Source organism: Mus caroli, chromosome 4 (assembly GCF_900094665.2).
Source record: "Mus caroli chromosome 4, CAROLI_EIJ_v1.1, whole genome shotgun sequence".
Lineage (NCBI taxonomy): Eukaryota > Metazoa > Chordata > Mammalia > Rodentia > Muridae > Mus > Mus caroli.
In genome coordinates, this window is record NC_034573.1 from 146,018,715 (window position 1) to 146,079,785 (window position 61,071).

Consider the following 61,071-nt stretch of genomic DNA (forward strand, 5'->3'; position numbering starts at 1 on the left):
GGCCATCTTCAAAGCCTATTCTATGGTTTTATCCCCACATATAAAGGTTCTTCTCTAGGACCTGACTAACTTCATATATTCCAAGTCAGCTGCTCCATAAGGCAGGGGAAAGGGCAGGTGTTCAGCAAGCGCTACTCTTCTTACCAACCCACATGGTTTCCATGCTGTCTTCTCAGCATAGGGCCAGACTCCCAGCTTCTCTAGTCATGTCCAGTCTCGCTCTGCTTGAGACCTGCAAGGAACAGGTCAGTTCTTGAGCATTTCCCTGGCGGGCCTATCTGAGCATTTGTAACCTGGTATGTAGAAGAGGCCATGAGCAGAGAGGTTCCACAGCTACAAGCCACAGAGCAGATTTACTTAACTTCTTTCTCGTCTCATTGTCTTTCTTATACACTGGTCTAGAATAGAGAACCAGTGACAGTTTTTCTCTGTTGAAAATAAAGTAGATCCCTGATGAAGGATCTTAGACATACCTTGTTCCAATTAATACCTGTCTCAAGTTCTCCAAAGCAGCCTTGTCCCTGAGGACCTTACAGGTGTTGTTAGGGACCTGTAACACTATAGTTAGTGACTATGCAGCAAATATACACCCCGGCCACTGTAATAAAACTGTATCCCTTGATAGTTCTTTGAACCAGACATTAGAAATCAGGATGTGGGAGTGAGAGAGATGCATTTCAAGACCTGATGGATAGGGAATCCCTCGTGTCTCTTCCAGCTCCTAGTATCTCATACCTCCTGTGGCTTGTGGCCACATCAGACATGGCTCTCTTTCCCTCTGAAGAGAATACTAGTCATTGGGTTCAAAGCCTACCTGATTAATCTATGATGATCTCATCTTCTATCCTAATAGAATCTGCACAGACCTTTTTTCAAATAAAGGTTATGTTCATGGGCTTCAAAGCTCAGGGTGCAGTCTTGTCTTTCAAGGGTGCTATCTAACTCCCTGTAGTGCATAATGCAAGTATGATCTGTGCTTTTTTCTAGAGGAATAGCTGGGCTCTAATACAGGCCCAGGGGTGTGGCGTCTTGGGGGTGGGAGGGATCTGATAGGAAATAGCTGAGCTCCTGGGAGCCTCCATTAGAAGAAACTGCCTTTGTACAAGTGGAGCCTGATGAGCATCACTTTCTTGTTAGAATAAACAGCATACATGGGCTTTGTGCCCTGTGGTTATTCAATATGCTCCTGAGAACCAATAGTGCAGGCAAAGTCCTAAACTTACCTATCTCTGACTCAGCTTGTCTTTGACCCCATTTCAGTGAGGAAGCCAAGATACATCAGGCGTGAGCAGCACCCAGACAAGAATAGGGATCCTTCTGCCTTCTCTACAGTGGAGGCCCACATCAGCAACGTCTGATCTAGAGGTCAACTGAGACTTCACAGTACAGCAGTGGAGACCCAAGGCTCCCCTCCAGTGAGCTCACTACACAAAGGGCCTGGGGCTTAAGATATCCCAGAATTGACTCCCAATGGCAGACCTGTACGAATGCTAGGGGGATGCTAACCTCCATGCCATGAGATCTTCACTGTGTGGTTTAACAGGAGCAACCATCTGTGAGACTGAGGACTCAAGAGCAAGTCATGTGGGGTCTGTGCCCCTTAAGAGTAACAGCATCTATAACAGCTATAACACAGGCCTGATCCAAACAATCAAAACTTCTGGAGCCCACCCACTGGAGCCCATAGTAGACAGGACTCTCCATTACCACCGAGCTAAGAAGATGAAACCAAGGTTCCAACAGTGGAGAAAACACAGCCTGGATACTGGTATCAGAGATAGGTTGCTCTATTGTCTGCCTGCTAATTTAGCTGCTGACCTCTCAAGGCACATACATATTTCTCAGAGTTGCAGAATTGAGTGTCCTAGGTTTTCTGATTCCAGAAGCCAGCAGAACCTTGTCTTCCAGGGACAGACTTCCATCCAGCTACCTTTCAGGCTGGGTACTCAAAGTAAAATGTTTACCCATGGGGTCTCTATCTCTGAACACTTCAGGTCACTTGTCCCATTGGGCTTGTGAGGTCATGCTGGTTAGCAGTCCTGTCTTTGCTCTTCCAAGACTCTAGAAGCCTGTGAGCTGCTAGTGTGACTGGTGGTGTTGGCCATGTGTTCCTATAGAAGAAGGTACCCTGATTACCAGTGCCATCTGTGTATGATCCAAAGGTGTCTAGCATCTTCTTTGACATCAAGCACACATCCGATGTTATTCACAGTGTTATGAGTTTGCTTTCCCAGACTTGAACCAGTGACTCAGGTAGCAGCAGCAATTCAAAGTTGGACCAATTAAATTAGACTAGATCTTCTCTCTCCTCTAGCTTTATTGTTCCAAGGGTCTTGTATTCAGTGTGGTGTGTGTGGGCTAACTACCCCATTGCCATGTTCAGGGGACAAGTAGTCAGGGAGGGGAAGAGGAACCCCTCAGCCAGATTCAGAACCTACTGTTGTCTGGTGGAACTGGCAGTACAGCACAACCCATCTCCTCATGTTTCCCTGGCCAGAACCTGTTCCACATGTAGCCCCTCCCATTTCAGGATACCATCTTGCATGAAGAGGTGCCCCAGCTCCTTAGGACTTGAGGTAGAAAGTGCCGATCAAACATGGCATGGTTCTTCGGATCAGACTACATGCATCACTAGGCTTTGAGGGGGCCACTGACAGTTTATGGATCTAATTCACCCTTGGGGAAAGCAGAACCCTCTACCTGGCCACCTGAGTTCATTTTAGTGGTCCCACTCAAAGCCCATGTGTAGACGTATAGATGTGTGTCTGCTGACTAGAGGTAGAACTGGATAAAGAATGCCAAATGAGAGCATAGGGATTCTAGAAGTCCTGCCAGGTAGTTTGAATAAGAATGCCTACCCAGCCGGGCCTTGGTGGTGCACACCTTTAATCCCAGCACTCAGGAGGCAGAGGCAGGCGGATTTCTGAGTTCGAGGCCAGCCTGGTCTACAGAGTGAGTTCCAGGACAGCCGGGGCTATACAGAGAAACCCTGTCTCAAAAAAATAAAAAAAATAAAAGAATGCCTACCCAGTGACCCCTAGGCTTACATACTTGAATTGCTTAGTCATCAGGGATTACTTGAGAGGGATCAGGAGGTGTGGCTTTATTGGAGGAAGTGTGTCTCTGGGGATGGGCATTGGGTCTCAAAAGCTCAAGCCAGGCCCAGTGGCTTTCATTTCCTGCTGCCTGTGGATTTGGATGTAGAGCTCATAGCTCCTCCTCCAGACCATGTCTGCCTATATGCTACCATGCTTCCTGCCATTCTGATAATGGATTAAACCTCTGAAACAGTAGACAAGCCCCAATTAAATACTTTGTTTTATAAGAGTTGCTGAGGTCATGATGTCTCTTCACAGCAGTAGGATACTTACTAAGACACTGCCCTAGCTTTATAACTTCTATAGATCTCCCTATGCACTGGTTAAAAGGCTGTGGCCAGAGACATCTGTTGAAACCTCAAATGAGTTTAATGGCCCTTGGCCATATTTCAGAAAAGTGCTGGGGAGGCTAAGATGTAGGTTTCCAGGCCCAGATCATTTGTTCTGAGACCAATGACCTTGCCCTGGGGACAGGATAGAATCTGACCCAGCATCCTTTTGTTCAGCAGCTAGACACTCTAGGGCCTAGAGTAGCATTGGATGCCCTAAGGTTTGGGGTTCCCCAGGATGGTTTCTAATGAAAAGTGGAAAGGGACATTGACAGCATGATGAAGTGATGGCCAGCCTGGCTCCCTGGGGTCACAGATGATTCCTTGCCCAGCTCATCCTGAGTAGCATGTTCCCAGACACTCCAAAGGGGAAACCTCAGATTATTCCAGCCACCTCCATGGGTCATCCCCCCCCCCCCAGACCTGTCAGCCAATCAGAATTCACACACGCGCCAGGCACGAGCTTAGGTCGTTCACAGATAGGCTGACAGGTCTGGATCAGGAGGAACTGTCCAGCCTGGCAGGCAGCCCACGAATGCAGCCTCACTGCGCATGCTCAGACAAGGCAGTCAACAAGTGGGTTTCACGGGACCTGCGGCTGCACCCGCTTCCCACACCACCCCTTCACTTTTTGGTTCCAAAGCCAGCCCAAAAAAGTAACAACATTAGGAGGTAGGCCAGACCAGGGACCATGAGAGTGACAGGACAGGGGCTTGGGACTGCTTGGTCATGAGTACAGGAAGAACTGACACAGAACAAACCCATCAGGTGGTCAGTCCTAAACAAGAGACTTTCATATAGGTTTGGAGACCTTGCCCTCACTGTTGGGTGCAGAAAGATACCTTTAGTTAGGCCACCTTATATCCAGACAGTATGAGACTGGGTTTGTATCCAGCCCCAAAAGATGGGGCAAAATACTGGGTGTAATGGCCCATACCCAATATTTTAATCCTGGCACTAGGAGGCAGAGACAGGCAGATCTCTGAGTTTGAGACCAGCCTGGTCTACAGGACAACCAGAGCTGTTACATGGAAAAACCGTCTCAAAAGGGGTGGGTGGCAAGATACCAAACCCGTGAGTACCTCCTATCCCAAAGTCTACCTGTTCCATCCCAGCACTCAATGTGGTAAACTAGTTTCTATTCAGCTGATGCCTTAGGAGAAATTCTGGCCATAGGGCAACCAATACCAAATGAGAATATGCATTCAACCTTTCATGTCCATTGTTTGGAGGATAGCAGAATGGTCAGAGGTGACCAGCACCAGATAGGCAGAGATAGATGAGTGGTAGGTCTTAGACTAAAACCTAAGAAAAGTCCTAGTCCTAAATAACTTTGTGTACTTGTATTCCAACAGTGCACCATCACGGACTTGTAGCCAGATCCATAGCCTTGGTAGTGAGAACTATAGTCGGGGTAAGTGTGAGGTTATTACTGAGAGAGTATAACAGCTTTGATACAAGGATGGAGGTTCACAGTCAGAGTCCCTAGGGCTCTAGGGCCCATGGTGAGGCAATGGGAAATACAATTGACCTTGTGGACACATGCTAACACAAATGAATACACGTGCTCAGTGGTAGTACTATGTTGATGTGCACATCACACATTCACTTGCTTGGCAATTTCACTTTCCTGCTATTTAGGATAAGGGTCAAGATGGACCCCGCTTACTGCCCTAGACAATGCAGTCTATGCTCCCCCAATTTCTAGTTCCTCTGCCAGCTGGGAGTTGACTCCCCTTGAGGTCAGGCCTGGAAGAAGGCCAGGTCTGATAGATTCCTAAGGCTTCACAGCACATTTGCCTCAGGATATTGACTCTTCACTGGGTAGCCTTGGTGATCTCAGAGCTTGGGTATTCCCAGGAACCCTCCGAAGATTGTTCCTAGAACATCTGGGACTCCAACTTCCTAGAGGCAGCATGTGACACAGAGTCATACTCTACACAGATCACTTGGGCTGGGCCTTCAGCAGCATTCTCTCCTCAGCACCCTCATGCCTGCTACAATCCTAGATACCCCACCACCACCACCAAAAGACTCAATCTCCCTCCTTAGATCTTTAGGTACCTACCCATCTTCCCTCTGGGCCCCCATTCTTCCTCAATCCATTACTTCCCTGAGCCCCATTTTTGGTTCTTAGTACTCATGGAATTAGGTTCCTCACACTTATGGAATTAGGCAGGGGACCCTCTACCAGAGCTTAGGTCTCCTCTTCTGATAGGACATTGTCTACAGGTTCCTATAATCACCCATATCTTAGCTCTCCTGAAAGCTGGCCTTGAGGATAAAGATATCTAGGAGCAAATTTGTGGCAATTTCCAGAGATCTGGGCCATTGGGTGGTCGGGTACCTATAGGTAGTTGGGTACTTAAGGCAATCCTCCCACAAAGATATGGTCCTAGCAACATGCCCTCCCCACAGGCCTATGTGTGAGCTCCCATCTCAGGGTCCTACAGTTCTCTGTGCCAGAAAACAACTAAACCTTAGAGGTAGGAAAGAACCTGGACTAACCAAAGTGAGTGGGGAAAAAAAAGTCCACTGGGGCTATTGAGTCTGGTCAACAAGGATATCTCAGCTCGATGAGCCTGGAGTAGATCAGGGGCTGCCTGTGCTACTGTCCACACTCCCCAGTCCATCCCATTCCAGTGTGACACTCTCTGCCCCAACCTTAGCTGCTACCAGCCCTTAAGACTTAACATTTTCTTCTGTGTCACCTCATTAAAGCTTCTTGAGACCCATCTTTTCAAGCATAGGTGAAGACTAGGGGCTTCCTTTCTGAGGTATAGTACAGATGGTACCCAAGCAGGTACCCACAATCTATTGTGACTAGCCAGGTCCCTAATATTCTTAACTGACCCTAACATCTAGGCTGTGGCCCAAGCCTGCCTAGCCCTGACCTTGCACCCCTACTTCCTGGACTTCAGAACAAGAAGTTCACCAAAAGGCAGTAGGGTGCTGAAGCAGCAGCAGATGGGAGTCTTGCATGAAGCAATTGTGAGAATATGGGTGAGATGGAAGAAGAAAGAACAAGATATTGGTGGGCACAGAGATGGGGCAGAAGAGGGAAAACTGAGCTTTATCTGAAAGTGTGCTAGGTTCAGTGAAGCATCCCTGCTGAGCACTTTGGGATCAGGCGGCACACTTGGTTTCCAGAAGAAAGGCATTTGAGTACCTGAGCATCTATTCTTAATCTGAAATCCTAAAACAAGAGGCCTGTGCCTGATCCTAGACCTGTCCTGGCTCTAACCCTTCCTCTGGCTCCCCACCCATTCTGAGTCTGCCAGGGAAGAGAACAGCCAATCGCTGATGTTCGGGGCCACACCCCCAGCCACCGTGTCCTGGAGGGTATAAATAAACCTGCTTCAAAACTCATGGCCTGAGAATTCACACCTGTCTCAGTCAGCCACCTCCTGGATGAACACGGGCATCATACCTCCACTCCCACATACACACAGAAGAGGTGTGCCGGCCAGACCGGTGCCACCAGAAGGCTGTCGGTTGCTAGCCTGTGGAGGAGCACCTGCCAGGTGGAGCAGAGGCTGAGTCGGACCTGAAGGAGGGAGAACACGCTTTACTAGACCTGGTCAGCCTAGAGACAAAGGGTTTTGCTGTGACCAGTGGAGAAGACCATGCCCAGGAACTACTAACCCCAAGCTACCAGGTAAGGCAATCTTGAAATCTGTCACCTATGCAGTCTCAGGGTGAGGCTGCTTCATGGAAGGTGAGGCCTGGTGCCAAGGAGCCAGTCCCGTGAGCAGCACAAGTCAGGGGAGGATAGATCCAAGGCCCTGTTAGACCTTGCCAAGACCACTGCTGCTTCCAGGAAGTGGTGACATCTCATGCAAGAAGGTTGGGGCTCTCGTGATATCACGGTAATGTCAGATGATTCACAGACCCAGTGATAGTTCAGCAATCTCTAAGCCATTTTACTCACTCACCTACTTGGGGCTGACCAGTGAGGCAGGGAGATGGGTCATCTCTGCTGTAGCTGCTGGGCTCCATGGGTTATAAGGTTCAGGCTTTTGGTAAATATTCTAATGTGGTCAGAATGCCTGTGGCTCCTGAGGTATTGTCTTGGCTAGGAGTGGGGATGGTGGTGGTGGTAAGCAAACAGTACTAAGTGGTCAGTGTGCTTCTAGGATTCCTCTCAGAGAAGTGAGGTAAGCTGTCAAAAAAAGAAGGCCTGGATCTTGTACATCTCACCTCCTTTGATGGGCAGTGGTGTAACTAATACTAGCAGAACAGGGCAGAGGTGTCCTCTGGGCACTGGTTGCAGAGCATTTTTAATCCCTGGCCTCTGGCACTTGTCCTTATCCCTACTAAACAAGATGGCCCCAGATTCCAGGCTGCAGCTGTTCAAAAGCTTGTTGGGCCCCTATTGAGGCCCTCCCTGTCGAGCTCTTAAGGGCCCAGCTGCCCTTCCAGAGGCCCTAGAATCCTTACCCAGCTGCCAGCAGCTCAGATGTATTCCATAAAAATTAGGGGCCCATACCCTGACAAAGTTCAAGCTCCTTCCACCTGAGACAGAGCCATAGGTAGCTCATGAGCCTGTCAGGACCCAGCTTTCAGTTGGCTCATCCGGAAGAACCTAGTTAAGTCACTCCACCTTGGAGATGTCTTCTTCAAATGGAGGAACGGTTATGATCATTCTATGGCATGAGTACAGCCTTGCAGAGCATAGACAGAAATAGTAGCTGCAATGTGCTGCTCTCATTATTAGCATGGGGAAGGACTGGGCAGCAGGTGTCCAGGCCTCAGTGTTGACAACCCATAGCACATGGCCTCTACTCCTGAAATCTGTCGGAACTGTCCATGCCTGGGGTACTCTTGACCTAGTAATGAATGGAAGAGGATAGTTACAGTTTGGATATGGGTGGAATTTTTGCAGGTACCTACAGGTGGGTGGTGTCCTTCATTGAAATCTTCATTTGGGTTTGATGGTACGTAAGAAAAGAGGGGGTGTGACAAGCTGGCTTTTCAGAAAAAGTCCAGTTCATAATGTCCTGTCTCTGTTCTACAGTTCAGAATCATGTCATCAGGCCAACGGGTATGGCGTACAGCTATGCCACCCTACCGCCAGAACAGCTCCACAGCCTCAGTGCCCAGGTCCCCTGGCTCAGGTGGCAGCCCCAAGTCCCCCAGTACTCCTGGCTCAGTGAAGGTGGCCTCCCCATTGGAATGTTCCATTTGCTTCTCAGGCTATGACAACATTTTCAAGACGCCCAAAGAGCTTTCCTGCTCTCATGTCTTCTGTCTTGAGTGCTTGGCTAGGCTGGCAGCTGCCCAGCCTGCAGGCCGTTCTGGCAGAGAAGCTGTACCCTGTCCATTCTGCCGACAGCCCACAACTGTGCCTGTCGCTGGGGCTCCTGCACTGCGCACCAGCCGTCAGCTACAGGCCAAGCTGCCAGCACACCTACAGAGAGAGGAGCCTGTGTGGCTTGAGGGCACCAAACTGTGTTGCCGCCCCTTGCCCACCACTTCTGGCCAAGAGGACAGTGGCTTTGTGTGTGTGGACGTAGGTCTGAACAAACCAGCTGAGCCCACCCTACCTGTACCTGTCCAAGACCCTACACCCAACCCAGGCTGGCTGGCCCGCTGTTGGGCACGCTTTAGGGACTGGCGTCGTGTAGCACTGGTTTCTGTGCTGTTACTAGTGCTATTTTGTGTGATACTCTGGCCTGTGCAGTGTGCACTCAAAACTGGAAATCTGCGTTGCATTAACCGACCACCTGCAGCCACTGCCACCGCCACCGCCACTGCCACCACTGATGCCCTCTCCTTTGGGGTCTTAGCCAACAACTAGGGTCACCACTTGGGCCAGGCCAGCTATTCCAACAGCTCCATGGTGACCCAGTGAGGTCAAGAATATAGCAGCTTTTGAAGATAGTTGGTCCCTCAGAACCCCATTTAGGACATGTATCTGTCCCTTACTCTCCAGGACTAGGTGCCAATGAGAACAAAAGAGTCCTCAAAGCCTCTAAGAACTACAGGCTTCTAAAGGCTCCAGAAACTGCCCTGGGACCCTATCATACAGATGGGGAAAGGAACCCAGGGATGTCTGATTAGGTGCCTGGCCTCCCTGAACACAACTGAATTGCCAAAACAGCAGGAGTTTGCCATCCTTCCTTCCTTCCTTAAGACATTGCTGGGGACTCCGAGCAGCTGGTTCTCTAAGAGTGAGGATGAAAAGGCAGGGCACCTTTTGCCTATGCCACAGCACCACAGCAGGAACTCACCAGCTGTCCATGGCCATTATGAATGGTACATTTTAAAATAAATTATTTTGTATAAATATTGTTTTTCCGTGTACCCCCCTCTCTGTCTTCCACCATTCAATTTGTCCTGTTTGAAAGTGTCCCACCCTAGATCCCCCACAACCCAGCCTCCACTCAGGTAACCTGACTGGATCACAGTGGGAGGGGGAGGGAGCAGGAAACAACAATCATTGTTTTAAGTGTTCCTGTTAGGGAGAAGATCAAGCATTTAAACAAAGAAGCATGCAAATTTTAAGTTTTCAGTGAGCTATGTTTGTTCCAAGCTGTCAGCAGCAAGATTCCACCTATTATTTTTGATTTGGCAGGCTATCCCCACTTGGGTGGAGGGGGAGGAGCCTGTTCTGCTGCACCCTGCTGCCAGCCATTTGCTCCTGCGGCAGGTCCTTCTTTCCCAGACCCAGGCTCTGCGTTCCACTTCCTGCCTGGTTCATGGATGCCCTGAGGGGAAGCGTGGATCAGGGACCCCAATTCCCAACTCCCAACAACAGCTGCACCTGGGTACTCAGAAGACAGGAACCCACAGCAATCATCACTGACTCTGCTGTTTCCCACTGGGAAAATGTGATCTGAGGATCCCCATTACAGACTGCACTTTGCCTCTCCTGAGTGGCTAGCTAGGGACACTCTAGACACCCCAGCAGTGAGGCAGGACGAAGCCTGGTACAGGTTCTGCCACTAGCCCTAGGAATCCTGTACTACCAGGTGAGTATGGCCAGGAGAAAACAGGCTACTTCCAGCTTGGGCAAGTTTCAGCGTCCTCACCTTTGACCCCAAGGCCCAATACTTCCTGTTCTAACTAGTTTTGTCTTTGGCTAAGGCAGGGAGGAGGTTTAAGGAGGTACTCGTGGGGCCCAGCTTTGGGGACTCCCACCCCTGCCCCAGAGCTAGTAGACACTAAACTGAGTTTACTGAAAGTTTGGTACCACAAAGCCACAGACCAGCAGTCATGGGGAAGGATTCTATGTCCCATGAGCTAGTGACTTTGCACTCTGTCACAAAGTGAAGCATATATGTGGAGCCACACCCATGTCACTGGCAGGGCCAGACACGTGAGAATGCCTATACGGTCACATAAGCATATCATTCGTATGTGCCTTCATTCCAAAAGCCTTGTCCATTGTAAGCAAGACAATGATGAATAATCCATGTCAAGGATCAGTTCCCAGACCACCCTGAAGGTTAGGGTTAAGACAGGGCACAAGGGCTGGCGAGATAGCTCAGTGGGTAAGAGCACCCGACTGCTCTTCCGAAGGTCCAGAGTTCAAATCCCAGCAACCACATGGTGGCTCACAACCATTCATAACGAGATCTGGCGCCCTCTTCTGGAATATCTGAAGACAGCTACAGTGTACTTACATAAAATAAATAAATAAATCTTAAAAAAAAAAAAAAAAAAAGACAGGGCACAAGTGCTGGTGCACGCCTTTAATCCCAGCACTTGGGAGGCAGAGGCAGGCAGATTTCTGAGTTCAAGGCCAGCATGGTCTACAGAGTGAGTTCCAGGACAGCCAGGGCTATACAGAGAAACCCTGTCTCGAAAAAAAAAAAAAAAAAAAAAGGACAGGGCCACAAGGAAGCTGGGCTAAAGTACAGGTCAAGTCAGTCTCAGATGGTCCCTATCCTTGTCTCTAAGGTCACACCACAGGGTCATACAAGTGTCTGGAATTGTGGCAGGCACAGTTTCACATATAAGCTCTTGATGCAATCCTACAACCACATTTCAGCTAGGAACCAGGACAGGACACTGGGATCTCCAAATGTTTTTTCCATTACTGAAACCTAGGCCTATCTGGACTGAGGAGCAGATTCTTAGATGTTTTCCAGAGCTCCAGTCATGGTCAATCAGTAAAGCAGTCCCAGAAAACACAGGGAGACGCTCTGATGCACCTGGGGCGCCCCGGGGTTCCGCTGCCTGTAGCTCCAGGCTCTTCTAGTACCTAGTCCTGACCCCATCGAGACTTCCCAGCCCCCCCCCCCCCCCCCGCGCGCGCGCAAGATGCAGCGGTCCACAGGTACTGCTCAGGTCAGGAGCTACGGCTGGGCCCGGAAGGGACCCAGTGCTAGTCTACTTTTGCGCGCTGGTGCTGCCCCTCCCAACCTGTTTATGCAGTCGCAGCTTCTGTCCTTGGATAAATACTGCAGCGTCAGGATGCACTTCCTATACCAACCTCAAACTGAACCAGTGGCTGTCTCCCGCACTATTGGTGATGGTGATTGCCACCAACTAGATCTTTATTCCAGAAGTCGGTGTCCCAGTCCAACGCTGGGGGATCGAAGCTCAGGGAGGCAAAGTGAACTGAACTATGTGGGCGTGACCTAAGTAGAGAGCTGCGGATCAGTGGGACCCAGAGGGAGGAGGAGAGGGACGGGGTTCAGGAGTTGGTTCAGGGAGGAAACAGAACCGAGAAAGGAAGGTGGCATTTTTGGAGAGGGACCGACAGGCAAAGGTGAATATGGAGGTGGATTAGTAGGATGGAAGAGGGAAGAGGGCTCTGATTAATGGGAGGCACGCGTGGGGCTCACGTGTCTGCGGATACAGTCAACCAGAACATTAATCTTGACAGTGGTGTTGGTATGTCTGATACTTGCACTAAGAGGACTACTGTTTGCTAGTTGAGGCTACATGGATCCGGTGGCCCATCCCCCAGTCACATCTGAGATACACTATATCTGAATCTGGCTCACTGCTCTGAACCAGGTTCACCTCCTCCAGGAAACTTAAGAATGTTAGTAGGCTCCAGCTGGACTTCTCCAGCCTTAGTGGAGCCCACTAAAGTATTACTACCAGAGTTTCATGGTACCAGAGCAGTGAGCTGGAGACCCCTGCTCAGTTGTGGAGTTTACTGATGAGAAACACATGCATTACTGGAACTGTGCAGACACAGAAATGAGCCAGAAATGATCGTTTGATGGTTTTGATGATAGACCAGAGTCAAAACAGAAGGGGGGGGGCTGGAGAGATGGCTTAGCCCTTAAGAGCACTTACTGCTCTTCCAAAGGTCCTGAGTTCAAATCCCAACAACCACATGATGGCTCACAGCCATTTGTAATGAGATCTGATGCCCTCTTCTGGCAGATCTGAAGACAGCTACAGTGTACTCATATACATAAAATAAATAAATTTTAAAAACAAAAACAAAAACAAAACAGGAGGAGAGGCAAGGAAATACTTGGGGTGGGACAGAGACCCCAGGTGTCCTAGGTGCCCAGGAAAGAAAAGGAAGGGCAAGATTGGTAACTGAGTTCTATTTGGGAACAGCCACCCTTATGGAGTTCTGAGGAACTCCCCTGCTTCCATATACAGCTGTAGGCAGAAAGAATCTATGCCTAGGAAAGAAATAGGTACCACTGGATACAAAACGGATTCCAAAGCTGTTTTGGGTCAGGAAGAGCATGCATGGGAGTACATGTGAAGCTGCTCTGGAGCCATGGCTTAGAGACCTGGATCTGAAGTTGACAATATGGTCGACTTTATTTCTGTGATCAAACACCATGACTAAAAGCAACTTGGGAAAAAAGGGTTTGTTTCAGTTTACAGCTTATGGTGCTGTAATTATGAAGGGAAGTCAAGGCAGGAACCTGGTGGTAAGAACAGAAGTACAGACCATAGAGGAATGCTGCTCACAGGCTTGCTCCCTATGGCTTGCTCAGCTTAATTTCTTATGTCACTCAGGACCACGGGTCCAGGAGCAGCACCATCTATAGTGGCCTGGGCCCTACCACGTCAATTATTAGGAAAATTCTCCCACAGACTTACCTACTACTGAATCTAGCAGGGAGTTGTAAGGTAAAAGGGCTCTCGACTGCCAGGATACCTTTCTCCTCAGAGCTGTAACACTTATAGGAGCATTTTCTCACTGAGATTCCTTCTTCCCAAATAACTGTGACTTGGGCAATTTGTCCCCCTGTAACCNCCCCCCCCCCACACACACACACAAAAATAACCAGCAAGTATGGTTTCTGTGAACTAAAGAGCCTAGGCATACTTGTGCTAAATATGTTCATTGACATGGGAGCCAACAGAGTCAGTGGGGTAGGACTGTGGACTCTTAGCTTAGGGCTTCCTCACTCTCAGAATAGACTTGGGGATTCTGACCTTGCTGACCTATAACTGTTACCTACCAGGATCACCTGGATGATGCTGTACCTCAGTTCCTTCTGAGCCCTGGGTCTGGTGCTCAGCTATGTTGCATAGCCACCTTCAACTGCAAGTTGCAATTCTGGCCATTATTGGAAGCACTTGTTCTAGAGGACAGTGCTTTTCCATCAGCTTAGCCATAAGTTCTACAGAGCAACACATACATGCAGTCACCCATTTCTTGGGACCTTCCTTTATCCCAGTGTTCCACAGATGTCTCCAGCTGTCTCTAGAAGCAAGGAATAAGGGTGCTGGAATTCTTGCTGCATCTGTCTAAACAGATGGAGACTTCAGCACAGCTCCATTGATACCTCACCTCCTCTTATCCAACACTCTTGGGCCCCTCTCCCAACCCCAGAGGATAAGAGTACAATGTAGACACTTGTGGAACCATCTCCAATTTTTCCTCAGAAGCCCCATGTGGCCTTCCCACTAGGGTCCTTAGGCCGATTGAGTTCCTTCATACCTCATGGCCTTAAGAGGCTAGCAGGGAGACTGTGCAAGCTAGGAAGAGCGTGGATAACACCCTTCTCAGGGATGGGAAAAATAAAAAGTGTTAATTCCTGTGGTGAAACCAGAGTTCTGTGTCTCCTGTGTCTATCATTGCTCTCCTTTCCAGGTCTTTGTGCTACTCACTGTTGCAATGGCCAAGACAAGTGGTACCTATGAATAAGAACTGGAAAGAAGCTGTGTCCACAAAGGCTAATTGACTGATTAGAATTGCAGTCTTGTGAAGAAATTGGGATGTTGTAGGCCTACAAACTAATTGGTTTATCTTGGGCTACTCGTAGTCCTCTGGAACAGACATTCCTTGCCCACTTCTTTTTGGGAACTAAAATCTTGTGACTAATGGATAAAAATCTCTTAGAATCTATTAACTTACTAAACCATTATCTCACTCATGTTAACTGCTTCTCTGATGTACAAATATTTTCCACATTGGCCCAAGATGACCTGAGCTAAACTAAATGATCAAGCTAAAACACTTTTTAGTCTCCATATACTACCAGGGTATGCACACACACACACACACACACACACACACAGACTTGAAATGGGTTAACGCCTTTATTTATTTCATGTATATTGGTGTTTTATTTGCATGTATGTCTGTGTGAGGGTGTTGAATCCCCTGGACCTGAGTTACAGACAGTTGTGAGCTGCATGTGGATGCTGGGAATTAAACCTGTGTCCTTTGGAAAAGCAGTCAATGCTCTTAACCACTGAGCCATCTCTCCAGGCACCATGTCTCTTTACTTAATCAAATGCTTTTGTTTTTGTTTTTGTTTGTTTTTGTTTTTGTTTTTGAGACAGAGTGTCTCTATGTAGTCCTGGCTGTCTTGGAGCTCCCTATTTGACTAAGTCGAATTCATGGAAATCTTGCAGCCTCCCAAATGCTGGAACTAAAGTTGTGTGCCGCCACACCCAGTTTCTTAATCTTATGTTGAAGTTAAGAAGAGTTAAGATAAATAAAGGTGACTTAGGTTAATATATACACACAATTATTGAGCATATTCCATGGTTCTCAGAAGAAGGTTCTCAGATGCTGAGAACCATCAGAATAGAAAAAAAAAACTATAAAATGAAAACATGAAGAATTCATTAGTATTTGGAATGCTGATGGTTTGAAGGCCCTGTGAGAAATCTAAATTGTCCTCCAAGGTCCAACAAAAATTAAAATTCCTTGTCCACCCTCGGCAACCAAGCATGAAGCCTTTAGTTCAAATGAAATCGACAAAAATATAAAAAGAAGAAATATTATCCATTTATTTATTGGTTTTTCAAGACAGAGTTTCTTTGTGTAGCTTTGGCTGTACTAGAACTATCTCTGTAGACCAGGCTGGCCTTGAACTCAGAGATTCATCTGCCTCTGCTTCCAGAGGGCTGAGATTAAAGGCATGCACCAACATTGCCTGGTAAAATATTTTTAAAGTCCAGAGAATGGATGAAACAAGGTCATTTTAAGGAAAGGGTTATATCAGACTTCACAGGAGTGACCAGAGATTACAAATTATCTCCTTTACAATAAGCTTGTAAGTTTTCATCTCTTTACATATCATGCATGCACAATTCCTGTGGGGCCTTCGTGTTCTATGGCTGATGTCCTGTCTTCATCAGACAATTCAGCAGCTGTCCACCTGCTATAGCAGCAGCAAATAGGCTTCCACCACCAGCTGCTCCCAAGAGTCTGCCTCGCAAGCCCATCTAGTTAAAAGAAAATTTGCTTTCCTTTTAAAAGCGTTCTTGCTTTGTAATAATTTTTGGTACAAAGGATGGGTGTGTTGCTTGCTGATAATTGAAATTTAAAAACTTTAAAAGCTTAATAATCTGAGACTTGTAAATTTAAAAAAGCTTCAAAACTGAGGCTCAGTAACCCGCTAGCCCACAGTTGGTTAGTATAAGACAAAAACGATGGAGCTCATCAACTGCCACCGGGCTTTAAGTAAGTAAATAAATCAAAATAAATAAAAGTCCCTGACTTTGCCAGGCGATGGTGGCGCACACCTTTAATCCCAGCACTTGGGAGGCAGAGGCAGGTGTATTTCTGAGTTCGAGGCCAGCCTGGTCTACAAAGTGAGTTCCAGGACAGCCAGGGCTAAACAGAGAAACCCTGTCTCAAAAAACCAAAAAAAAAAAAAAAGTCCCTGACTTTAAGATACACTTAGGGGCTTGTTCTGCTAACAGAAAAAAACCCTACTGAGTCCTTTATGGACTTTGGTAATTTTCTACAATAAGCTATCAAAGACAGGACAATAAAGAGACTGCTACCACTTTATTTCTTGCAGTGACTTATGATGAAAATACATATTCTGGGGCTGGAGAGATGGCTCAGTGGTTAAGAGCATTGACTGCTCTTCTGAAGGTCCTGAGTTCAAATCCCAGCAACTACATGGTGGCTCACAACCATCCGTAATGAGATCTGATGCCCTCTTCTGGTGTGTCTGAAGACAGCTACAGTGTACTTAGATATATAATAATAAATAAATCTTAAAAAAAAAAGAAAATACATATTCTGACAAGGCCTCTAAATGTTTCAAATATAAAAATCAAATATCAAATGTGGGCTGGAGAGATGGCTCAGTGGTTAAGAGCCCCGACTGCTCTTCTGAAGGTCGTGAGTTCAAATTCCAGCAACCACATGATGGCTCACAACCATCTGTAATGGGATGTCTGAAGATAGCTACAGCAAGACAATGGGGCCAGAGCAAGAAGAAAAAAAAAAGTGTCTGAAGACAGCTGCAGTGTACTTAACATATAATAAATAAAAAAACAAAAAACAAAAAAACAAATATCAAATCTTTTCCTAGCATTAATAGGCTTCCTACTAAGATAGGTGAACTGACAAACAGGTTTCAGTGTAAAAGCAAACTCAAAACTACCATGCTGCTGTTAATGACTTAACTCCATTTGGTTTTACTGCCCCCTTACAACCTAGTAAGGAAAAAGATTTACCTTTCCAGTGACTGCTCTCAATACTCAAACATCCATGTTTCATGGCATTAAGAAGAAAAAACTATAGTAAGAGGTTAAATAAATATAAAGATACAGAGATTTTTATTTTTCTAAGATTTATTTATTTACTTTCTGTGAGTACAATGTAGCTGTCTTCAGACACACCAGAGGAGGGTGTGAGATTCCATTACAGATGAGTGGAATTGAACTCAGGACCTCTGGAAGAACAGTCAGTGCTCTTAACCACCAAGCCATCTCAGAGGATGAAAACTACTGGTTTATAGGATTGCTAATTGCTGCTATTCTAACAGTTACTGGAATCATAATTGGTACTACTGAAGGAATATTGGTTCTCAGGAATACAAACAGCTCAATTTACCAATGAGCTAGTTAAAAATGTTAACATCTGTAATAGGATCTGATGCCCTCTTCTGGTGTGTCAGTAACAGTGTACTCACATACATAAAATCAATCTTTAAAATAAAGATGTTTGGGAGGGGAAAAATCCTGTATGATGCAGTTCCCAGTGCCATTAAGATGAACAAATATGTGATGGAGGGATGGGAACCTGCATGGTGAAGAGGGATGGAACCAGAGATGTAACATGAGACAAGGCTGTAGTGGACAAGGGAACAAGTTGTTACCAAGTAGGGCCAGCAGGGTGGAGCTTGTGCAGACTCAAACACTATCGATCACCCTGGCTCTGAGCAAGGACAGGGTATCCAAGATGAAGAATGGCTCATGTTCTGGACTGGATCTCCTTGAAAGACCTCCGTGGTCCCGCTGCCCAATGGAGGCCACATTGATATTTGTGCTCCATCTTGTTGCTTCATGCTGAGTTGAAGCCTGAATTTTATGTGGATATCAGTGTTCTATACTGCTGCTGGAGACCATGTTTGTGGCTTAAAGGGTGGCCCGCATCTGCCCCAGGGCTTGGGCCACTTGGGGAGGCGGGATGTGGGAGTTTTGACTGCTCAGACCCCCCCCACGCCGGCTCGGCTATGAGAAGTCGCTGGACCCTGGACCCCGCTGGGGGGTGGGGGTGGGGAAGCACAGTCGGAGGTCCCTGGAGACAGCCAGAGTCGGTTTGGGGGTCGCTGGACCTGCACGGAGACAAGGGACGCTAGGTTCTCAGACTCTTAGGCACCCCAGACGCCCTGGATGTCTTAGAAAAGCTGAGAACGGAGTGGGAACCAGCGGACTGGATCTAGCCCCTGGCCGAAGGGGAAAAGAGAGGAGCTCTGACTGGGTCCTTCGGGGAGAAGAGTGTTCTTGGTTTGTTCAGCGGGCAGCTTGGCTTGGTGGAGTCCATGGCTGCGAGCGCAGAGAAGCCTTCTGTGAGAGATTAGCCACCAGCTCTTTAGACGAAGGCCTATTCCATTGCTCCCCATGGCAGATCCTGATGAAATGAGACAGTCCATGATTTTAAGGCATTTATTGTCATGGCAGAGAGTGGCTATGAGAAAACCATACCCCACTTTCTCAGGGTGGGCCTGAGATTAAATACCTTGTACGGGGAGGAGTGCATGGGAAGGGGATTTTATTGGCTAAGCTTCCAGGTCTTTAGGTACCTCATTAAAATGGAGACCTATCTTGAGGCTGTGTGATCTGTGGTCACATCCTCTACCTGTGGAGGGGCAAGGGGCTTGAGGTGTTGCCCTTACATGACTGATGGCCACAGAATTATGGAGCGCTGCTGCCTTATGTCAGGGGCCTGGTGCCCAGGAGCATGGCAAAACGCCTACCGTTCCTTGCAGGCTACTCCACGTTGGGGTCACCTTCAGGGTCACCAGGGTTTTAAGCCTAGCTGCCTTTCACGGTCCCACACATGCTGATGTCTGAGGCCCAAGCAATTGCTTGTAAAAGTTGCTTTTATTTGCCTGATGTAAATTGTCTCCAAAGCTTACTGCTTCAGTCTGCTAACCTCGGTCTAGTCCTGGAAGCTTCTAGCCTCTGTAAAATCTTATCTAGGCCTTGAATGTTTTCAACCTTCAAGACTTACTGCTGAATAAATTCACCCCTTCCTAGTTCTGACTGATTGATTCAACTCAGCTGTTCTGGCTCAAACTCCTCTCCAAACTGATCGATTCAATCTGTCTTGTGTGTGTGTGTGTGTGCCTTCTGAATTGCTCTGCTTAATCTCAAACTAACCCTAGCAATTTATCCTAATTCTCTGGCCCATTCTGTTTTTACCTGTGTCTAGCTTGTTATCTCGTCAACCTGTCTCTGTAAAACTCTTCTGGTAAAACTGCCTTCTCTCTCTCCACACTGCTAAGTAGCTTCCTTGTCTTCTCTCTTCTAGTGAGAGTTGGGCATATCTTATTCTGTCTAATCTTTCTCTGATTCATCACTTTGTCTTCACTTAATTATGCATCACTTTTAAACATAGGTGCTTCCTTCTACAAACTAACTTTACCTTTGTTGTTTAGGACTAAAGGTGTATAGGAAGGGTATGTCTGTATTCCAGCTAGAAGGATTAAAGGTGTGTGCTATGGGCTGAGCAATAGAACTAGAAACAGGTTTTCTCAGTAAATAACACAATCTCAGCATTCACAGTGTGATCAAATATTCTGCAACAATGACTGGAGACCACGTTGATGTGTGTGGCCTGCACAGCCACCTGAGTACAGGTGGTTGATGTCTGTGGTCCATGCTGCTGCCAAGGGCTAGCTTGCAGCCAGAGGTCATGTTATTGTCCAAGATCTGTGTTACCACCAACGTATTGGTCTGCCTTACATCCGAAGTTGAGCTCCATTTGTCGGGATTCCATAGAGAGAAACACACCCAAAACCCGGTGGCGTGCTGCAGTTTCTTGCCACTTCTGCAGACTTGAGCTGATTGGCAGAGTGATGTCAGCTGAGACAGACACATGTGCTGAGGCAAGATCCATGGAGGACACCTGATGTTTGGAATCACGTGGAGGGAGTATAAAAAGAAATCAACAGACAGTGATGGAGGCTGAGCTACGTTTGCTTATAGAGTTTGCTGTCCAATGATTGTTGATCTTGAATCTTCACTTTGCTGAGAGAGGCAAAGTCAAGAACTTCTCCTTGAGTTCCTGCTGACCCTGTTCCCTCCTGCTGATGGGTGCCGAGGCTGAGGCCTGGCTGACTCTATTAGGTAGTGCCACTGCTGCTGATTGTGTTTGCTATCCTGACTCTACTGAACTGAACTGTTGGTTTGTCTGTGAAGTACAGCTTGTGGATCGAGCTGCTACTGCCTGCTAACCTGTGAATTGAACTGCTGATTTCCAGACAACACAGACAAGAGTTGCTCCAAAGAACCTTTCTAAGCAGATCTGCTTCTCCCATATCCTTTCTTTTCCACTGCCTTTTGTGGGTGGTGGGCTATAGGAGGTTAAAGTGTTTAAGAACCACCATTAAAAATAGGTTTTGCACCGGGTGTGGTGGCACACGCCTTTAATCCCAGCACTCGGGAGGCAGAGGCAGGTGGATTTCTGAGTTCGAGGCCAGCCTGGTCTACAAAGTGAGTTCCAGGACAGCCATGGCTGTACAGAGAAAGCCTGTCTGGAAAAAAAAATAGGTTTTGCAAAAATTAAAGCTACAGTCTATGGTCCTGATGCAGCCAGGAACTGTGTTGATGGTTACATCCCATGTTACCACCAAAGGCCATGTGGATATCTGTGGTCTATGCTGTTGCCTAAAGCCATGTCCATGACTGTAGCCGGTGCTGCCACTAAGGACCAATGTCTGTGGATGTCTGTGGCCTGTGCTACCACTTGAATCAGTGTAGATGTCTGTGGGTCATGCTGCCACAGGGGGTCATGTTCATACTCATGGTCCATGTTGCTGCCAGAGGCCATGTTGATATTCATGGCTCATGCTGCTACTGAGAGCTATGGGTGCTCTAGCAGAGGGTTGTGTTGATGCTTGTGGTCTATACTGCCACTGGAGACCCTGTTGAGGTCTGTGGCATGTGCTGACACCAGAAGTCATGTGAACATCCATGGTCTGTGCTGTCGCCAGAAACCATGTAGAAGTCCACGATCTGTGCTCCCACACAAGGAAGGATAAGGAAGCTTCTTTTGCAGTGGTATCGATCACTGCAGTCTCCACAGTTAAGGAAAAAAGACATAGGCTTCTGTGACAACCCTTACTCCACCTCACAAGGCAACAGCCTAGACAGGAAGTCATTGAAGAGAATTCTGAAAAACTGTGATAAAGATGAAGTATACAACTGATGACTTCTGGTGTGGGTCAGGGTGGGGAAGAACTGCTTTTTCCTCTAAGGGACTGGCCACTGGGAATTTAACCATAGTCCAATGAATATAAAAGCAACACAAATTGGACCTGTTTTTTTGGATGAAGAGGTCACAAGGGGTGGGGGTAGGGCTACCTGGGAGGACTGGGAAATGTGATCAGGTTGCATTATGTGAAATTCCCAAATAAGCAATAAAAATAATATGTTAGAAAAAAATTCCCCCATCTTACTATTATCCCTTACCCATTCCGGACTTCACCTTGTCCTCTGTGAGCCAGTATGATAGCTGTGTTCATTCAGACACCCACCAGGAGAGGTGGAACCCAGAACTATTCCATCCTGTCCTCTCCCAGCCAGTGTGCCAGAAGTGCCAAGACACTCTGAGAGGAGATGGCTATTAGATGTTACTCTGGCCTTTGCTGTACATGCTTGGGCAAAGAGAAGTTCTCATTATCACTCCACTTGTGAAACTATCACAACCTCCCCTTGCTCATTCTTGATGTGAACCCAGAGTCCTGTGTCTCTGTCTACCATTATCTTTCCAGGTCCTTCTGATGCCCACAGGTGTGTTGGTTGCAATAGTGGTATTTTATCACAGTAACAGAATCTCTAAGAGAAATTGGTACCAAAGTTGTGGTATATTTATTGATATGATAGACCTGATGATGTTTGGGGGAGGACTGTGGAAAGACTTCTAGAAAAGCCATTAAAGTGTTCAGAACCAAGGAGCTGTTGTAGAAACAGAAGATAATGCTGAGAGTATTGCAGATAATGGATGGTTGACAAGTGATATTTTGAATTAATAATTTGTGGTTCTGGTCAGTGGGAACTTAAGAATCTGCTACGATTAACAAGAGACCAGCACCACTGGAATAAAACCTTTGCTTTTCTGGGGAAAGGGATGCTACTCATCTGGGACTAGAGAACCAGCTATGATTAACAAGAGACCAACATCACTGAGGCAAAATCTTCTGGGAAGTGTATCTCAGGATCAGCACATGGAGGTTGTGGTCCAGAGGCAGCCAAGGCTTAATGTGTAAGTGTCTCCAAGGGGTATTGGTTTTGAAGGCATGAAGGAGTCATAGAGAGCAGTAGAGACGTGGCACTGGGTAGCAAGGCTGGAGTCCTTGAAAAGAGTGTAGAAGAGGCTATTGATAAAAGTATAGGCCAATTACAGCAGAAAACCCTGGTGTTCTTGAGAATGCTGGTACCCTGGGATGTCCCACCAAGGACAACAGGCATGGAGTGGAGCTGGTGTGCTACAGATGGCAGGTCTGAGAGGTAAAGCTAGCTGCTTGGGCCCTTTGGAGCCCAGAGGATCATGTATGGGTCCCAGATGTCAAGCACTGAACTCTTGACACTACTGAAGTCTGGTTTTGCTTGAATTTGATTGTGGTTGTCCTCTGGTTCTTTCTTCTTGAGTAAGAAAACATTCAACCTACCTTTTATTTTATAGAAGACTTTGAGCTTTTAAGGAGTTGTTTGTTTGTTTGTTTTTTAGTTTTACAGAGATGTTTAGAGACTTTGGGTATTTTAGAGAGATTTATTAGAGATGGAACTTTTAAAGATAGTGGGGCTTTTATAAATTTATGTTTCATATTGTGTGTGTAGGTGCTGCTGAGGCCAGAAGAGGACATCCAGTCATCTGGAGCTGTTGTTACAGGTGGCTAAAAGCCCTCTGATATAGGTGCTGCACACCTAATTCCAGTACTTCCAAACTCAGGAAGAACAGCAAGGGCTCATAACCGTTGCGCCATACCCTATTTTTGTTGTTGCTATTTGTTTGTTTGAAACAAGGTCTCATTATGCAGCTCTGGAACTTGCTATGTAGACCAGGCTAGCCTTGAACTCTCAGAACTCTACCTGCCTCTGCCTCCCAAGTGCTGGAATAAAAAGGCATGTGTCACTATGCCCAACTATGCCCCCACCTTTTATTTATGTGTTTCAGTGTTTGCTTTCATGTTCATATGTTCATAACATGAGTGCCTGGTGTTCTGGATGTCAGAAGAGGTCATCTGATCACCTAAAACTGGAGTTAAAGATGATTGTAAGCCACTATGGGGGTGCTAGGAACCTAACCCTTGTCCTGTGCAAGAGCAACAAGTGTTCTTAGCAGTTGAGCCATCTCTCCAGTTCCCACAATATCAACCCACCCCCCTGCTTTGGGAAATGTTCTTATTATGTAGCTCTTGATGGCATAGAATACAATATGCTGTAGCCCAAGCTGTCCTTGAACCAGCAGAGATCTCCCTATCTCTGCCTCCTGAGAGTTGGGATTAAAAATGTGGTCCCTACTTCTAAATAAAGAGAGGTATATAGGCTCCCAGATTTAGATAGTGAAGATGCAGCTTGGTCCGACATCTGGAGTGGCCCTCAACCTGCTGGCCACCTCTCTTGCACAATAAGCATGGTGAACATAGATTTCCCCTGTCCCTCATACTTAAGGCAGATCTCTGAGTTCAAGGCCAGCCTGGTCTACAGAACAAGTTTCAGAACAGCCAAGACAACACAGAGAAACAGTCTCAAAACAAAACACCCCCCCCAAAAAAAAAACCAATTTGCCAAATATGGTGGTTTGAATAAAAATGGCCCACATTAGTCCATAGAGAGTGGTAGTATTAGGAGGTATAGCCATGTTAAAGGAGGTGCATCACTGGGGACAGGCTTTGAGTTTTCAGACACTCAAGCCAGGCCTAGTGTGACTGACTCTTCTTGTTTCCCATGTATTAAGCTGTATAACTCTCAGCTCCTCCTTCAGTACCCTGTCTGTTTGCATGCCACCATGCTTTCTGCCATAATAATAATGGACTAAACCTTTGAAATTGTCAGCAGGTCCCAACTAAATGTTTTTCTTTGTAAGAGTTGCTGTAGCGGGCTGGTGAGATGGCTCAGTGGGTAAGAGCACCCGACTGCTCTTCCGAAGGTCCAGAGTTCAAATCCCAGCAACCACATGGTGGCTCACAACCANGGGCTGGTGAGATGGCTCAGTGGGTAAGAGCACCCGACTGCTCTTCTAAAGGTCCAGAGTTCAAATCCCAGCAACCGCATGGTGGCTCACAACCTCCTTTAATGAGATCTGGCGCCCTCTTCTGGAGTGTCTGAAGACAGCTACAGTGAACTTACATAAAATAAATAAATAAATCTTTAAAAAAAAAAAAAAAAAAGAGTTGCTGTAGCATGGTGTATCTCCACAGCAATAGAAACCCTAACTAACACAAGTACAAGAGACTGGAGCATTGCTGTAATAGGCCTGACCATGGTTTGTTGTTGTTGTTGTTTTTGGAATGTGGACTTTAGATTAATAAAGCAGTTGAACATCTTAAGTGGAACTTAATGGGAAATTCTGGTAGGAGCATAGAAGACAGTGGTGCTGAAGTTGATTTGAACTGTGGAGGACTGGCTCAAGAGGTTTCAGAGAATATTTGTACGTGGCTGCTTTTTGCCCTTGTCTAAAGTCTGCCTGAGGCTAAATTGAAGAATTTTTGGATTGACACTGGCAGAGGAAATTTCAGATAGCCGAGTACTGACTCTGTGGTTATTCTGTGTTCATTCTTATAAAGATCTATAACAAAAAGGAGCAAGCTGGGCAAGAAAAAACACAAAATATACAGTTCAAGGAAGAAAGGGGCACAAGGAAGTGGAATGGAGCTAAGTCCCCAGTTCAAGAAGATAAACAGATTAAAGTCTGAGGTGAGATAGAATAAAGGGAGTAGTAACCTCAGGGAATGACCTCATCCAACAAAACTCAGGTCTATACAGAGAGTTCCAGAATGGCCAAGCTTAGAGGTAGAGAAGGAAACCATTAGATACAGCTGATGAAGATGAATTTGAACAAGGGGGCCATGTTCCAGGCCTAGCAAACAGCAGAACATAGATCAGACTTTAGAGTCAGGTATAGAAGAGAGGGGTTATAGAATCTCCCTCCGTGGCTAAGGAAAACTGTTAAGGCCAGGTATATGTCAAGGTATGTCCCTGCATGGAGGTCTAGAGAGGCCATTGTGTGAAGCTGTGAATGTGAAGTCTGGATTGCCTTGAAAATCTCAAAATGTCAGAGATGCCACAACTGAAGGATACTTGCTAAGGAAAGCTGCTAACAGGGAGTGATCAGCCCAAGAGAAAGAAGTGTGTTGTAATCAACAAAGATAAAAGGGGTTGAAGATCTGAAGATCACTTTATGTGTGATGTCACTGTTTGCCCAGCTGGTTTTGATCTTGCTTTGGTATTTCCTCACTGTGCTCTCTTTTAGAATGGTAATCTAAAATATCCTATGCCATTGCATGTTGGAACTATGTGCTCTGGTTTTTCATTGATTTATTTTATAGCGAATTACAGTTAAGAGATTGCATGAGTCTCAAGAGAGACTTTGAACTTCTAAACAGTGTTGATACTGTGATAGACTGGGGACTTTTGAAGTTGGACTAAATGCCTTTTGCATTATGATATGGCTATACGCCTATGGGGGACAAGGAGTGGAATGAAGAATGAGTAAAAATGGCTCCCTTAGACCCATAGAGTGGCACTATTAGGAGATATAGCCTTGTTGGAGTAGGTGTGGATTTGTTGAAGGAGTGGTCATTGGTGGCAGGCTCTGAGGTCTCAAATGCTCAAGCCAGGCCTAGTATGACTGTCTCTTCCTGTTGCCTGTGGATCAAGATGTAAAACTCTCAGCTTCTTCTCCAACACCCTGTCTGCATGTCACCATGCTTCCTGCCATGGCAATAATGCATACTGAAACTGTAAGCCAGCCCCATGAAATGTTTTCCTTTATCAGAGTTGTGTAGTCATGGTGGCTCTTCATAGCAATAGAAATCCTAAGATACTGTGGTGACAGTATCTTTTCACAGCAATAAAACATAAGACAGACTTTATTAACACAAAATCAGAATAGCATAATTTTAAGTCATGAGTTCAAAGAGCCACTGAGCCAACTATACTACCTTTTTTTCTTCCCGCTCTTAGGGGGAGCTTCAGTATCTTGAAGACTTCCTACTTAGATATTTTGGAGGTGCCAGTGATCAGAATTTCCTTCTCAGGGCTTCCTAGTTAATGTCTCCCACCATATAAATCTGAGCCAGATAAAGCGCTGCCTGGCTACTCTTCTAGCTCATATATTTCCACAAAGGCATTCTCATCCTATTTGTCTGGTTTTATCCTCAGTGCAACCACTAGCTCCCTTCCTTATATGCAGATTTGTACACACACACACACACACACACACACACACACACACATACACACACACACACACACACACTCTCTCTCTCTCTGTAGCCTTGTTACTCAGTAATAGTGGATTCCCAGTTCAGGTTCTACTTTCTTTTCTTTTCTTTTTTTAATTTTTAATATTTTTTTATTACGTATTTTCCTCAATTACATTTCCAATGCTATCCCAAAAGTCCCCCATACCCCCCCCCACTTCCCTACCCACCCATTCCCCTTCTTTTGGCCCTGGCATTCCCCTGTATTGGGGCATATAAAGTTTGCAAGTCCAATGGGCCTCTCTTTCCAGTGATGGCCGACTAGGCCATCTTTCGATACATATGCAGCTAGAGACAAGAGCTCCGGGGTACTGGTTAGTTCATCATGTTGTTCCCCCTATAGGGTTGCAGATCCCTTTAACTCCTTGGGTACTTTCTCTAGCTTCTCCATTGGGAGCCCTATGATCCATCCAATAGCTGACTGTGAGCATCCACTTCTGTGCTTGCTAGGCCCCGGCATAGTCTCACAAGAGACAGCTATATCTGGGTCCTTTCAGCAAAATCTTGCTAGTGTATGCAATGGTGTCAGCGTTTGGAAGCTGATTACAGGTTCTACTTTCTCCACCAAGAGACAGGAGAGCTTAAAGTCTGTGCCTCACGAATCTGAGCAAGAAGCCACCAGGCTGGTAAGTACAAACACAGTCCCTATTTTAAGGTTTTCAGACTTTATTTCATGGTATTTGACATTGACACATACTGAGTTAGTAACAAGATACCATGCAGCTCCCTCTAGCCTCGGATCACCGAAGCAGGAAGAAGGTCAGACTGCCCCCATCCCAGATTTGTTTAGTTTTTCTCCCAATGTGCTGGACATTAAAGATAGGGAATGGAGAAGCAGATGGTTGCTTCAGTTTCAGTCATTTTTGGCTCTATAGTGATCTCTGCCTTCCTGTACCTGTCCCTGGGTAGTAACTGTCACTCAGATGAGGATGATCATCATCACAATGGACCAATTGAGGGTTGCCCTCACATTAGACCAAATAATAGTTGCTGTGAGTTAAACCAGCAATGACCACACTTCCACATCAGAAATAAAACAAAATCAATGGTTGAAGAACATGGTTAGGAGTCTGGCTAGATATCTTTGAGAGACGGATGCAGCTGGCTACTCAGGCAGGTAAGCAATGGAGGTCAGCCACACCCTACAGTGATGCACTCCCCATGTTCAGGGTAACTGAAGAAGTGGGTAAGGCCAGCTGAAGGCCAGTCAGGGCAACTTAGATGTAGCCTGGCTTCTGTTTCCAGCCTCCAGGGACAGGCAAACACATTTTGGGAAGTAGGATGATGTCCCAATTATTATCAGTTTTTCGATATCACAGTATTGTCACAGGGAGCACTACGGGTCCAGGCTAGCCTGGGGTGAAGTTGGCCCTCAGCACACACAGGAGAGCAGCTTAAGTGGGAACCTAAAAAGGACCCAATGTTACTTGGTTTAATGAAGGCCCCCTCAACCCCAACAGCCCCCTCCTGCTCAGGGACACAGTTCTCATCCAATAACACATTAATAACACACGAACAGTGCCTAGCAATGGGCCAGGAAACCCAAAGGATCAATGCAAGTAGACATATAGGAACATACAGTGCAAGGGACTGAGGCATGGTGCCTTAGGCAGAGGAGTGTGTCCTAAGGCTGCCTTCAAAGTCCAGGGCTCGAGGTGCTACGGCCTACTTATGAGTCCCTCAGCACCACTTTGTCTCTGCAGCACAGCTGCCCGGACGGAAAGGAGGCCAGGCCAGCAGTCCTTCTGGCCAACGTGCAGTCAAGAAAATCATATAAAAATGCAACAAGTTTACAAAAATAGAAAATAATTACAGTAGGGAAGGTGGCAGCTCTAGTGGCAGCTCAGAGAGTGGGGCAGGGTCTTAGCTCTGGTTTGGTGACAGCGTCCTCCAGCAGATGCAGCTGGTGATGGCCCACTACCACGTCCCGCAGACAGCCCACAAAACCCGTGCCATAGGCCTTGGGTAGAGCCTGCCCCACAGGAAGCTTCTGCAGGCCTCCTACAGGACAGATAACAGATTAGCAGGCAGTGATGCTAACATATGGGGCCCACCAGCACCTGACTACCAGTGGGGTGCTATACATGTGTACAAACTAAGATCTGCAAGGCTAATGAAGAAGAGGGGTGCTGCCCTGCCCTGGATAGCCCATCTGTTATCCAGATGAGCCACTCCAGATGTCAGCTCCAGGACAATCTACCCATCATATAGTTTGAGAGCCTTGGGTATCCCCTCCCCTGGCCAGTTCCAAACACTCACCAAGCCACAGGGCTCCATCTGTGTCCAATTGTGTGGCACCCAGCGGGGAAGAGCCAGTCACAGGGGCTTCATTGCCCACCTGAAGGGAACCTTCCCTGTGCTCCCTAGGGGATGTGTGAGACAAAGCTGTTGAGAGCATCCTTCTTACCTCCTCTAAGACCTAGATACCACATTTTCTCCATCATATGCCTTGTAGATACCACACCCTGAAAGTAACACTATATGTTATCCTGGCAGACAGTGGCTGGTTGCTTCTCCTGTGTCTTACTGTTCCCTCTTCCCCTTTTCACTAACAAACCTTGAGTCAGGCTGTTCATGAGCATAAGTTTAATCCACTACCTATGTTGTTCTCAGTGGACTTCACTGACCTGTGAGCCCTGACTCGAAGCCAGCGGTTGGTGTTGACCTTCACAGTGGAGCGCAGCACAATTGGCTGGGAACCTAGGTCATAGCTCAGTTGTAGGTGCCCATCCACAATGGCCAGAGCCATGTAATCTGCACGTTCTCCGACCTTTCCAATCCACAGCACCAGCCCCTGAGTGGCCTCAGTGCGTAAGCTCAGTTCAAAGTGGTTGCTCTGCAGTGCCTTCTCACTAAAAAGTAAAAGGATGGGTCAAGGGCTTCCAGGGTAGTAGGCAAGGAGTGGGATAAGTGTGGGTACTGTTAGAGCACAAAAGCTTGAACTACTATCATAGAGACCAGAAGCTGGTGTTCAGACCCAGGCAACTGAGTGGGCAGGGCTAACACCAAAATTGCAACAAAGGAGAGACAATAGACAAGGTCAACTAGACAAAGTTGATCAGAGAGATGGCAGACAAGAGGCAAGCACATGGCAATGTAATGTGCTGGGTCTCTCAAGTACTGCCATGTGCTTACCTGAAAAGGGCCCGGGAATCCAGAGTTTCAGGGCTTAGAAGCAGGAAGAGAGGGAAGCAGTAAGCAGGAGACAAGACAAGCTGAATGCAGGCCAAAATCCCCTTTGTAAACATGTGCAGATGAGAGGAAGAGCAAGCATAATTCCAGAGTATCAATGGCCCTTCCCAAAGGGCTTTGGCAGTGACCCTTATGAAACACATATGTTGGGGACATGCCCTAGTGGGTAGTTCAAGGAGAGAGGCACTGGTGATATGGAATCACAAAGGCTCTTCTGATGGCAGCAGCCCTGGAGATGCCCTAGCATATACACGACCATCTCTGTGCATACACATACATCACACACATACCACACAAACACCATACACATTTGCATACATGTACACACATCTACACAAACTCACACTTACATACACATGTGCATGTCACAAAGCACATATGGGCATATGTAGATATACTACATACATACCCATAAATCAGATACACACCCAAGTACATACCTAGTATATACCATGTATACATGTATACACACGCACAAAATCACACTTGCAGTATAGCCTCAGTGGTGTGGGTGATGGCCCTTGGCAGGTATATCCTAGGTAGAGGACTGATCACTTCCAAGGCAGGAAGCTGAGCCTGACAATATATGAACAGGCTCTAACCCCATCCTCCATCCAGGGTAGAAAGTCTACCTTTAATAGGGCTCAAGATTGTAATGCTAGGAGCAAAGCATGGATATGAGTGAGTGCCAAGGTATGACTAGAGCCAAGAGCCTACTTACGCTGGGATCTCATTGGTCAGCTCGCTTGTAAACAAAGAGACAGAGATAGTGAGAAGGAAGGGGGTAGGGTAGATTCTGGGCCTTCCCTCCTGGCCAGAGCTGAGAGGGATACCCTGCATGGCATGCACAGACAGGACCAGACAGGATAGCCAAGGGTAGAGGGAGTGCCTGGCTCCTGACTGCATGTTACCTCTCAATCACAGCATTGAGGTATTCGATGTAGGTCCGCCCATCAAAGGCCAGTGTTTCTAGGTCCCCCACTGACTTCTCAACTATCCCTGGGAGACAGATGGGATGGAATGGGCCTCAGGTGAGATCTCCAGGCCATGTCAAGTCTCAGCCCTGGGCTGCCAGTGCTCACCCTTCTCGCAGTGCAGCCCAGAAAAGCCCCCAGGACACAGGCATTCATAAGTGGCTTCCCTCGGGATACAGGAGCCCCCATTAAGGCAGGGGTTGTCCAAGGCCTGGGTACAAGGGTGGTCTGCAAAAGGCGATACATCTACTGCCCGCAACACATGCTCCTGAGTCAGCAGTTGATGGCCTCTTAGAGACACCTGAAGAAGAGAGGAGGGAGCACCTTAATGAGACAACCCTCACCTGGGACATAATCCCCTCATACAATAACCCTCTCCACCCCACCGTGGAGAAACCTGGCTGGTGCCCATCTCCGTACCAGCTGGATGGCACCATCAAAGCCAGAGGACACTGCAGCCCCCCGAGCCAGCTTGCTGAAGTCAGGAGCTCCCCCAACATAGAGAGGCTCCTTGAGGTTGAGCATGGTGTGTGGGACCTACAGGAGACATGGGGTAAAGGGTCATGTATGATCCACCCACTTGGCTGGAGTACGCCCAATTGCTTGGTGCCCCACACCTACCCCAAACTATCTAGGAGGCAGTATTAATCACACAGAAATGGCAGATTGGGCCTTAGTGGGAAAGGGCTACTCTAGGAATGGGTACAAAAGATGGTGAGTTGAGTTGGGTAAGAGGTCAACAGTACCTTGCGGGATTTCTGACATCCGGAGAGCAGGTGGGGGGGTTGCAGAGCAAGAGCCAGAGAGCAGTGGGAGCAAAAAGGAGACAGACCGAGGCACAGGGCAGACAGAGAAAATAGTTCTGTGAGAGGTGGCTATCAGGGTCTGTGAAGCCCCCAGGGAGGAGGAAGGGAGGTGATGGGAACAGGGTGTGGGAGGTCTAGACCTTCCTCATGTCCTGGATACTCACCGGAGATTCCCCTAGCACACGGGGCCCATCACCCACTTGAAGGGCACCCTTGCGGCCATTTCGTTCCAGGAATACCCTGACCCAGGTGCCCAGGGCTATGGGCTCTTTGCTCCTGCAAAAAGGTATGAGTAGACTTTGGCCTCTGCTCACCCAGAGCCCAAGTGGCACTGGCATATACCCCTGGTATAGATACTGTCATCCCAACCTCAGGTAGTCATTCAGGTCCTCCTTGTGATCTGTGCAGAATGTCTTAAGCCAACCCTGGTTAATGCCTAGTCTCGATCCCATATGCCCACCTGATGATTGCAGCCCCCTTGCCAAGGTCATAGCGGAACTCTAGGTGCCGGTTATGCAGGGCCAGGGATACAAAGTCCCCCTTGCCATCTGTCTTCTGCCCATTATAGAGGAGTAAGCCACTGGGCCCACGAGCCAAGAACACCATCTCCAGTGCCATCTTCTCCCTGGGGTCATGTGGAGTTGTGGGAGTGTGTCACCGTCTCCTCATCAGGTTAGCTCCCTTCCCTTAATCCTCCTTCCCTACTAACCCTAGGTCTCTCTCGAAGGTGTGCAAGCCTTTCAGTTCCAGGTAGGAGAAGCCATTAAAGTCAGCCAGGAAGGGCCGGGAGCCAGCATTCTCCAGGACTATGGAGGGCCAAAGAGATGTCAAAACAAGATTGCAGGCCCTGGTTTCCCTACTAATGCATCTAAATGATCAAATACAACCCTAACTGGATCTTACACCAGATCCCAAATCAACCCAAGAATTTGACCCTAACCCCTTATCCTTCCCCAGCAGTTCTTTGACCTTACCTGTCTCACAGAAGGAACCACTGCGTCCTAGGGGGCACTCACACTTGGCCCCACCCCTGGAAAGCACACGGCAGGGGGCTGCCCCATGGCAGGGGTTTGGTTGGCAGGGGTTCTTTTCATCTGCACAAGTTGGGCCTGAGGGGAGATTGGATAGCGGTTCCAGGAAACACGTCTCTTCCCACAACACCTAGATTCCTTCCCAGGCACCAGGCTAGTTCTCACCAAAGCGGCCAGGTGGGCACTGACAGAGGAACATGCCAGCCTCCAGTGCCTGGCAGAGGGCCCCGCCATGGCAGGGGTTAGGTGAGCAGGGATGGTCTCCACATTCTCCCACACCAGAGCTTTGAACCACAGCCCTCTGCCAATCGCTCAGCTCCAGCTGCTGGTTGTTGATGTCCAACATACGAATGCATCCTTTCAGGCCGATGCCCACAGAGGTCCGATCAAGCACCCTGATACCAGGAGGGGTCAGTCAGAGGCATCCTCTCACACTCAGCTATAATACTAACACGGCCCATAAACCACGGCTAGGGATCAGGAATGCCCCTATGCCTACTCTCTTTACTGTGTTCACAGGGTGGCCAGCTCAATAACAAGACAGAATCAGGAGGTGGGTATGAGGGTCAAGGGTCAGGGCTGAAGGTCAGGGATAGCCACCTTCACAGGTCCCACCAAAGGTATGCTACCATGGATAGCACTGCAAGAATTAATAGAGGGTCAGGAGATCGGTTGAGGCCAAAGTTACAGCTACCATCCACACCCATTCCTCTATTACCCATCATTTATTACAGAGTCAGAGACCAGGGGCCCAGTCAGTCCCAGCCTATTTCTGCTCACATGGCAACTTGTTCTTCTGGGATACCACCCACATAGAGGTTCGTGTCCAAGTTGAGGCCATCAGTGCCACTGGGACTTTCACCTACAACAGGAGTCTCGCCATCCACAGAAAGTGTGCCCTGCCGCCAATGCCGTGACAATTCGAGGCGGTGCCACCGTCCTGGTTCCACTGGCACTAAGCTTGTTAGCACCGCTGGCCCCGAGCCTGTGTCGAACCTAAACAAAGGAACCCCTGCTTAGGATGTTGGTTCAGACCTCCCATAAGCCTGGCCTACCTCATCTCACCCATAGCCCACCAGACTTCCTAGATTCAGAAGGTCTGGGGTGGTCCCTGCCACCACACAGGCCATCTGACCTACAGAAGCCATGCCTGTGTACATGCCCACCTGAACTGTACATGACCATCCAACAGAGCCAGAGCCAGGAAATCTTTGCCACGTGCATTGCCATTGTAGAGCAGCAGTCCCTCTGTCTCCAGTGCCCGGAATTCTAGTGCCAGACGCAGCGTGTGGTAGGCTCGGAGGGTGGGGAAGGCCAAGAAGGAGTGGCCCTTAAAAGCTGGCACAGAGGGGAGTTGCACTGCAGGAGATAGATAGACAGAGTTGAGCTAGTGCCTAAGAGGGCTACACCCTCTGGCCATAACCCCAAACCCTCCAGCACTGGGTGACCTTACCTTTCTCACAGATAGTGCCACCCCTGCCTGCAGTACAGCTGCAGGTGAAACCCTTGCCAGAATCCAGGTCCTGGCAGGTACCTCCATGGAGGCAAGGTTGGGAATCACAGGACTTTGGGGGCCGTTGCGGGCCTGGAGTCCGAGGTCGGTCAATACTGGTGGTAGTGGTTGGTGGCCGGCGAGTGGTTAGTGGTGCTGTAGTTCTGCCAATAGGCCGGCTGGTGTAACTGGGGTAGACTCGTGGGGTGACAGAAGAGGCAGGCAGTCGGCTCACAGTGGTGGCTCTGGCTGTGGCCACAGCAGCTGTGGTTCCTGTTGCAGCTCTCGTAAAAAAAGTGGGAAACCAGTCTGCAGGGAAGGATAACTGTTAAATATGTATTTAATATATTTGTTATATGTTATATGCCACAAGACACATAAAGTATTGTTGAGGTATGGAGGCTAGAGAAGAAAGGACAGGCAAGATGAGGCCTAAGCTGATACTCACCAAAGTCCAAGAATCGCACATGCTCCTGCAGAGGCCTCCTCACTGCCAGGGCCCATGGCCTGGATACCTGGATCTGTTGGAGCAAGGCCTGACCCACATCTGGTGCCTGGAAGGCTGTGGCTGGGGAGAAGAGGGTCCTGCCTGAGCCTGACCTGGCTCCACGTAGTCCATACCCATCGTCTCCCATGGGGGCGACAGGGGCTTACTAGGGTCAAAGTGAACATCCACAATAGCACGGACTAATTTGCCAGGCCCCAGTTCCCGTAGGCGGATGCTCCAGAAGTCCTTCTTGACATCTGAATTCCGGAACAGGTCGTCCAGCTGTGGGCAGTTAATGGGTGAGGGCACAAGGTACTGTCTAAACCCAGTTAAGATTGATTCACTCGAGACAGTCATCTGGGTCTGTCCTAAATGAACACCCCACAAACCCTCATACCGTGCTCTCAATGCTCCTTGCAGTCTCCCCAAACAACTCTGACTTGGGGTCAGCCATCTCTGGTGTGTAGAACAGTTCCTGTCCCTCGACCCCCTCAAGCTCCAGCACGCCCTGGAATGCCTTGGTAGCTGTGGGGGAGGGGCAGTGAGGCCCTGCCAATGCCATCTAGCCTCCTAGGCAGCCACAGGAACAAGCCCCACAGCAAGCCATGTGGGGTGCAGGGCAGGGGATGTTAGTCAGATGATCATGGGGTTAGTAAGTGGGAACCCCAGGGTAGGGCTGGCGTCAGTTACCAGGCAATTCCTAGGAGCAGGTGCCCCAAGCTGGCTTGCAAGGAGAAAGATGGGTTAGGTATAGGGTCCTTGGCACACATGCATATTCAATGGCTGAAACCAGAGTGCATGTGTGTGCCAAATCTCTAATCCCCCCCACACACTCAAGTGCTGGAGCCAGAATACCATAACCTTATACCAACCTGCTGCCTGCCACAGGGTGAAGACCACACTCCTGTCTATGCTGTTCCTCAAGCTCATTCCTTTGCCTATTGTTCACTTACCTGGACAGTTGGAGCCTTCTGAGTCCAGTGAGGGTGTCTTGCCATCTGAGCAGCAGCCCAAAGGTGAGTTGTAACAGGAAGCCCTCTCGATGGGTGGCCCATGGGTCACCACAATGCTGCCCACCGGGGGCTCAAGTCCTGGGGAAATGTAGTCTAAGCACAGCCCTGGGGAGGAGCCACTCTTGGGCTCTGCCCCCACATCACCCTCAAACCTGCCCACACGTCCCTGAGGCCCTGCTCACCCCCAGACCCGCCCCCACTGGCCTCCTCATCTCCACTCAGCTCCTCATCGCCACTCCCATTGGTGCTGCCAGATTCACTGAAGATTGATGTAGCAAGACTGGTCACATCAGAGGGTGCTGTTGGAGGCACAGTCAGCACTGGCCATGCAGTGCTCCTGGGGATGCTGACTGTGGTCTGAGGTGATATGGGTAATGGGGTGGGCCAATCATGGGTAGTACTGCTGGGAGACAGAGGAAGGTTGTTGTGGGGAAACGGCAGTGTCTTGCTTAGGATATGCCTTGGGGTGGTCATAGATGCAGATGTAGGGGAAACTCCAGGAGCAACACTCTCTGCAAAAAGAAGGATGTTAGGGGCTTGAGTCAGAACAGGGTCAGGTCCTTCTGGTTTGTTTTAGGTGGTTGCTCTAGGTCCTTACCCTGGCATGGACCAAGACTCTGAATGGAGATGTCCAGACGCTGGCGGCAGGCAATGGTCTTCAGCTGGCATTCATTGCCATATGTGACACCATCTGATCCACAGACCTGGAGGACAGGGAAAGGATGCTTGGGAAAGGCCTCCTTATCCCCATCACTCTCTACAGATTTCACTCCTTACCTTGGTAGAGTTAGCCTCTGGACATGTGAGAGTTGGGCAGACACACTGAGCAAAACCAGCCTCCTCTACGCAGGAGGCACCAAACTCACAGTGCATTTCCACACAAGTCACTGGTGTCGTGGGATCTGAGATAGGAATAAAAAATTCCTGTTAACTCAAGTACTCCCACTCTCAGCATAAGGAGTCCTAGGGTCAGCACCAGTTCCTGCCCTCACCTGCTTCACAGCCAATATGGCCCAGGGCTTGACCATCTGGACACTGCCCACACTTGGGACCAGCCACACCAGGTCTACAGGAACACAATCCAGTCATCTGCTCACAGTCATCTCTTACAGCACCCCGAGGGTCACAGCTGCAGGCTGGGGGAGTGGGAGGGAAGAATTTATGGTTTGGACCTAGATAAGTTTCCCAACTTGCCCCAGCCCTACTAGATACGGGTCGGGCCAAGCCATGATCAATGATGGGTGGACAGGCAGGAATGCATGTAGTTCCATTACTCACGAGTGCAACCACTATGTCCATCAGTGACAATGCCACGGAAGTTCCAGAAGCCAGGCTCACAGCGATCACACCTGAGGCCTCCTACACCTGGTCGGCAGGAGCACTGCCCTGTGATTGGGTCACAAGTGCCACTATAGGAGCCGTGTGGGTTGCAATGACAGGTGCCTACAAGGATAGAAAGCACTGGTCACTGGAACTGCACAGCTCTGCTAGACCACTGTCAGGGCTGGGTTCAAATACTCACTGGGACAGCCAGCCAAGCCCACACCCTGGGCAGCAGTGACATTGTCCTGGCAGCAGCCATAGGGGGTTTGGGCACAGTGTGGGAAGGCCATAGGTAGCAGTGGAGCCAAGGTAGGGCCTGAGGAAAGGTGCACAGTAGTTCATTTTTGATGTAGTGGTACTTGTTTACCCTAAACCCAATCTTTCTGTGTCAGTGATTCCCGCCACATGACCTCATCCCTTTTGCCATCAAATTCCACCAGGACCCAAAAATCTGAGGCTGTCATGGGTGAAATCAAGATATCATATATAAAGACACACAGTAAACACAGAACCCCAAACCCATAAATCATACAAAGCCACATACTCAGGTAGGGACATAGGTCCACATGCACATATTATCAGAGCCACAAACAGACATGCAGTACAAATATAAGGGTACACAAATATATAAAGACACATTAACATGTGTCCACTCACATTCCTCTAACACATTATTTACTGTGTGGATATATCTCTGTCCATGTACAAACACATACATCAGCACACTCTCCTTTCTCCAACCTCCACCCCCACCTCTTTTTCTGAGACAAGAGTTTCTCTGTGTAGCCCTAGCTATCCTGGAGCTGGCTCTGTAGCTGACCTGACAGAGCTAATCTCAGAGACCCACCTGCCTCTGAGGTTAAATGCAGGTACCACCACTCCTAGCCTAGCAGCAATCTCTTCTACAAGGTTGCCAGTGCCTAGTGGGTGCTTCTCATGTTCATTGTTGCCTCCTTTTGGCACCTAATCTGGCCAAGAAAGTGAGTACTTGGTATACACCTTTAATCCCAGCAACAAAAGAACATAAGCAGACATGAATTCAAGGCCAGCCTGATCCTCATCTATGTAGCTAGTTCTAGAACATCCACGGCTATGTAGAGAAACCTTCCCTTAAAATAAGTAAAATAACAAAAAGAAAGCCTAAATAAATAAAAAGCCATTATCATCGACAATAATAAAAGTCACCATAGCATGTGCACATACCCACAGCCTTATATCTCTATGCCATGCACCACAGAACATACACACACAGAGAAACAGAAGCACAAATATATAGGACATGCCACACAGAACATGCTGGATGTGCTCTGTATAGCCACTCACCCCGGCAGGCTCCCTGAGCAGCAACATACAGCTCTTGCTGTGATTCACACCTCGCCTTCTTCAGATCACACTCAGTGCTATAGGTGATTCCATCTGAGCCACACACCTGGAGGAGTGGGGTCAACCTCAGCAACCTTGACCCCCTCCTCAGTGCACCCACCCTGGAACCATGGTTGGGGTACTCACTGGGCTTTTAAGGACACTCTGGCAACTAAAGTCACAGACACATGGCCCATCTTCTGAGTCCTCATCCCAGACACCACCATGCTGCCGACATAGCTCCTGTTCACACGTGTTGTCTTCCCCAGAACCAGAGCCCCCTGAGCCACACTCAGCTGCAGGAAAAAAGAGCAGTCACCCATGAGGTCTCCATCAGAGACTGGAATCTAGGGGTTCACACCAGTTACCTGAGCTTACCCGGCTCACATGGCCCTGCATGGGCCTCCTCAATTTGTACCTGCTGCTGACAGGCAGCTTCTCGTAGCTCACAGGCACTGAGGTAGGTGACACCATCACTGCCACACACAGGGCCAGGTGGAGGGTGCTCACAACGGGGACATATACACTGTCCAGCTGAGCACACAGCCCCAAAGGTACAAACTGTTTCTCCACAGGTCTCTAGAGGAGATGGTAAGAAGCAGAATAAGCATGGTTCCCTGATGGAGAGATTCATGGAAGCCTATCCCTTCTGGTCCCACTCACGGCAGTGTCCAGCTGAGGCCACGTATAGGCTGATCTGATGTGTACAGGCGTGGACATGCAGCTCACATTCACTAGCATATGTGTGTCCATCAGAACCACATACGGGCTGGGCTGACTCCACACATTCAGAGGGGCACACACAGCGTCCAGTCTCCACCTCGCACAAGGATCCAAAACGGCACTGCCCACATCGGTCTGGGGAAGAAGTTCTATCACCATGTTGACCAGAAGCCTCCTCCCAACCCAACCCATTTGCCCACCACTAACCACAGGGTCCTCTGCGGGCCACTTGGATTTCCCGCCCAAGGGTACAGGCCATGGATTCTAGCTCGCACACACTGCCGTAAGTGACACCATCACTGCCGCACACAGGATCGTAGATACCCGAGCACACCCGCTGGCACTCGCACACTGCTTTCCCATTCTTCACTGTGCATATTGCCCCAAATGCACACTGCACTCCATGGCACGGGGATGGGGTCTGGTCTAGAGAAGATGTACTACTCAGTCCACATTCTCCTCCATCTGTGGACAAAGCCCACTCCCATGCAATAGCCCCTCTCCAGGGTGGGAATGGCAGAGAAAAAGCTAGATGCACAGGACACAGCAGAGAAAGGGACAGACACATAACAGAGGTGGATGGGGACATGAATTTCTGACTGCCCATAGCAGGTCACTGACCCTGGACCACCAGCAGCCCTGGGATATCATGCACATGGGGATTGAAACTTTTCCCCCATGGACAGGAAAGCTCTACACCCCACAATCACAAACTACATAGGGAAGAAGGTGTCTGTCAACTTGCTCTGAGGACCAGAAGGCCAGGCAGTAGCAAGCCACTCCCCCCAGCCGTGCCAGGGGCAGACCTCAGGCTGTGGGCTCCTGGCGGGCAGGCGCAGCACCTCATCCTGCCAGCAGGTCAGGCTGGAAGACACAAGAGTCGGAGCCGAGAGGGAAGGAAGGACCAAGAAGAAACAGACAGATGCAGAAAGATGGACAGAGGACTGACCAAGACAGACAGCAGAGGCAGACAGGGCCATAGAGGCCCACAGCTCCAAAGGGGCCTGCTGGCCACTGCCCAATTTCCTCCACCCTCTCTACTGGTCCCTCAAATCCCAAATTACAATCTACCTCTAAGAGGCCTGGGACTGCACTTGTGTTCCTAGAGCAAGAAATCTCCAGCATTACATCCATTCCTGCCCACCCAAGTAGTCTGTTCCCCGTGAAGTACGGAGACTGATGATGATGGACCAGAGGACCTGCTGGTGTAGCAAGGCCAAGTGCACACTGCCTTTGTCCCACTTCCCAGGTTCCCCAGTTCCCCTCCTCATAGCCTCCACACTCCAGCACCCTCCCCCCATGACCCCAGCCCAGGACCCCAGGAGGTATATGACAAGAAATGGAGATGGTGTGATATGGACAAGGAGTGATGCAAGAGCAGCTGTTCCCAGATGGATCCCAGGCTGCTCACCACACGGGCCCTGGTGCTTGGGGGGAATGGCCTGCTGTTGTCGACACTCAGCCTGTTGGCGCCAACAGTCATTGTCATATGTGTGCCCATCCTGGGCACACACTGGCCTGTAAGCCCCATCACAGGTAACACGATCGCAGGAACAGCGGGGACGGCCACGGCGGGACAAGCATACAGAGTTAAACTGGCAGGTCTCTGGGCACTGGTCTGGGAATAGACAAGGAGATCAGATAGGCAAAGTATCACACCAACTTTCAACCATGTACAGTGTACTTGTGGGGATTCAAGTATGCAGAAACAGGGGCCTAATGAGTCACAGTGACAGGGCGGGATCCATCCTCTGGGAGCACCAACCTCGAGTCTGGCATTGACCAGAGCGCACTTTCTGGAGAAGCAGGCCACGGGTTGCACCTATACGGCTCATGACACAGTCGTTTTCATAGGTGACCCCATCATCTCCACAGATAGGTGTGTGCTGGGCGGGGCAGTTTTCAGGCCGCAGAAGCATTTCTGGGTGCCGTGTACGTGGGTTCACCCGGCAAATATGATTCAGGTCTGACATGCTGCCCTGGCAGGGGTCTAGAGTCCAAGAGTAGAAATCAGGAGTTGTCACCAGTGCACACTGAAGAATTACGTGTGGGGAGAAGCCATGCAGGATGTTTTGCTTACCACAAGGACCATTGAACTTCTTAAAGATGTGCTCCTGATTGGCACAGGCATGACGGAGCAGCTGGCACTCACTAGGGTAGTCAACACCATCACTGCCACACACTGTGCCATTAGGGGCCCCAAAGCAGGTTGTAGGACACAGACACGAGGCAGTCTGTCCATCGGCTGAAGGTACACAGGTACTACCGAAACTGCAGGTCACATTGGCACAGGGGTCCCGGGACCCTGTGGGTGTGCAGGTGAGGGTCATGCTGATTGTCCACTGGGTTGCCCCCCACCTCCCACATTTACTTACCACATGGCCCTTGGCGAAGTAGGCGGATGCGCCGTTGCTGGTTACACTGTGCACGCTGTAGCTCACACTCATTGCTATAGGTAGAAGCATCTGAGCCACACACAGGAGCTACCATAGCAGGGCAGACATTCTTCTTGCACACACAGGAGGCCCGGCCTGGATCCTCAACACTAGGTTCACACACAGCACCAAAGCCACATAACATTCCCCTGCATACTGAGTTTAGACCAGAGAAAGGGTATTTAGAGGCAGGCTACCAGGAATCTGTTCCTAGGTCCACACACCCATGAGCCCTTGTATCACATTCTGTTTGTACCCAAATTTCATGGGGAGATCCATATCCAAGAATTCATGTGACTAAAGTCCCACCCAAACACATAAGCACCTACATTCTACAACTGTCACAATGCTTATGCTCAACCCTACCCTTGGAAGTCTCCTGGGACCTTCCCCCATGGGAGAGCAGTTTCCCTCACTACATTCCCTACAACTATTGAGTTCATGCCCCCACAATAGGACAAAGCATTTACTCTCTGCATACCTCCATGGGCCCTAACACACAGCAGGAGGGGGTCCCAGCTATGGATGCTTTAGCTCCATCCATACCAGCTCAGCTCTTGTGGCTGCTGGGGTTAATTGTGAGGGCAGTTGCACTAGAAGGGCTCTGAAGAATCTGGGTATGGATACATACTGAGGTGCCTATGTAATCTCAGGGAGAACCTTGCCATTGCTAGCTTGAGGAATTAAGAGATGTAGATGAAGGAAGCTACACCCTCACATCTTCTACACTAGATGTACAGGAGTTACATCTGTCTGGTTTTACAGCACAAAACTCAGATTCACTTCATCTAAGGTTTATGTGGCTCCTTTCTGGAGGGGGGTATGCTTCTGGGTCCACCTGAATCTTGCTCCCTCCCAGCAAGGACCACCTCCATAACCTTCTGAGGTCAACCCCTGACCCCAACTTCTTTTACTTTCCTCTAGGCCTGATAGGTATTGTGTACTACTAGGAGTCTGGAACTTTGTTCCACATATCCCCTTTTCCTTCTTTGATTGCCTCCTTCCCCCATACCTCTCATCTCCAGAAGTACACTGTCCTTCCCTGCCCCAACCCGTCCCCTGTTCCCACTATCTTTTCTCCCTTAAAATCTGTTCTCAGTCTATTCCCTTAACCTTCCAACACTTCTCTCACTTACAATCATAGTGCTTCTACTCAGCCTCAAGTTGGCAGTGGCATAGGGCTCTCTAGGATCACACAGGTACTCCCCCCTTCTGTTCTTCTGGGCCCTCACCTCGGGGCCCAGAATATCCTCATTCAAGTCCTCTGAGTAAGCCCTCAGTGCAAGTGCCCTCTATATTTAGCCTCATACACACATTCATACAAGAGCTTTCTAACTAGTCTCAGTGTTGCAAAACAGCAATGTCCAGAGGAAGGGCCAGGTGTTGCTTACTAAGCCCACAGGTAAATTAGACACTGGTAAATTTAAAGTTTAGATACCCAATGGGGAAGCCTTCCTAAGCACATTGGGGCTGACCCTTACCTAGATCTACTAAATGTTTTATTGGGTGTAATTACCATCACCTCATATCATGCCAGAAGCAGTCTTGGACATCTCCTAAGAGGGCAGAGTACATTGGGGGCTAGAGCCAGCCACTGAAATAGCAATGACCTACCCAGCCTCCCTCCCTTGTTTGTTTGTCTGGGTAGCCTTGCCTCCACCTTAGAAAGCTGAAATTACAGAACATCTACCTGCCTTAGATATATATAACCTGCTTATGTTTTTGTTTACCCTCCTGAGCTCCCATCCTGTGCCCTAGTGTCCTCTTTTTATAAATAGGGACACTAAGTACCTACTCCCAGAACTATGAGTTCACCAATATCTACAAAACTTAAGAGAAGGGGTCCCAGACAAGTACTGGGTAGAGCCTACAATAATAGGATTGTTGCACCAACAGCCTTCCCTGTCTTGGCTCAAATATCCACCAGTGGCCTCTCTTCATGCCTGGCCAACACCCCTCTCCTATTTAACATTCTCTCTCCCAGTCATACCATCCTCACATTTGGCCTTCTCTTACCCAAACCCCTTGAAGGTCTCATACCAAATTTAACAAGTACTTTCTGAGGCTGAGCGGAAGCTTGCTGGCTGTACTCTTTGGCTATTGGCTAAGGTGTCCCCTAGGTCCAGTCTCTGGGTCTGTACCTAGCACCAAGTTCCAAGTCACCACCTGACTGATGGTGTCTGTGATTCTTGGGCTTCGCTGATTACTTGACCCAGCCAACCTCCCCCAGGCCTCAAATCCACAGCCAAGGGTAGCTATTCATTCCTTCACCCATACACCAAAGCCAGGTGTAGCTCTCCAAGTGTAAGACTCTGTCAACAAAACAACAACAATGGACCCAGACTGAAGTTTTGTGCCAAATTCAAGGTTTAGAGAACATAGGACCCATCCTGTTTCTGCAATCAAATTACTTATCAAGAGGGTACTTGCTACCAAGCCTGACCATCTGAGTTAGATTCTCAAGACCCACATAGTGGAAGAGAACTGATTCCTGCATGTTGTCCTCTGATCTCCACATGTTGTGTCATGGCATGTATGAACACACACACAAATATACACACAAATAAGTACTTGAAGAAAAACAAACAAACCAACCAAACAAACAAGTGCTTGAAACGAGAGAGGGAGATCACACAGCTTGGGTACTATCTGTCACCCCTAGTAAATCCCTGCTTTACACTCACACTCATGCCATTAAACTGATGAAGAATGAGCCCTTAAGCAATGGTGATCCCTGTCTTAACGAATATCCCTTCCCCACAGGACCAAGAGATTGCAAAAGCTCAAGATAAAATGTGTTTGTTTGGTTGGTTTTTGAGACAGTGTTTCTCTGTGTAGTCTTGTCTGTATTGAAATTTGCTCTGTAGACTAGGCTGGCCTCTAACTCGGAGATCTGGCTGCCTTTGCTTCCTGAGTGCTGGGATTAAAAGTGTGTACCTCTGCCACCTGATAATTCTCTTAATGTTAGAACAGGCACAATCTGAGACCACCTGCAGAGAGATGTGGATGAAGAACTTACACACATTACTACAGCAGGCAGAGCTGTTTTAACAGCTTTGGACTTCAGGCACCACTGAAGTATCATCATATGCAATGTCCATGTATCAGAAAAGAGGCTCAGTGAGGCTTCCTGACAAAGCTTCATCCCTATTAAACACCAGAGCTTAGCTTGGTCCCCATCTGTGCTCCTGGTCACTTCCCCAAACTGCTTCTCATAAATACAGGTGGCACACCTGGGCACCTATGAGTCAGCAGTCTCTAATGGGTCACGTCTGTTTTCCTTAGCCCCCGAGGAATTTCTCCCTGGCCTCTTAGCTTTTTACCTAGCCAGGCATCTTTTCATGTGATGTTGGAGGTGCCTTCTACTTTTTGTATCTATCACAGTGGCAGAGGTTATATTTAATTTTTTCCTAGTTTTTAGTAGGTTGTGAAATGAAACATTTCCCAAGAGCCTGCTTATGTCTATCTATGTGTGTTATGAGAGTATTTGTGTGTGTGTGATGGCCATGGTCTGTGTCTAAAGTGTACAAAGGAAAGCTGGGTATCAATAAGGGGACCACATGTACAGTTGGGAATGCAGTGTGAATACAGGAAAGAAAACATCTGGCAGTTTTGGAGATTTCAGAAGAAGAAATTGCCAAGAAGGAAGATCTCTTTCCTCCTGAGCTTTCCTTGAATGTAGGCAGCTGTAGGCCTCTTGCCCCTAGTCTGTAAAAACTCAGACCTAACCTCATGTACCACACTAAAGGACATACTCTGCCTACTAACAGCCTACCTCACTGGGAGTGATTTGGTTTAAAAGATATTGATAAGTGAGAGTCACTTCCTCCTGCTTCCCAACCCAACTTGCTTACTCATCCACCAGCCTAGCCAATAGTCTCTGCAGCTCGAATAATAGTGAGGGTCATAGAACACACAGCTGTATCTTACTACCCTGATAGTAACTTTTCAGGCAGAGGCACCTGGGAAGCAGCCTGGGGAAGGATACTGGAGTCTGGGACCAAGACTTGGGGCTATAAAGCCAGAGCCCAGGGCTAGGTCAGAAGCACCTACCACTTACTTACTACCAGCCTCCATTTGCACTAACCCCCATCACTGCCCAACTAGCAGTCTAACCAGGCACCAAAAGTCTACTGCCAAAGTGTCAATGAATACACTATCAGCTTGCTAATATTATAGATGCAGAGAATAAAAGGCAGTTGCCTAGAGATGACCCTTCCCTATTTGGCCATCAAAAGGTAGAAGAGACCCTCTGATATCCTGCATATAATCTAGTTCCTGCTTTGAGATGCCTGGGATGCCCATTCCCAAGGCAACGCTATCCGATTTTACAGATGGCTGAGGCCTCCAGAGAGCTCTACTTTTGCCCTAACTTGCCAGTACAGGACAGAGGGAAGGATACCTCTTCCATTCTCAAGACCCAGGAAGTGACCCAGACTATCTGTGTAACCCAGGGCTGTTTCCTAGAAAGAGAACAGAGTATGCTCCCAGAGTGACATACACAGCCTCAATCTTAGGATTCCCTGATGTCCCCATAACACATATCCTGGTCAAAACAGGAACCATGGCTGAGTATGGTGGCATATACCTTTATCCCAGCACTTGAGAGTCACAGGCAGAAGGATCTCTCTGAGTTTGAGGCCAACCTGGTCTACCTGTCCTAGTGAGTTCTACGACAGACAAGGCTTTAGAGAGACCCTGTTTCAACCCCCTACCCCAAACCAAAAATCCCAGAAACCATGGCTTTGCCTCACATAACTCTAGACATATGACTTCTCTAAAACTAGTCAGTTGCCCAGGCAGCAGAGTTGATAAGATAGTAGGTACCAAGGATAGAGCTGTGCCCTACTTGCTGTGAGGAACCAGGCTGTGCTAGAAGAGATACACTTTTCCCCCAGTCTTCGTTTTCTGTAACACTGTCATTTCCCCTTCTCTTTATCATTAGCTTAGTTACAGAAGCCTACACATTAGTAACCCCTCTGGGAGTGCTGGCCCCAGCCCACAGAACCATGGAAAAGGTTAACCTACCCTTTCCATCATTCACTTCCTCCCCACCCCAGGGACAGACCTAGGTCCTCCAGCCCTCAGACAGCTGTCACTGGCTTTACTGGACCCTCCCCCAATACCCAGCCCACTTTCCCTTCTGTGCTTCTGTTTCCAGCCCCACCCTTTCCTGAATAGGGAAAAAGACAAAGAAAAGGAATCCCTCCACAGACTGACTTCAGTGCTCCATCCAAACCTCACACAAATCCTCTGACAGTTCTAAAACTGATTCTGCTCAGGAGTATTGGCCAGCAAGCACCTAGAGACCCCTGTAGACTCCCTGGAAGGGATCCAGACTCCCTTGTACAGCCTCCTACTCAAAATACACCTGGTGTACACACTACAAAACTGCCCCAATCCTGGTAACCCTGCCCATTTTTACCCCCATGATTAGTGTGCCAACCACCTGTCCCAACCACCACACTTACCATCAGGAGGCATAGAAGGCGCTGCTGTGAAGTGGATTCCAGGTTTGTCTGGGGGGGGAAAAGTTAGGTTCCTTTGAGAAGGTACTTTGCCCATTCATACCCATTTCTCAAGATTCCAGTTAAAATCAGTAAGGCTGGAAAGTCACTGACCAAGGCAGGGCAGACTCTGCCCTGCCAACGGCACAGTACCTTCTTTCTCTGGGTAAGTCAAGATCTTGCCCCCTGCTTCTAATTCCAGCACTGATGCATCCTTGCCAAATCTCACAGTTCCCTGCAGCTCAGGATGAAGCTCTATACCATTAGGAACCTAAGAATAGGTTGTCATAGGCCAGGAATCTAGTATGACCTATTCAATACCCAGAAGGAAAAGCCGCCCATCCACAGCAACCCCGGGATTTGATTTGACGCTGCCTTCCCTGAAACCCTTGGTAACTGAGATGAGGGGCTCAGTGAGCAGAAGAGGTACACCCAGCAGCCACGTACAGTTGCTGAGGAAAAGCAGCACCGCAAAGCCCAACGTAGAAGTAGCCAACAGGATCAAGCAGATGTTGCAGGGGATCATGAAGTACCGAACCAGCACGGAGGCACCAGGCTGCTGCCTGGGTCTGTGTTCCAGTGGCAGAGGAGGCATGATAGCCCAATTCCTGGGGGTGTGGGGGTGTTCTTATGGAGTGCCTTTAGGCCTCTTCGGAGCTACTCCCCCCATGCTGGGTGCTCTGGAGCAGCAGATGGCAGCTGTGATATCAAAGTTTAGCCAGTTATAGCTAGGGGAGCACCAGGCCCTCTCCCCAGCCCTCCAGGCTCATGGTAGGAGATAAGCAGAATTCTCTCCAAGTAGAAATCCCAAATGTGAGCTCAGATGAAGGCAAAAGATGATGGAGAGCCAACGCAACCCCTGTTGGTTACAATTCTTCTGCCCACTAGCCAGTGTTGTCCTCTGTAGCCCCTGTAGTCTGCACTGCAGGGAAGGCCCCAGAGACCAGGGGCGCCGGTGCAGGGCCTGTCTGCTCCTGCCTGGCAGAGGCGGGGGAACACGATGGCAGCGGCGGGAGGAGCAAAGGCTTTGGAGAGAGAATAAAGAACCGCGGAGGCGCCTGCCCACCTCCAGTAGCAGTGGTAGGGGCGGCAGCGGCGGCGGCGGCGGCGGCGGCGGCAGCGGCAGCAGCAGCAGCAGCAGGGAGTGAAGCTCTTCTCGTCTTTGCTGGGCTGGGGCAGTGAGTGAGGGGTGAGGGAAGCCGAGGGGGCGGGGGCGGTGAGCAGAGACAAAGGAGGATGTCTCTGGGGATTCTAGCGTCCACAGGGAGTCGCAGTTGGTAGCAGAGAGGCTGGGGTGGATTAAGACAGGGATGCAAAGTGTACAAAAGGGACAGAGCAGCTTTGGGTAGAGGTAGAAACCTGGGGAAGGTTGGTGGTGGTGCTGGTAAGAGGGCAGGAATCAAGGGAGGAACGAGCAATGGGAGGGCAAAGGAACTGGAAATTGGAGAACAGGGGAGAAGTAGGAGTGGGTTAAGTGTTGTCACAGGGGAGCAGAGGCTGAGCCTAGAAAGAAGGTGGTTGCTTGGCATATAGAGCCGTTAAGGAAGGTGGGGGGCAGGAGGCAGCCAAGTGGGAGGGTCTGCAGAGACTGCTGTGTGGGCAGAGGCAGTCCTCCCTTATCACTCCTAATGTCTGGCTGGGCTGAGAGGTTCCTGCATCACCTCCACTGGGGACTTGGGCTTGCAGGAAGCACTAAATTCTGAGATTTGGTTTGTTTGTGCTTATACATGCCATTGTGCCAGTGCCTGTGTAGTTTCTGCTCCTGCAGGCTCTGCCCTGGAGTGGGTCCCCAAGTGGTATGTAAGATGCTCAAGTGAGTACAAGCTGGAGAGTGAGGTAATGGGTAAATAAATCACCCCTACCTTTCCTCTTGTAATTGAAAACAACACCTTAAACCACCAATTCACTCAACTCCCCAGCAATGAAAAAACATGTAAATAGCTGTGAAACTCTTGCCATCCCTTGACCCTAAGCCTGGAGCACACCCCAGCCCTCAAGCTACTTTGCAAACTCCAGCAGGACCACCTGAGGCAAAGTGTTTGGGATGGAGGCACAGTTCACCTAGGCCCAGGGAAGGGGCTCCTTTCCCGGCCTCTGCTGGAAAAGATCCCCAGCCCAAGTATCTACAAACTTGGAGAGCATGCACATTCTCCACCATCCCCACGTGACGTAGCCACCCTCCTGTTAAGTCTTCATCTCAGCAGAAATCACCCAAATAGCTCCATACCACACAATTGGGTTTTACCAACAGGTACAAAGTGCCCACAACTCAAGATTCAAATCAGGCTTCTATACCAGGAAGTCCAACTTTTCAGGCACCCGCGGTGACTCTCAAACCTCATCTCAGTCTAGAAAGCCACATCTAGAAAGCCACATCTCTCTCTACCAGGAGCCGTTGGCCCATCTGTGGGGTTCCTCTGTTCCATCCTTCATCCAGCTCTTCTCAGGGCCCTAAGACCCTACACTCACTGCACATTGACTGGAAACTGCCCCATTTCCATATTACCTACAGGTGAAACCTCTCTGAGGCCTCACTGCCCAGACACTTGGTACCCTCATTGTGCCCTTTGATCTGTCAGACAGGTTTCTCAGTCCTAGTTGGTAACATTCTACTTTCTCATCCCTTTGCATCTTCTGGCCAGGCATAAAGTGCCATCCTCCACTGGGCCATTCATTCACCACCTATGATAAGAGGTTTTCCATCACTTGTGGCCCCAAATTCACTCTTCTAATGAAATCTTATAGGAAACTTCAAAATAAAGCATGGTTTCTGAGCCCCATACTTGCAGTCTAGGATAGCGTCAGATCGAATTACTGGAAAACTCTCAGAGATTGTCTCACCCTCTCCTCAGGAGAGCTCTGACCCTAAATACTTTCTACTTGACCTTGGAACTGTCTGTGGCACAGAAGAAGTCTCTGTGATGCTACCAGGAATAGGGTCTGAGTACTAAGCTCCAGGGGCAGGGTTTGGCATAGAAAAGGCAAGAGAACTTAGAATTGGAGATCCCAGCACAGGCCATATATAATAAGTTACTTCTCTGCCGCTAGTGAAATGAGCCAATTCAAGCCAGATTAGATTATATTAAATGCAGGTTTATTGAGAAGCTGCTCTCAGGCAAGTTCATTGGCCCCAAGGACCAAGACAGGGGAGTCACCATGGGAAGAGATGGGGGAGGGAAAGAGAAATAGAAGGGGTACACGCATGCTCCCAGAGAGAGAAGAGACCAAACTGTCTGGGTTAGATAGGGAGGAGCCTCCTGGGGAGGGCGGCCTAGTCCCCAGGCTGGAAAATTCAGGGTTGTCTGTAGGGTATGCCAGGTAGAGACTGAAGGATGCTGGGAAAACTTGGAGGGCAGGTCTGCTTTGATATGTAAAATATGCACCTCAGTCCTTTGTGTCCTAAACATCTTCATCTTCGGTTTGCCTCATCCCACAGAAAGTGCCAGAAAACAAGTACCCCAGGCAATACCCAGCACAATACTATTGTATACGTTGTTTCAGCCCTGGAATGTCCCAGTGTACTGTACAGGAAGCACAGGAACCAGGGCCTTGGAGAACTGGGGCACACAGGGAGAAGGAACCCTGGGCAAGAGCTGGCAGAAGCCTCCAGTGATCTTGGGAAATTTGCTGTATGTAGCCTTTGCCTAACCCCTTTCATCAAGCAGAAACCCTGAGATCTGCCACTGTAGATGTCTCAATAGGAAAAAATTCTCAGTGCTCATATGGGGCTCTAGTCAGCTGTGGGCAACACTGGGATGGGGCTCGAGGTCTGTTGGGCCTAGCCATGGGAAAAGGAACTAAGCAGGCAGCCTGGCCCCACCAAACCCCAGTCAGTGTCTGAGCCCCCTGCAGGGGCAGGATGCCTTCAAAAAAACAAAGAGCCTTTGAGGCTCCAGGCCAGTGGGGGGAGGGGAACACAGGCTACTGGAGTTATTTTGGGATCTTTAGACAAAATCATTCAGCCTAGACTGCCCTAGCAGACTCATGCCCAGGAATGAACAGGATGCTGGTCCAGCCTTACCCCTTTGAGCTCACACCCTACCAACATACAACTATATAAATGAGCCAAGACATTAAGTACTCCTGCTTTCCAGCAGTCACTCAAGCTTGAAGGCACTGCATCTCCCACCTGACACACTAAACATTCTTTGTGTAGCACAAAGCTTGTCCCTCACCCCCAGGCATAATGGGTGTGGCCCCTGCTCTGGCTTTCTCAGGACCAGAGGCGGTTGGGGGATGGGGCCTAGAGAAGGTTCAGAGTCCAGCTACTGTTAGCTCTCTGGTCCCATTCTCATGCAGAAGACCGTTCTCCCTTTCTAGACAGCCTTCACTCCTTTAGAAAAGAAGGTACAGAGAGTTAGGGGGTACAGGACTGAAAGGAGCCCGAGGACAAAGCTGCCTTTCTAGATATTTAGCACACATTCAATTCCCCAATGCACAGGTCTCACCCCGAAAGCAGACATGCCTACCCTCTGACCTCTAGTCAGGCTTGGGTGAAGCCCACCTGTTCTCTTTGGTTGTGGGGATTTCTAGGCTCAGGTTAATGGATGTACTTGATGGACTTAGCTCTGGCTGCCCTAGTCAGGGCAGGGCAGTATTATCCAGGACTCAGGTGCCTGGCCTCAAACTGCACCTTACCTTTTCTCTCTCCCCACTTCCCCTCAGTCTTAGACAATAAGCACTTCACAGCAGGACAGAGGTACTCAGCCTGGCCAAATGCCAGCATGAAGGGGCCTCCAGAGTTCCTCTTGCTAGATTCAGGCCTAAGGTCAGATATGTGCCCACCCACACACTTAGACAGTTATCCTGTTCGGCAGGGTGGCTGGATTAAATTAAAACTTGAGACACAATAGGACTTTTAGGTAGCCAGTATGCTACCAGGTTGCCTTTCCCCCTTCCTTGGCTGGCTAGGCTCCTCAACCTAAGCTGTTCTCACAAATTAAGTACCAAAAGGCATTATGGTGGTTTCAAATGAAGGTCAGAGGGTAGAGTGAAATTTGCACATCGACCAAGTGATAAGTGAGGCCAGAGCAGTCACAGGGTCAGATACTTGGATGGAGAGTCTCAACCTTTTAAATTTGAAGAATTCCACCATGGGCAAGAATTTCCAGAATGACCAAGAGCTGCCAGCTGAGCAGATATGGGTGAAATGGCAGTGAGGGCAGGGACATTCATGTAGTCTCTTCTGCACCTTAGGTATACCCAAACTCTGCTTTGCCAGGCCCTGCCTATCTCCAGAAGGAAATGGAAGAACTTGTGATCAGCGCTTGGTGAGTCAGGAGACCTTGGCATCCCTGCTTTATACTCCCTGTGTAAGTGAGAGACATTAGATATGGGGAGGGGTAAACACAGCAAGGGTTCTATAGTCCAAAGCCACAGGCTTAGTCCAGAGGGCTTCATGGACAGCCAGGTATTAGGATGAGAAGGTAAGGCAAGAAGGAGGGAACAAGACAGACCCAGAAAGGAATGAGGCTGAGGCAAGCAAGGAAGAAGGTGCTTGGGGTCCGCAGATAGGTAAGAAGGGCAGCCCAGGAAGGGATTAGCTTGCTTTCTCAGTCAGGGGGACAGGCTGCTGAAGAAGGGTTTTTTAATACTTTCTTTGCCTCACACACAGCATCTTTACCACACAACCATCTACTGTTCCTTTCATTCACCTCTCAACTCACGCTTCTTAAGAAGCCAACAAAACACCAGCAAGACTCTGCTGAGTTGGCAGCCACAGCAGATGCCTCATGAAGCCTATGGGGGGAATGGCTGTAGTGTGGTGGTGATTTGACACAGGCGAGAAGGAACTGGCGGAATCGATGATGGATGACACCACAGGCCACTCCTCATACCTGATGGCTTCTTTCCCAGAACAGGGGACAGATACCTCAATCCTCCTTCCAATATGGTGTTTGTGCTGTTCTTCCATATGTGCTGGAAGCTCACTTGTGGGTACAGGGCATAATGCTAGTCTATATTTTCTGGGACCTGGGAAGTGATGGTCAAGGAAGCTCTCAAACTGACCTCAGGCTAGCAACAGATATAGGGCAGAGGGGAGGAAGGGCTGTTGTCAGCTTCAGGGTCTAGCAGGCTTGTAAAGGTCAGTGACCAAGTTCCCTGGTCACCTGTCTTCACAGCAGCTCACCAGACACATCCCTCATTTTAAATGTTTGTAATCCACCTCAGTCATTCCTAGAGGCAGAGCTCACAAATGACATCCCTGCCTCTCCAGTAGGGTCCCAGACAGAACCAAGAGCAAACCGATGTTGAGGCTCACATGCACGTGAGGACAGCATCTAGTACCTGAGCACTTAAATATAAACCCAGAAAACCCAAGACAGTGAGAACTACCCCATCCCCAACTGCAAGCCTAGACATATACATCTACATGAAGTCCACACAGCTGGAAACAGCCTTAGCCTGAAAGGACTGAGTCTACCAACTTTCCTGCTTCCAGGCCTGGGAGAGGCCATCTCTAGTCCCTAGTAAATTGCCCCTGCAGGGGGCCTTCCTCAAGAGGAAATTCTTAGGACTGGTGCAGCGGAGGGGAGAGGATGAAATCCCTTCACCTCTGGATCTTCTTCCACCATAGATCTTAACAATTGTCCCAGCTTCCAACACAGGTCACACACAGGCCTACTCCTGAGCCTCAGAAGGAGGTACGGGGGGGGGGGGGGGGGGGCATAAAGACCTCTTCTTGTTAGTAACTGTAGCAGATGAGAATTACTATGACAACTGTTGTGGTAGCCCCTCCTCTAGCCCACCCAGGCTTCAATGGCTTAAGTCTCTATCTTGACCCTGAGGTAAACAGCTGATCTGAGTCTCACAGGAGGAGGAAAAGACAGCTGTTTGCCACCCTCTTGTGACTTCTGCCTCATAGCAGTCAGGCAGAGGAAGCAATAAAGGGTCCTTACCAATCAGGGATACAGGACCTCTGTGGTCCTGAGTGTGTCCTCCACCTCCTCTCTATATTCATCCTATTCTTTCCTACCTTAGCTTTAGGAACTGCTGAGTAGCTGGACTGGATTGGGGTAGCCTCAGACCTGGGTCAATGTCCTAATCTCCCAATTCCTCAGGTCTGCAATAGAGATCCCATACCCACAGGACTGCTTTGAGGGTTCAAGCATTTGGGAGTGGAATTTGCTTTGTCCAGAAAAATCCATGTAGACAGAAGTGGTTTCAAAACACTCCTTTCCATTTCTCATTCACAGAAGATCCTCACAGATCCCTTCACCCCTGGATCCTCCACCACAAATCTTATCAACTCTCCCAGCTTCTCTGGGTAGGGATGGAAGAGTAGGATGGGTATAGAAAAAGTCAAAAGTAACTTCCACCAGCTCAGCCTTTCTTACTGCCTAAAGGGAGGCCTCTTCCACAGAACCAATAGTATCCTGCCTGTCACTCACCTATAAGCAAGCCCTCTTCTTTAATTCCAGCAAGCAAAGCCCACCCAAGGCTGGCTGCCTTGAGCCCAGAAATGAGACAAGTCCATTCCTGCAGTCAACTTCCTACCAGAACTCCCTGGCATGGAAGAGAGGCCTTTCCCTACCTGGGCAGGCCCTTCTCTGGGCAAGAAACAGTAGGGATAACAAGCAGCCTCCAGCTCTAGCAGCCTCCAGCCCAGACCTGCCTTGGGGCGGAGCCGTCAAAGGACTCTGGGTGGAGTAGTAGAGCAGTAGAGAACCTGGAGTCCAAAGGGAGAGCCACCTCCCCCTTCAGCAGAAGGAATGTGGGGGAGGTGAGAAGGAACGTGGCCATGGGAGTCTAAGTGTAGCCTGGAGGGCAGTCCTTCCAACAGTCTAGGGACTGTCACAACATCCTAGGCAATCCTAGTGCCAGAAGCCAGCCTTATGAGCTCATGCCACTCCTATCCACTGCCTTGGGACCTGGAGCTCTTCTACTCTGCCCTTCTAAAAGCCCGGGACAGCTGATCTAGCAGAGAGTAAAGTCAGAACGTATCTGGTTAGCTTAGGCCTGAGAGTATAGTCACCAAGACCCCAGCTTCAGAGCTGGGAAGGGCCAGGCTGGTCAGTTGCCAGGTTCACTCAACCCTGGCCCCCTGCCCTGTCCTTGTGCCAGGTGCTGGCTGGAATAGACAACACTTCCTTTCTCTGCTCCTGGCTCTTAGTGGGGAAGTACAGGTCCCCAGCCAAGCTTGTGTCTCTCCTGGGGGCTTTAGAGAGGGGCCAATTCAACTTTCTCTAGCAATGGGGTGAGGATAATAATGGGCCTATGCTCAGTAAAAGGATTCTCCACTTCCCTGACAAAACTTTGTCAGAGTGAGTGGTCCCTTTCCAGAAGGAGCAGCAGCCACTCCTGCCCAAAGGTGATGCAAAGGGAAGGGCACATACCTGCCCCAGTTATGCCAGGAATGTGGCTCCCCAGGCAGAGGACCAGAGGAGCCTTTCTGGGGTGGGGGAGGGGTTGGCTGGCAGGGGGGTGTTCCTGGAGTGAACAAGAGGTCAGGAGTAGCCCAGATTTCACCCAGTTCTCAGTGTGGGTGGGGTAGAGTAGGAGTCCTGGAGGCAGAACTGGAAGTCAGGTTGGTGGGTTGAGCTTGCTGAGGATCTAGGATGAGGTTCAAAAGCCTCAGATCACCTACAGATCAGGAAATGGACCCAGCTTCAGAGGAGTAGGCAAGAGATACCTCATTTCCATCCTAGATCCTAAGTTCTGACGGCTCCTTGGGTGTTCTGACATTGCTCTCGCACCCAACCCACCCTGCGGCACTCTGGTCTGCTTTCAAAACAGATTCTATATAACATTTCAAGCTTCTTAACAGTGGTGCCCAGGCTTCTTGCCCTACCCCACTGTACCTTTCACACACCTTAAAGCATCTCTTCAGCCTCCCTGGCTCTATCTACTACTTAAGAGTCTTCAGTCCCATATCTGTCATCCTGCGCCTTCCCACCTACCCTGGCAGCTACTCCTGGGCTCTCCACTGGTAAAATGCTGGTCTCTGAGTCTTAGGAGCTAAGTATTCCTAAGTGTCAGCCACACACAAGTGCACAGGAGGGAGGCCTTCTTTCCATGATTCTTCTTCCTAGCGGTCCTGCTCCAAATGGGCTCTGCCAGCACCAAAGCCAGAGGGTAGCATGGGCATAGGTGGCTTTGGTGAGATGCTAAACCTTGTTCTGTACAGGGTGAACACCCTACCATGACCTCTGATCTCAGGGGAAGTCCTCAGTTACTGAGTCACAGACCCTCAAGCTACTAGATACACCCGGCTATTAATGATTCACCCTCTTAATCTTGTAGGGACAAAGGACTATGGTTCCTCCTCAGCCCCCTAAACACCCCAAGTTGACATATCTATCTTTGGCCTCACATACACATCTCCCCCACTTTTCCTGCCCCCCAATTTCCCAAAGTACAAGCTTCCATAGTACTAGAATCTCTGGTTCTTCTCTAGATAGGGTCTCAGAGCCCAGAAGCTGGCCAAACCTGGCTGAGAGGCCACAGGGCTTCCCATTCTGGCCCTGCCCCTCCTATACTGATTTCCCTAAGACCAGCATAGGGACAGGGTTCTAGAGATACCACTCAAGTGTCAAGCCAGCATCAAAGTAGAAAGAGACAGGCAATTTAAGTCTTCCGGCAAACATATCACATCAGAGGACCAGAGGTCATGACCTTTGCCATTGCTCTGAAAAGGAAGTTTCAGTCCCCAGCTCTACAACCCTTCCAGCCAGCCATGAGGGAACAGAGTGCAGTAGTAGCAAGGAAAAAAAGCATTCTTTACCACATTTACCCCCACAGGTGTCAGCCATCAACTGGGGATGTACTGAAGAAGAGAGAGGGAAGACCTGGATGGCTAGGTAATTCTGTTCACCTTCAAGAGGATGGCAGCATAATCCCACAAAGCTGTGTGCCTCTGGAACACACAGAAGAGTTCTCCACCTTCCAATCCCCTGTGCCTAGCCAATCCAACCAGATGTTTAGACGTCTGTAGGAATAAGATAAGTGGTATGCATTTACCTGGTCCCAGTTTCCATAGAAAAGGCTCTTTGAAGGGGGGGGGGGGGTGTAGAGTGCTGAGGGAAAAAAGGAAGACAAAGCAGAGACACCTGTATCTTTTCAGGACAGCAGCCTGTTTGTTTATGGCTCCAAGACCAAACAAAGAGCTAACATCAGAGCTTGGGGTTTTTTAATCTGTGTGGCTAGAGATGGAGCTAGGAGCAATAATGCATCACAGGTAGGCGGCGGCGGCTGGATGGTTTACTCTCCTGCCCACTGCAAGCTCTCCTCTGCACCCCACCCTCAGATCCCATAAATTTCTGTCACTATCAGCAAGCCACTGGCCCTTAAAGGAACACTCTCACCACGCACCTTCTACACAGAACTCCACCTCTTCCAGGTTCCGCAAAGTGATCCGCATAAGGCTGGAGTTGAGCATCAACTCATTCTTGTGGGCTGGCCACAGGTAGGGTGGTGCTGGGTTCACAAAGAAGATTCTAGTGTCCCCGGTGGACACCTGGTTGTCGCAGATGAGGGGGTCTCCAAAGCCACCAATTACCACCTTGTTGCCACCATCCAGCAGGCTCTCTTGGGCCACCACATCTTTGCCTTTCAAGTACCGCCACACTCGAACCTGAGCGAACATGGAAGTAAAAGAGTATTGGTCCTATGAGGACAGGGTTGCAGGCTGGACACCTGGACCCTTTCCCCTCTTTGGTCTCACTAGCTCAAGCCAATGTCCACAGTGAACTCCAGCCTTGGGCAGAGATGTTCCAAGGCTGCAGTGCAGTAGACACCTTACTGGATTCAGGATGACACATAAGAAGGCATACCATCTAACAATATTCCCACCTCAGGTCTATCCAGCCCAAGTCCAACTATAAGGGTCCAGTCAGGACTTACCACTCAGGACCAGACACTTTAGGTAAAAGGACTTAAGAGCAAGATCCCAGCTGGGATCTTCACAACCTTGTGTGGGCCAACACCTCTCCCAGGAAGTAAAGACCCACTTCTTTGCTCCATAGTCTGCCTGAATCTGTGCAGCCAAGGCAGCTCTGAACCACAAAGTCAAGTTTGGGCAATGCAAGTCAGCCCCACCCTCCACCTCCTTATTTAGGGCCCCGAGGGCACCCATTCTGACAGACATGGCTGGAAGATGTAGCCTGCAGTGCCCACAGGACAAGTCCAGGGCCCCAGACACTTTTTGGAAAGGATTTCTAGGGAGGAGCCCCTTATTGAGGTGCTCTGGGGATTTGGGATTCTGGAATGGAGAGAGCAAAAAAGACAATGGGCAGCTTTTCCACCTGCCTAGCTCCTGCTAGGCACCTAAGACTTGCAGCACCTAAAGAACTTTATCTACCTGCACCCCCACCCCCAACTATTGTGGTGGGAGATAACCCAAAGGGGGGAAGCTCACAGTTCTCACACCTCCCCCACCCCAGCCACACCCAGGAGCAGCGGGGAGGAAGTCGGGAAAATCCTGCAGGGACTTGGCAAAGTGCCTTGGCAGGGAGAGGAGGGGGCCCAGCGGGGGGATCCCATGAACACACGGTACTCTGAAAGAAGTCACCATCCTTCTCATTCCCAAAGAGTAAGAACAATCCTATTTCCAGCGAAGTGATTTGAGGGACTAGGAAAACCAGCAACGGATATTCTGAGGGTATCGACCCCATACCTATTCCAAGGTGCTCTCAAATTCAGCTTTAGTTGAAATAGAACTAATTCTACTGTATGGTAGGGGAAACCCAGTTCTTCGAGCAGGGATACTAAGCACCTGCCCCTGCTCCTCGTGCACAGGAAACTCAGCCACAGCCCTCTGCCCATTTCTCTGCTCCCGCTCCGACACGCATTCACTGCAGCACCTTACGCAGGCTCCTCGGACTTACGGATTAGACTACACACCCCTTACTCTATACAGACCACTCGTCGCCCCTAGTAAAGGCCTCACCACAGTCCGAATTCGTTCCACCTCATGCCTCCCCAAACCCTATTCCTTTCTTTTGGTGAAGGTGTACACTTGTTCCCAACAAGAAAGGGGCTTTGGACAAGGGTGGGGGCAGGCACTACAGCAACTGGGGCCTGGACACCGTGAAAGGAACCACAGCGGCCCCGCAGTAACTTTCGCACCGTGCTGCAGAGTTTCCCGGGACCTGATGCCCCACCCGGAGGCTTGGCGGTCGCCAAGGGAGCTCCAGCTGGGGCTGCAGAAACGTTTCGGGTTCGTTCCCACGGCTTGGGGACGGGGTCCCAGCGGGGAGGCCGGCACGCGAAGGGCGGGCCTCAGGGAGGGGAACTACGGAAAAGAGCCCCTGGCTGGGATTCCAGAGGGCTGGGTCTCGTGGGGTCCTGTCGGGGCCCACCTTGCATGAGTACGTGTGCTGCACCGGGTCCACGTTGAGGATCTCCTCCACTGTGCCGGTGAGCACCACATTCGCCTCCTCCTCGCGCCGCTCCAAGGCACGCTCCGGGCACGTTCCGCTGGCGCCCGGCAGGGTTCGCGCGGCCACCACCAAGAGCAGCAGCAGTGGCAGCAGCGGGGCCGGGAAACACAGCCGTAGGCTGACCATGGCGCAGCCCAGAACGGCGGAAGGGAGCCGGGAGAGCGCGCGGGCCGGACCGTTCAGGGGGCAGGACAGAACTGGACCGCAGCAAGGCGGAGGAGGTGGGAGGGCGGACGGCGTGGGGGCGGGCCATGGGCGGGAACTGGGCAGCACCGCCCCTCCCCCTGAGAGCTCAGCCCGCCCCCCGCTCCCTACGACCCGCGCGGGCAGCGAACAAAGCCCGGAGACTGCGGCGCCGAGCTGGGGCGGGGGCCTTGGCCCGGTGGGTGGCGGGCCGCCTTGGGGGAGGGGAAGGCGTGGCGCCGGGGCCCCTCCCCCGTCCGCCTAAACTGTCCTCCCACCAGGAAATGCAGCTGAAATCAGGTTAATGTATAATCGAGGGGAGACGTGCTGGGAATTCCAAGGGGCTCGCGGGGGCGCCAAAAGCCGCAGGGCTCTCTGGACAGGAGATGCTAGCGGAGCCGGACTTTCCGTTCCCCAGACCCTTTGGGTCCGCCTCACGCTAGGACTGCTCACAGAGGTCCCCGCGGCTGTACCGGTACCACCACAGGCTCTACGGCGGTCCAGCTGGGCTACGCCCCCTGCCGATGGCCGGTCAGTGGTGACTGTACTGAATTGCGCTCAGACCCGCCCAGTGTGATGCTCCTTGTGGACTTAAGGCTGTCTTCTCTAGTCTTGCTACAGAACCTTCCACGTCCCCGCCCCCTCTGTGGACCAGAGCTTCCCCAACTTGGCCGGGCTAAGTACAGGATATAAACTGAGGCCAACGGGAGCCAAGCTAGCATTAGTCCTACAGAAGGTTGAAAGAATGAGCCGGGCGGTGGTGGCGCACGCCTTTAATCCCAGCACTTGGGAGGCAGAGGTAGGCGGATTTCTGAGTTCAAGGCCAGCCTGGTCTACAAAGTGAGTTCCAGGACAGCCAGGGCTACACAGAGAAACCATAAAAAAAAACAAAAACAAAACAAACAAACAAACCGAGAGAATGAGGTGGGGGGTGGGATAGGGGATTTTCTGGATAGCATTTGAAATGTAAATGAAGAAAAACATTTTGGGGAAAAAAAAAAAAAAAGAACGAGAGAAGACACTATTCTATCTTCCATAGGCTGTTGAGCCAGAAGCCAGAGTGAAGTGTGAGTGTCAGGAGCTCTTCCTCCTGAGAAAGACTCCACCTCCTGGACCCTGATAGGATTCAAGGAAGAAATCGGTCAGTGAAGATTTGAGGTCACATCTACACAGTGGGCTCCAGCATTACTAGATCTGGCGGCACCTAATCCAGATAAGCACAAACACACCAACCAGAAGGGGGTCTTCTGAGTTTCCATTCAAATTCTCTTAAAGGTCTGAAGTACTTGTACTGACTTGCTCACTTTGTAGACCAGGCTGGCCTCGAACTCAGAAATCTGCCTGCCTCTGCCTCCCGAGTGCTGGGATTAAAGGCGTGCGCCACCACGCCCGGC

At 49.4% G+C, this 61,071-nt stretch overlaps 3 protein-coding genes across 10 annotated transcripts in view; 2 read left to right on the forward strand and 1 right to left on the reverse strand.

Moving 5' to 3' along the window:
- The window catches only part of C4H1orf159 (chromosome 4 C1orf159 homolog), an 18,337-nt gene extending 16,035 nt beyond the window's left edge, over nt 1–2,302 (forward strand). For both annotated transcript variants that reach the window (XM_021160341.2, XM_029476689.1), the window contains exon 10: nt 1,261–2,302. In XM_021160341.2, the coding sequence (XP_021016000.1) occupies nt 1,261–1,358 (98 nt within the window). In that variant the 3' untranslated portion in view covers nt 1,359–2,302. The remainder of the gene's footprint in view (nt 1–1,260) is intronic.
- A 1,661-nt stretch (nt 2,303–3,963) lies between these two features.
- On the forward strand, nt 3,964–9,713 carry Rnf223 (ring finger protein 223). The gene is made up of 2 exons (XM_021161363.2): nt 3,964–7,085; nt 8,445–9,713. Exon 2 carries the CDS (start codon nt 8,454–8,456, stop codon nt 9,225–9,227), a length of 774 nt encoding a protein of 257 aa, XP_021017022.1. The 5' UTR covers nt 3,964–7,085; nt 8,445–8,453; the 3' UTR covers nt 9,228–9,713.
- A 17,704-nt stretch (nt 9,714–27,417) lies between these two features.
- Agrn (agrin) lies at nt 27,418–59,697 on the reverse strand. 7 transcript variants are annotated; one of them, XM_029476206.1, is made up of 39 exons: nt 59,414–59,697; nt 57,426–57,687; nt 47,079–47,126; nt 41,548–41,763; nt 41,253–41,477; nt 40,938–41,162; nt 40,584–40,790; nt 39,380–39,598; nt 39,113–39,307; nt 38,828–39,028; nt 38,597–38,745; nt 38,411–38,516; nt 37,287–37,403; nt 37,043–37,207; nt 36,757–36,900; nt 36,542–36,666; nt 36,363–36,468; nt 35,947–36,276; nt 35,705–35,842; nt 35,149–35,276; nt 34,919–35,033; nt 34,713–34,832; nt 34,226–34,573; nt 33,939–34,131; nt 33,553–33,768; nt 32,938–33,167; nt 32,716–32,850; nt 32,451–32,547; nt 32,202–32,366; nt 31,906–32,017; nt 31,682–31,693; nt 31,356–31,472; nt 31,044–31,236; nt 30,873–30,960; nt 30,683–30,706; nt 29,905–29,937; nt 29,397–29,621; nt 29,029–29,132; nt 27,418–28,770 (listed from the first exon to the last, which is right to left on the reverse strand). In XM_029476206.1, the coding sequence occupies exons 1-39, from the start codon at nt 59,618–59,620 to the stop codon at nt 28,613–28,615; spliced, it is 6,198 nt and encodes a 2,065-aa protein (XP_029332066.1). In that variant the 5' UTR covers nt 59,621–59,697; the 3' UTR covers nt 27,418–28,612. The 7 variants fall into 7 exon arrangements, with proteins under 7 accessions (XP_029332066.1, XP_029332067.1, XP_029332068.1 ...); XM_029476207.1 differs by lacking the exon at nt 31,682–31,693; XM_029476208.1 differs by lacking the exon at nt 29,905–29,937.
- Nucleotides 59,698–61,071: the final 1,374 nt, after the last annotated feature.

Bases quoted from the DNA above. Each gene is read 5' to 3' on its own strand.
- Rnf223 (XM_021161363.2), top strand. From the start codon at position 8,454: ATGTCATCAGGCCAACGGGTATGGCGTACAGCTATGCCACCCTACCGC.
- Agrn (XM_029476206.1), bottom strand. From the start codon at position 59,620: ATGGTCAGCCTACGGCTGTGTTTCCCGGCCCCGCTGCTGCCACTGCTG. The intron at 35,034-35,148 runs GTATGAGGGTTT...AACTGCCCACAG, and splicing joins CAAGGAGCATTGAGAGCACG to CTGGACGACCTGTTCCGGAA. The intron at 29,133-29,396 runs GTCAGTGAAGTC...CACATCCCCTAG, and splicing joins CTTCGAGTCAGGGCTCACAG to GGAGCACAGGGAAGGTTCCC.